This window comes from Castanea sativa, chromosome 6 (assembly GCF_040712315.1).
Source record: "Castanea sativa cultivar Marrone di Chiusa Pesio chromosome 6, ASM4071231v1".
NCBI classification, from domain to species: domain Eukaryota; kingdom Viridiplantae; phylum Streptophyta; class Magnoliopsida; order Fagales; family Fagaceae; genus Castanea; species Castanea sativa.
This window is the reverse complement of record NC_134018.1, coordinates 43,919,138-43,989,344: the sequence shown is the minus strand read 5'-3', so window position 1 is coordinate 43,989,344 and position 70,207 is coordinate 43,919,138. Positions and strand designations below refer to the sequence as shown.

At 36.4% G+C, this 70,207-nt stretch overlaps 3 protein-coding genes and 1 long non-coding RNA gene across 7 annotated transcripts in view; 2 read left to right on the top strand and 2 right to left on the bottom strand.

Moving 5' to 3' along the window:
• Positions 1–17,685: 17,685 nt before the first annotated feature.
• LOC142641242 (uncharacterized) lies at positions 17,686–24,303 on the bottom strand. Of its 3 annotated transcripts, none has more exons than XR_012845342.1 (5): positions 23,991–24,303; positions 23,780–23,858; positions 20,037–20,172; positions 19,647–19,714; positions 17,686–17,900 (listed from the first exon to the last, which is right to left on the bottom strand). It is a non-coding gene; the product is annotated as an uncharacterized LOC142641242 (long non-coding RNA). The 3 variants fall into 3 exon arrangements; XR_012845343.1 differs by having other exon boundaries at positions 19,647–19,696; XR_012845344.1 differs by lacking the exon at positions 20,037–20,172.
• An 8,613-nt stretch (positions 24,304–32,916) lies between these two features.
• Positions 32,917–34,152, top strand: LOC142637927 (abscisic acid receptor PYL4-like). Its single transcript, XM_075811905.1, has one exon. The coding sequence runs from the start codon at positions 33,160–33,162 to the stop codon at positions 33,784–33,786; it is 627 nt and encodes a 208-aa protein (XP_075668020.1). The 5' UTR covers positions 32,917–33,159; the 3' UTR covers positions 33,787–34,152.
• A 23,009-nt stretch (positions 34,153–57,161) lies between these two features.
• LOC142640015 (uncharacterized) lies at positions 57,162–58,133 on the top strand. Its single transcript, XM_075814129.1, has one exon. It carries the CDS (start codon positions 57,162–57,164, stop codon positions 58,131–58,133), a length of 972 nt encoding a protein of 323 aa, XP_075670244.1.
• Positions 58,134–66,982: 8,849 nt separating this feature from the next.
• LOC142638337 (protein trichome birefringence-like 33) overlaps positions 66,983–70,207 on the bottom strand; it is a 5,150-nt gene continuing 1,925 nt past the window's right edge. For both annotated transcript variants that reach the window (XM_075812354.1, XM_075812356.1), the window contains exons 3-6: positions 69,102–69,273; positions 68,787–68,986; positions 68,546–68,704; positions 66,983–67,548 (exon numbers count right to left, since the gene is read on the bottom strand). In XM_075812354.1, the coding sequence (XP_075668469.1) occupies positions 67,209–67,548; positions 68,546–68,704; positions 68,787–68,986; positions 69,102–69,273 (871 nt within the window). In that variant the 3' untranslated portion in view covers positions 66,983–67,208. The remainder of the gene's footprint in view (positions 67,549–68,545; positions 68,705–68,786; positions 68,987–69,101; positions 69,274–70,207) is intronic.

Here is a 70,207-nt window from a genome sequence, read left to right as displayed (position 1 = left end):
AGGTCTTTGTAGCTGAAAAATTTATTGAAGACACTCGAAAAGTAGCCGGGCGAGCTCGAAATAAGGTTGGAGACTGAGAAGTCCTTGGGCATAGCCCTTGCCGAGAATGAGAAGCTGACCTCGGAGGTAGCGGAGCTGAGGAGAGAGAAAAATGGGGTCGAGTCAAACTTGAAGACTATGAAGACCCAGATAGAAGGACAGCGCAAGCTCCTTCGTGAAAGAGATGAAGAGCTCTCCCAAGCTCAAAGGGAGTGCTCGGATGCGAAGGAGCAAGCGGCGGCGATGAAGGAAGAAGCCAGCTCCTTCCAACTCTCTCTTCAAGCTGCCAAGCAGGCAAGTTTCGATGAAGGGGTAGCAACCACCGAGGAGAGCTGACAGAGGAGTTCGCGGCTTTTTGCCGCGAATACGGGCAAAAAGGATGGGGGGAAGCTTTAAACGCAGCAGGAGTTCCCCAATCTTCGGATTTGAGGAAGTCCGAGAACGTTTGGCTTCCCCTAGATATACAGGAGATTGAAGAGGCTCCTGTTGCTGCTCCTACCCCTGAGACGACTCTTCCTGCTTTACCTCCGATGATCCCACAGCAAATTCCCGATCCTACAGAACCTTCTGGTTCCAACAAAGAGAAGGAAGGAGGAGGGGATGCAGAGAAGGATTTAAGCCAGACAATGGAACCCATCGTCCTTTCAACGAAGACAGCGGATAAAGGAAAACAGGTTATGACTCCTTTTGAGCTGGAGTTGAGAAAGACCGAGGGCACTAGCACCTCTCAGCAAGATCCTCCTCCAACAGCTTAGGACTTAGCTTAGGGCTTCTCTTTTTCCCTTTTTTTTTTTTGAATTATATGTAATGCATACTCAATTGATTAATGAAGAACGATTTCGTTTACTTTTCACTTGGATTGTCTCTGTTTCTACTTTACTTTTTTTTGTACTTATCACAAAAGTTTCCCATTAAGTCACATCAAAAGTTTCTCAGAGTATAAAAATCTAACTCCAAGGATGGCACAATCATAACTTCCACATAGTCATGCGTGTATTACTAAAGATTTAATACAAGGTGAGATAGTTAATACGTTTGAACAATGCCTTGATTAAAAAGGAAAGAGGACTTCATATAATGATTAAGCCCTTACTATGCATAACAACATTTCTAGTAGGATGTAAGATCCGAAGACCATTCCTTATACAAAATTGCTTAACACTTGAAGATATGAAACTTAAGATCCGAGTTAATAAACAGTAAGGTATTAACATCCAGACACAATCAAAAGTTAAGTTTAGTCAAAGTCATCGTCCGAAGATAAATCTTAAGCAATCTTTCGTTTAATTCTTCAAAATTGTAACTGTAAATGATAAAACATTAATTTCCACAAGATTTATGGTCCGAGGACTGCACTTAACCAAGTTTCTGTTTGATTCTTTAAAACAATAACTTCAAATGTTAATTTTCCCAAAGTAGGAGGTCCGAAGACCCGGCATAACTAAGGTTCTGTTTAACAAATGATAAGACATCAATTTCCACAAGGTTTGTGGTCCGAGGACTACACTTGACCAAGTTTCTGTTTGATTCTTTAAAACAATAACTTCAAATGTTAATTTTCCCAAAGTAGGAGGTCCGAAGACCCGGCATAACTAAGGTTCTGTTTAACAAATGATAAGACATCAATTTCCACAAGGTTTGTGGTCCGAGGACTACACTTAACCAAGTTTCTGTTTGATTCTTTAAAACAGTAACTTCAAATGTTAATTTTCCCAAAGTAGGAGGTCCGAAGACCCGGCATAACTAAGGTTCTGTTTAACAAATGATAAGACATCAATTTCCACAAGGTTTGTGGTCCGAGGACTACACTTAACCAAGTTTCTGTTTGATTCTTTAAAACAGTAACTTCAAGTGTTAATTTTCCCAAAGTAGGAGGTCCGAAGACCCGGCATAACTAAGGTTCTGTTTAACAAATGATAAGACATCAATTTCCACAAGGTTTGTGGTCCGAGGACTACACTTAACCAAGTTTCTGTTTGATTCTTTAAAACAGTAACTTCAAATATGAGAGCTAGCCATAACTTTGAAACATTAATTGACAAAAGCTTATTTGATTAATAATAATACCTTCTAAGATTATTTACATTCCATGGACGTGGTACAACTCGTTCATCCAGGTCAACTAGCCTATACGACCCTATGCCTGCTATTGAAACAATGCGGTAGGGGCCTTCCCAGTTAGGTCCTAGCTTACCCCATGCTGGGTTCTTAGAAGTGCCTACAACTTTCCTTAATACAAGATCACCAGGCGCAAGTGGCCTTAGCTTCACGTGGGCATCATGTCCTTGTTTTAGCTTCTGCTGATAATAAGCCATTTGGACCATAGCTGCCTCACGCCGTTCTTCAAGTAAATCAAGATCTCTTTCTAGAAGTTCCTTGTTATTCTCTGGACTAAAAGAACTTGTCTTTAGAGTAGGAAATCCAGACTCCAATGGTATCACCGCCTCGGCTCCATAAGTCATAGAGAATGGCGTTTCTCCAGTGGACCTGCGCAGAGTGGTCCGATACGTCCACAGGACATGAGGGAGCTCTTCTACCCATCTGCCTTTCGCATCATCCAACCTCTTCTTGAGCCCGTTGACTATGACTTTGTTAACGGCCTCGGCCTGTCCATTTCCTCGAGGATAAGCTGGGGTAGAGTATCTATTTGTGATGCCCATGTCACCACAGTACTGCCTAAAGGCGTTGCTGTCAAATTGAACGCCATTGTCCGAAATAAGAGTATGTGGTATACCAAATCTAGTAACAATATTCTTCCAGATAAACTTCTTGGAATCAACATCTCGGATATTGGCTAAAGGCTCAGCTTCGACCCATTTAGTGAAGTAGTCTGTCCCTACGAGCAGCCATCTTTTGTTTCCAGCAGCTCTCGGGAATGGCCCTACAATGTCCAAGCCCCATTGCGCGAAAGGCCAAGGGCTGGAGAGAGGGTTAAGAACCCCTCCAGGTTGGTGGATATTAGGGGCGAATCTCGACATTGATCACATTTTCCGGCATAGTCACGAGCCTCCCTCTGCATATTAGGCCACCAATAACCACGAGTCGGGGCTCTATGGGCTAAGGACCTTCCCCCAGTGTGACTCCCACAAATTCCTTCATGCAATTCCTCCAGCAATGATTCTGTTGATTCAGGGTGTACACACAACAAATACGGTCCTGAAAAGGATCGTTTGTATAACTTCTGGTCTTCGGACAACCAGAAACGCGGCGTCTTTCGACGTACCTTTTCTGCTTCGACCTTGTCTTCAGGAAGGATGTCATTTTTAAGAAAAGATATGATCGAATCCATCCAGCTAGGACCAGGCCTTATTAGATGGATACGAGGTGCATCAGCAGTTACAAGAGAAGGTTCTACCAGATCCTCAACGAGAATAACCCTTGGTAGACCTTGAGCCGAGGATGTGGCCAATGTAGCCAAGGAATCTGCATGAGTGTTTCCACTCCTAGAGACATGAGCTAAGACAAAGGAGTCGAATTCGGCTTGGCGACGTTTAACTGGGCCAAATAATCCTGCATTCTGGGGTCCCTAGCCTCCATGGTCCCCATGACTTGGCCGACCACTAACGAGAGTCCGAGAACATATGGATTTCCTTGCCACCCATCTTATGTACCATTCGCATGCCTACCAAGGCTTGCTTCATACTCGGCCTCATTATTAGTAGCCGAGAAGGCCAATCTCAAAGATTTTTCAAAGACAATCCCTTCAGGGGACATTAGAACAAGTCCAACCCCAGACCCTTTATGATTAGCAGCCCCATCCACATAAACTTTCCAAGCCGAGGGCGATACGGTGTGATCACACCAACTGATTTTTCACCCATGTGTGCTTCCTTTGAAGTTTCTTCTAACAATGGTTCAGTAAACTCTGCCACCAAATCAGCGAGGACCTGCCCCTTCACCGAAGTGCGAGGCTTGTATTTAACATCAAAGGCTCCTAAAATGGTTCCCCATTTTGCCACCTTGCCAGAATAATCAGCACTACGCAACACAGCCTTGAGAGGCAACTGGGTCAAAACAACCACAGTATGAGACTGAAAATAGTGAGGAAGTTTGCGCGTGGCGTGGACTACTGCCAGAAGCGCTTTTTCCAAGGGCAAATAGCGCACCTCGGCCTCATTCAAGGACTTACTAACGTAGTAAATTGGTCTCTTCACTCCATTTTCATTCCTTATAAGGACTAAACTCACCGCATGAACGGCCACGGCCAAATAAGCGAATAAAACCTCGTCCACCTCAGGACGAGATAAGATGGGCGGGCGAGAAAGATATTGCTTAAGCTGTTGGAAAGCTGACTCACAATCTTCGGTCCATTGAAACCCTTTCCACTTGTTCAACAACTGAAAGAAAGGACGGCACCGGTCAGCTGACCGAGAAATAAATCTATTCAGCGCAGCAATCATTCCGGTCAATTTTTGAATCTCTTTTGGGTTCCGAGGCGGCTGCAAATTCTGAATAGCCTTAACCTGCACTAGGTTCACCTCTATGCCCCTATGAGTGATCATATATCCTAGGAACTTTCCAGATCCCACGCCAAAAGAACACTTGGAGGCGTTAAGGCGCAACTTATACTTCCTCAGCATCTGGAAGGTGTCGGCCAAATCTGTCATGTGCGAAGGTACCGTCTTACTCTTTACCACCATATCATCCACGTATACTTCTATGTTTTTCCCCAGTTGCTGTTCAAACATTCGGGTCATCATTCTTTGATAAATAGCCCCAGCATTTTTTAACCCAAATGGCATGACCTTATAATGATAGTTCCCGGTTGGTGTAATGAAAGCAGTCTTCTCCTGATCTTCTAACGCCAAGGGAATTTGATGGTAACCCTGGAAGGCATCCAAAAAACTCATCCGAGGATGTCCGACGGTAGCATCTACCAGTTGATCAATCCGTGGCATTGGGAACGAATCTTTAGGACAGGCCTTGTTCAGATCAGTAATGTCCACACATACTCTCCACTTGCCATTCTTCTTCTTAACGACAACGGTATGAGCCAACCATTCGGGGTAGACAACTACTTTGAGAGCCCCCGCCATTTTGAGTTTAAGAACCTCTTCCTTCACAGCCTCAGAATGTTCTCGGGAAGATCGCCGAGGTGGCTGCCTCCTCGGAACAATGGCCGGATTGACATTTAAATGATGACAAATAAAGTTCGGATCTACACTGGAGCCTCATAGGGGTTCCATGCAAAGACATCTAAATTATCCTTCAGAAATTCCAACAACTCCATCTTCTCTTGGTATGGCAAAAGTATGCCAACTTGGAAGAACCTCTCTGGATCATCTGCTATTACAAACTTCTCTAACTCCTCGCAGACAGCCTCATCTTCTGTCATCGCTCCAGGTGCCTCCGGAGCTGTTAATTGCTATGACTCCTGGATGGGCAAGGTTGATGACTCCATTTCTGACTGACGAAGCACCGCAGCCGATATGCATTGCCTAGCAACCACCTGGCTGCCGAGGATTTCCTCAACATGCTCCCCCGAGGGGAATTTCACTTTAACATGTAAGGTGGAAGAAACAGCTCCCAAAGCGTGCAGCCATGGCCTGGCGAGGATGGCTGTATATGGAGAGTACGCGTCAACCACAATAAAATCTACCTCAATCGTTTCTGTGCCGGATTGAACGGGTAGACGGATTTGTCCCTTCGACACAACGGCCCTTCCTTCAAAGCTTATAAGTGGAGAATCATAAGGAGTTAAATCTTCCAACTCCAACCTCAGTCCTTTAAATAGATCAGGGTACATGATATCTGCACCACTGCCTTGATCTATCATCACCCTTCTCACATCATAATTCCCTATCCTGAGGGTAACCACAAGAGCATCGTCATGGGGCTGGATAGTCCCTACTTTATCCTCCTCGGAGAAACCCAAGACAGGTAAAGTGCTCTTTAATCTCTTCGGCCTGCTACCTACATCCTCGGCCTGCGGATGAGAAACTGCCATAATCCTAGTGGGACCTGAACCGGTCCTACCAGGTGCAGCGAAGATAACATTAATTGTTCCCAATGCTGGCCGAGATGAACTGTTCCTCTGGTTGTTTGAACCAACTTGACTTACTTGCCCAGTGGGCTGACACAAGTGCTGCTTTAACTTTCCCTCACTGACGAGCTGCTCCGGATGGTTCCACGAGTCCGACAGCGGTTCTCAGTAGTATGGCCCACATCCTGATGGTACTGACAGAAAAGGTTTTGATTTCTTCTCGCAGGGTCCCCTGCCATCTTGCCGGGCCATCTGAAAAAGGGCTCTTTACGAACTTTTTCTAATAACTGATGCACTGGTTCTCGGAACACAGTATTTACAGCCTGGGGTGCTGCCGAGCCGGATTGTCCGAAGTAATCCCTCCTCGGCTTGTTGTTGTGATATCTGTCCGACCTGAAATCCCTTCTCTCCTGCGGGATAACCTTCTCCTTTCCTTTTCCTTGCTGCTGGTCTTCCTCTACCCTTTTATATTCATCAATACGATCCATAAGACGGCGTACGCTGCGGACGGGCTTTTTCGTCAAAGACTTTCTTAGGTCGTGATCAGTAGGGAGGCCTACCTTAAAGGTATTAAGCGCCACCTCATCAAAGTCGCCATCTATTTCATTAAACATCTCCCAGTATCTGTCGGAGTATGCTTTCAGTGTCTCCCCTTCCTTCATGACCATGGATAGCAACGAATCCAATGGTCGAGGGACTCTGCTACACGTGATGAAGCGCGAAGCAAATGCCCTAGTTAACTCCCCAAACGAGCCCACAGACCCCGATTTGAGACCGTTAAACCATCTCATAGCCACAGGTCCCAAGCTGGAGGGGAAGACTTTACACATCAAAGTCTCGTTATGAGAGTGCACTGCCATCCTTTGGTTGAAGTGACTCACGTGTTCCACCGGATCAGTCCGGCCATTATAGATGGTAAAGGTGGGCTGGGTGAACCTCCTGGGAAGCCTCCCCCTCTCAATCCTCCGTGAAAACGGAGATTTAGAGAGTTGGTGCAACGCTCTACTCATGGTATCGTTGCCCAAGCCCCTAGAACGAAGCTTCTTACGTCTGCGAGTTGATTGGTCGTCCTCCTCGCCGGAGGATGTTGCGCTAGTGGGGGAATATGACCTTGAACTGTAGCCAACTCCCCTATCCTTCTCTGAGGAAGAACTAGATGAGGACGGGGAAACCTTACGTTTAGCACGGCGTAACTTCCTCTTTAAACGATTAATTTCCTTCTGCATGGATTTAGAGCCCTCATCGTGGGTAGTGCTACCCCCTCCTTGAGTATGGCTAGCCCCTGGGTAATCTGTATGGACGCTTCCCTCATGATCCCTAAGATGTTCAAGACGTTCGAAATGATCTTCCGGTTGTGATCCTTGTGACTCTGCATGGTGAGAGCCTAAGCCTGCCATAATATCCCTACTACTTCTAGACTAGGTTCCCACAGACGGCGCCAATTGTAAGTGCACAATTGCACCTGGACCCAAGAACAGATATGGGCTCAGGCCCAATGAGCCTTAAGCAATAAAAATTTGTAGAGAGTGGGCTTGAAACCCAGATTAGAAGTGAGTGAAGATTAAATGACAAACTAAAGATTGGCGGTATTTGGAAACAGCAAGGAGTAACGTAAATAGGTCTCCTCGGACATAAGCCGAGAGCTGTTCTTATATTATCTCTCTCTCTTTGTCTTTTTTTCTTGTTAGGTTACAAAAAGTCCCCCTTCTTTCTGTTCTAGGTCCTCCCTTAAATACTCTCTTTTTTTAATACTTTTTACACGTGCTGCCCCAACTCCTCCCTTAGCCTAGATATTTCTTTTCTTAGTGCCTTTGAACAGTAACTAGAAGTTTCCCTTTCACTGTTCAAGTGTCACCTCCCCATTAATGCGGCCAGGGTGGTAGGTGCAGGGTCTTTAATGTGGAGGTAGCAGCCTTAATCTTTGACATTTCTTCAACACCGGTGCTTCTGGGGCATTCTAGGGTTTCCCCCTTTTAACCATTGGCCTTAACTGTGCCATCCCCTAACCTTTACTATGAAATCCCGAGTTCTTCGGTGCTCACCCGAGGGTAAGCTCACCCTCGGCTGGGTCCTCGGATCCTCGGCGCATGGGCCGACCCATAGTATTAACAACTTCTAAACCCAGGGTCAGGTCGGCCCTCCTTAACACGGCCCAAAAGGCCCATGTTCCCATCAGGATCTTTTTACCCCCCCACATATATATATATATATATATATATATGGTAACTTATTATAATATAAAATAATTCAGCAATAGATGTACACTTAAGTGCTGAAAAATCTTCCATATATGACGTTACTATGGCATATTCAAATAAGAACGTTCGAATACAAAATGTTTAGAATGTAAAGTATATATTTGTAATAAAATTAAATATACTGGCAATGATGGTATTACTATCACGTTGATGTTCAAAGATTTCCTAATTAAAAAACCATTAATAACAACTATTCAAATTTTGAATTATATTTGAATTTCAAAATTTAACAATCCACGTATCTATCGTTAAGGGATAATTAATTTCCTCAATTCACATAAATGAGTATTAAAATAAATATAATTTTTTTTATTATAAAAATATCCAACACTATCTTCTTTAAAATCTTGTTTTTGGTGAATTGTTTAGTTCATTTTTACTAATTCATCATATGGTTTGTACTTTGTCCCACTCAAGAAAGTATTTGTAAAGGAGGAGGTTTTCAAAATGAATATACTCTAAACTGGCACCAAGGTATAGGCTAAGAGTGAATCACTCTCCTTAGACATTATGTTCCTCTTTTAGTATCTAGCATTAGTACTAAAATATAATTACAGCTACATCAGGTTGGATTTTGTTAGATTTGGTTAAAGGCTCACTCAGATAGTTTGGAATCATTTGATAAAATTTGATGATCCTTTTTTTACTCATTTTAATTTCAAAGAATATTGATTCTAAAAAAAAAAAAGAATATTGATAAACTTGTATATACACTAGAACTATAGAAAATATTGCTAGATTTTTGAAAAATGATTATTGTAACGCAAATCAATGAGATAGAGGAACTGAATTCAAAATACATTGTGGGTGCGAATCATTTGAACTCTATGATTCGTGTGTGCAACGTTACCTTCATTAGAACAATCTTGGTTACCAACATAAATTTGTATTTTGTTAACCTATCCAAACCAATGAGGTAACGCTTTATGCCTTTTGTTAATGACTAAACACTCTCACAATCAATATCCTTATTTTTATGGTTATATGGTTTTTTTTTTTTTTTTTTATAGCAGTTTTTGACTTGTTAAGTACTTTAATTATTTAAGTAAGATGACTTTTACTAATTAAGTTAATTGGAATTTGGAATCCACACAATAATCCAAATTTAAGATGTATAAATAAAACTACAATTTTTCTCTCTTTTGGTCGACTAAAGTTTGATTTTTTTTATTTTTTATAATTCAATAGTTGGGGTGTGGGAGGGTGGATTTGAACCTTGATCGTCTTTATTGGAAACACTAAGAAGTGCCAACTAGTTAAATCATCAATTTATAGACATGCTTTTCACAACTTCTTGGAAAAGAAAAAACATATTTTGATCTCGCAACATTTTTTTGAGAGAGAGTTTCAACTTATGGCGTCTGCTCCTAATGAGCGCTCTTTGTCATCAGACCAAAACACCAATTAGTTTTTTGTGTAGGCGGGGATTGAACCCCAGATCTCCAATTCAACTATCAGAAACTTTACCAGTTGAGCTAACTGGAACCCACTTCAGCTCCCAACATTAATTCAAGACAAGAGAGAATATACACGGAAAATTAAACCAAATATATCTCAAGTTATCGAGGAAGAATCAATAATAAAAACTTGATAATTTATTTTTATATATTGCATGATGATCTACATCTTAGACAGAGTGAAGAACGTCATGACTAATATTGTACCAAAAAAAAATTTAATACTAGTACTGGATATTGGATAACATTATTTTCTACTATTATGTAATCTAGAAATAGGACATACTAATAGAGCAAAAACCAGGATGAGCATGACGCAAAAGCATTGATCACATTATCACCTGTCGTGCCTCATAATATAGTACTGTGACAAAAGGTTCGCATATTGGTCAAATATGGTCGTTTCAGCCCTTAAAAATGCCTTCTTCAAGTCGCATGCCTTTTGATTTTCTTCATCCGCAATGCTTTCTTCATTACATCTCTTGATATTGCTCTCCAAAGGAGATTTTTTATTCACCAACTCTTTCATACACTGTTCTTTTTTATTTTATGCTTTCTTTACAACTTCTCGATTCTTCCTTTTTCTCTCTTTAATTTTTGCACATGTTGCAGTCATGCTCTCCATAATGATGGCAATTGAAATTACAAATTTACAACATAAATCTTATTTTAGCAAACATACAATAACAACAACAATAGTGAACCATATAGAAAGAAAAGAAAGAATCAAATTACACATATGTACAATCAAATTAATAACTCAAGTTAATAAAAAAAAAAACATGAAGTAAATAGAACAAACAAATTAGAACTCTAACTTACCTTGAAAGCCCAATGAAAATTAAAAGTAGCGAAAAAATTGTAAAACTTGACAATAACAATAGCTTTAGCAAGGAAAAACTTGTAAAACTTGAGAATAAGCTTTCAAACTGTATTGGTATTTATAGAGGACCGGTTAACAGGTTGGTGTGAGAATATAGCCACACCCAGTGCAGTGTTGTGTTGTGTTTTAAAAATTATTTATTTGTCCTAAAAATTAAATTAAATTAAATTAATTATATTCTAGGTATGGAAGTTGCACACGAATTAGTTGTAAAAATTGTCTTCTTGAAATTAAGAGTATATATAATGAATACATGTCTAACTCGTTCTAGGATAGAACTATGTGTTGGGTATTATGCAATAAGAAGTACTACGTCCACAACATTTTCACAACATTATCCTAAAATGATATTATTTGTCTAAAGTCAGTAAACTTAATACTAATAATAATTTGTTGTAAAACCAATCTAAGGTGGTGATTCTTAAAAAATAAAAATAAAAACTAATAGGTGGTGATTGTCCTAAACTCTGCCATATAAATTGCACTCAGCAGCACTACTATTCCAACACTTAGTATATTTTGCTTTCTTTCTTTCTTTCTTTCTTATATTTCTTTCTTCGTTGTTGAGAGAATTAATAATGCAGAATCCATTGGAGGAGTACGAGTTCAATTCGTTAGCTGTCGATTCAGAGGACAAGGAGGAGTTTGTTGTTCTTACCGGAACCAATTTCAACTCCGAGGTTGCTTCTCCGATCAACTTTCTTCCAACAACCGACTCGTTATTGACGTTTATGAAGGAACAATTACAGCCCACCGTGGAGCAGGATATCACTATGTCGGAAGCACCAATGTTGTTGTATGCTGTCAATCCCTCTAAGGTTGTTAATGTGGTAGCAATTCTGACTCGGCTAAAAAAAGAAGATAGGATGTGATGAAAATCATTGAGGAACAGGTAATGCTTTATGTTTGTTGTAAACATTATAAACACTCTTGCCAACAATATCCTTGTATATGTATGTTAATTTAAGTTTTTCATAGTAATAGGTTGCTGTTCTTGGGATAGCGCACTCTGAAATATTACAGGTTCTCTTGGAGCTTAAGGAAAATTGTGACACATCTTTTGAGTATAAAGTTGCAATAATTGATTATGTGATGATTCGTGCACAGGTAAGTGTAAAATTACTTTCACTTTCTTTCTTTCTTTCTTTTCTTTGTAGTTTTTTGCATTCATACAGATTATGTTGTTTATATATATGATTTTTTTTCAGGCTTCTAAGTCTTAGCAACAACTTATGTAAGTGACAGGGTGCCACCCGCTCGGCTCGATGAGGCAGAGAAAAATCAAAATTTTCCGAATACTAGTTTGCAAAGGGCCATGCTTGGTTGGGACAATAACTAGTGGAATGAGTATTAGTTCAAATTATTGATATTGATTTGTACAACATTTTTCTAATTGGTATTATGATTTAGTTAAATCATTGTTGGTTGATTTGGACGGAAGTACTTATAATGTAGGATTTGGATTTTAATTTCTAGTTGAAATGATTTGAATGACATGGTAAATTTGCTTTGCCAATTGATGAAATTTATGGATGGTTGAGCTTTATTCATTTTTGAGTTGAAATTATCACGCAGGATATCACTAATTGTGGTAATAAAAGCCCGGATTTGCTAAACCAATCAATAACTTAGTCCTTTCCTATTTGGGATTGAAAGAATAATAGTTAATGAAAGCTCAAATAGTGTAAAATAATATAACTTGTTTAAACCCCAAATTTTTAAACTTCCGTCTAAATTACTTTTACTTTAACTTATTTAAGTGCAAAACAAAAGTAAATAATACGCAATTACTGGAACTACTCTCTAAGCCAAAACCATAAGCAAGCAATAACAAATACAAAGCTTAAAAAGTAAGGGAAGATAGATGCAAACACAAGATAATACTAAGACGTGTTATCGAAGAGGAAACCGAAGTACTCAGCGAAAAACCTTTCCGTGACCCTCCAAGCCGAAATTGATCCACTAGTGAATAAAGTTGGAGTACACGAATATCAAAAAGACCCTCCAAGCCTAATTTACCTAATGTACTTGAACCCTCTAAGTTCTAGCTATCAATAGGCTTCACAAAGCCATGTCTTCACTAGTTATCTGAATCCCACAATTAGCTCCAAATTGTATTCGCCAATCAATGGCTTCTTCCAATACTTCCCATACGCACCAAAACTTCTCTCAATACTCAAAATGGGTGAGATAAGTGTTTGGGCTAAGAACCTTTCAAGGATGTGTAAATGGGGAGGTAGGAGTAGAGGAAAACTTTAGAGAAATGGTGTAGATGATTGTGGGTTTACAATCTCTAACTCTCAAGTGTATAACTAGGGTTTTCTCTCTCAAAAGTTCCTTGAAAAAACTCTTTAAAATTTCATGGGTAATGTAGAATTATATAGTGTTGGTAAAAAAATGAGAAAAACACACTTTAAAAAGCTCCAGATAGTGAGTTTCGCAGGTCACTCTTAACTTGGCCTTAGTCACGAAGTAACTCATGAAATTCAGCCTGGCATGAGACTATTCAGATTCTAGCATATGCTTCTCACATGGCCTTTCGAGGGTTATCACTTGCGAGCAAGTCGTAAACCAGTCGCAAAATCTTCACCAAATTCTCACACACAACCCTTACATTAAATCCCACAATAAATATATATAAAAAATTATTGAACAAAAATACAATCAAATTTGATATAAAATTAAAGTTGTTAGAATAATGTGGCCCAACTTGATATTTTATTATCAATAATTAATTATTCAAAATTTACTGTGAAATTTTGCAATATTTTTATCATGTAAAATATTGGAATATTGAAATATGTCTACTTGATATTGTAGTCCTTGACTTGACCATATTCATCATGATGTAGTCTATATTTTGATAGGTATATTGTTGGACCATGATGGAAATAAGGTGCAAGTTAAAATTGCTCAGACTATGGAAGACAATAAGGACTAGTCTTTCAATGGTTAGTGTATAATAATCTCAGAAGTCCTTTCATAATAAGATTCATGCACGTTGAGTGTTGGCTTTAATAAATCTATCGTGTCATTACCAGTAACTTGAAGTCCTATTAAAGGTGTTGTCATTATAGTAGCTTTGAATATGAATGATAGATGAATCCATTTATTAGTATGGAGTTACAAAAGTAATAACACATTAATGGACTTCTTCATTAATGATTCTAATTAATAACTTTAATAACACATTAATGGACTTCTTCATTCAATTTTCTTTGTTTTTAAGGAGTTTGACGTCAACCTTCACAAATTAAGATTACAAATTAAGTATTTAAGTTTGACGTCAACCAACTTGCACCAATCCGGTTTTGACAAATTTCCATAGTAAAATTCTAAGAAACGCTATATGCTTGGCATAGATTATTGTTGGAAGTGTCATTTTACTTTTTGATAGAATAAAATGACGGAAAAGAATAAATGTAGTTGACGTCGAGGATTCATAGCTAATTCTAAAATTTTTAAACTAAGGTCTGGCTAATTATTGTTTTTGTATTTGCATGTGGGTTGGGAATTTTCAAGTAGTAAAATTTGTTTACTTGGAGAGTTCATGCATAGCTAGCTTTAAAATATATGGATTGTATGCAGAGGTTCTTGTTTGTCAAGTGAACTATCTTATTGTAATTTCATCCTTGACTATATTACTAGAATCGAATGAAGCCAATTTTTCAAGACAATGTAGTTTGTATGTAATATGTATATATAATATCACCATGAATTCCTCACATATAAGATGACTATATTACATATAACATTAACGTATGTACACCTACATAGGGCACAGACTCGGTCTTTTAGTCCTTGTAGTAGACTTAGTCATGAACTGACGTACAGAGATTTTTCCCCTTTTTTTTTTCTTATAGTTTTATTGTGCATGCATGCATTGACCTGACGGCACCCAAAAATCGAGAAACTAGGATATTTGGTAGGAAGTGATTTTTTTTTTTTTTTACAATTATTGAAAAGAGCTCATATAAAAGCTTTCATCAAAAAAAAGAAAAAAAAAAAAAAGAGCTCATATAAAAGCAATATTACTCTAATTTAATGAAGCTAATTTTTCAAAACAATGTAGTTTTTATGTAATATGTGTATATAATATCACCATGAATTCCTCACATACAAGATGAGTATATTATAAGTTTATAATGTATGTACACCTATATGGAGCACATGCAGACTCGGTCTTTTAGTCCTTGTAGTAGACTTAGTCATGTTGAGATTTTTCCCTCCCTTTTTTCCCCTAATCTTATAGTTTTGTTGTGCATGCATTGCACCTATGCCCATGAATAAAAGTATAAAATTGAGAAATTAGGATCTTTGGTATGACGTGAGACATTTTTATTACTTTCAATAAATATAGACTTTTTTCTTTTCACAATTATTAACGTGATCTATTATGATTAGTACATTATAAAAATAGTCAATAATGAGCTCGTATGAAAGTAATGTTACTCTAAGCATAAGCAGTGAAAGTTTTTTAAATCTCCGAATCTTAATCATTATTTTTAGTTATTGGTGTCATTAGCAAATACTAATTGGTTGCATAGCTTTGGAAAATTTCTGTTATATTTTTTGTCAAGTGGGTTCTACCAACCTAAATGTACACTTTTGAGAGAGGGAAAATTGCATCGACCTCCCTTGATTTTTTTTTTTTTTTTAGTTATTAAATTTACCTTCTTTCTAATTTGGAATACAATATTCACACTTCCTCTAAAATGCAAAATATATACAATGAACTTTGCTAATTAAATAAATAGAAAAAAAAATCTTTAAAAAATATTGAAAAAAATCTTTAAAAATCTCATATTTTCCATTAGAGGGGTGTGGATACTAATTTAAATGGAGGGTAAAAAAAAAAAAAAAAACTCAAGATATTTTAAAAAAGAGAGGTTAGTGTAAATAATTTGCATTTTAAAGGAGATGAATGTCTTACGCTCAATTAGAGGAGAGCTAATTAAGTATAGTAACAAAAAACTTAAGAGAGAGAGTGCAATTTATACTTCAAGATTGTATCAATTGAGTTGAAAAACAAATTAAAATACAATAACTGAGGTATAAAATAGTGGGATTCGGAAGATAACTCTTTACAAAAAACAAGATGATGGGTTTAACTTTGGAATTTGGATCAATTACTTGGAATAGTTTCTATGGAAGCTTCTTTTAAGGAAAGACAAGTCAAGTTTTCATACTAATTAAATCAGAATTATGCCAACTTGAAAGTAAGTACCAAAAAATTTGGGTGCTATGCTCATAGTCTATTAGCACCAGATTCATTTGCTTGACTAGATTATGTGTTATTTCTATCATTTTAAAATATTGGGCAGATGAGCCAACTTGTCTAGACAATAATTTATGTTGATACTTGATACTAAGCCATTTAGGTGACTTTTATTTATTTATTTTACTCGGTAATGTTCTACCAAATGCACTGTATCTTGTCAATTGTCATAGATTGTAGATAGTTTTAGTCAAAACCGTCTCTTTGGATTGCCCCTCAAATATGATGTAGAATTTAATGTTAGACAGGGTGTTGAGGTTTTTAAAAGTAAAAAAAAAAAAACTTTAAGTTTCAAATTGTAATTTATATATAAATATTTAAAGCACACCCTTTTTTTTTGTTTTGATAATTCAATTATTAGGGGAGGAAGAATTTGAACTGTGAATGTTTTTGAGAAAATATCAAGAAGTGCTAACTAGTTGAGTTACAAGGTTCCTGACAAAAACGCACTTAAATTTATCACATTCACCTCAAAATGTATTGAACCGCCTTACTTCATATTCAAGATAACTTTCTCCACCACATTTATATTTTTGAGGGAAGATGTTAGTATAATCCGTATGTAACATATTTTGAACATTAATATGTTTGATTTTAGCTTGTTATGTCAAGTACATATTGATCGAGCACATGTTAATTTGAAAAGTAATGAATTAAACTTTTGAGATTTTAAAAAGTAACAAATTAAAACTTATAGTTTTAAAAATAATAAATTAAACATTGAGATTTGAAAAGTAACATATTTAGCACATATCAATATGTTTGATTTTAGTCTAGATCTTTAATTCAAGTACATACTCAACACATGTTAATTTGAAAAGTAATGAATTAAACCTTGAGATTTTAAAAAGTAACAAATTAAAACTTATAGTTTCAAAATAATTAATTAAACATTGAGATTTCAAAAGGAAATAAATTAAAATCTATGACTCATTTAAATCGAATAATATTATGTTTAAGGTTTTAATAAGGCTGATTGATTGTTTAACAAGTGGTAATCCATGGAGTTTTTTAGTTAACAGGGGGGAGATGATTGATAATTTTGAGTAATTAAATAATTAAAGTGGCATCTTGTTGCATTAATTTGTGACAATATTGTAGTATAATTTTTAGTACTAAAATTATTCGTAATCTAAAATAGTTGGCACAATCAAGTATCAACCCACACTACAAGAAATTTGGTCTTTAGCGACGACATATAGTCGTCACTAATGCTTAAAATATCGTCGCTAATTTAATTAGCGACGAAAAATGTCGTCACTAACTTTCGTTAAACAAAAGTGGTAACAAAAAAATATTTAGTGACAATATTAATGTCGTCGCAAAATACAAAACTATTAACGACGACAAAATCATCGCAAATAGTGACAATTGTCGTCATAAATAACTCAAGAATCCAAGATGAAATGTCGTCGCTACTAGCTCATTAGTAGTGACGATTTTTTTTTTGTCGTCGCTAGTAGATTATTATTAACGACGACATTTTTATTGTCGCTAATATGTCATTACTAGTGATGATGCTTGCTATCATCACAGATAATGATATATTAGTGACCACAAACATGTCATCACTAAAAATTGCATATTAGTGATGATATTGTTTGTCGTCACTAATGATATGATAAAATATTAGTGACAACATTGTCGTCGCTAATAACATTTTACTTCTTTTTTTTTTTGGATTTTTCTTTAAAATTAACATTTTGAATTTCACATGAGTACCTGTTGAGAAATAACAAACCACAATCCTATACACATCACAAATTTTCAATCACAAATACTCATATAAGCATAACAACTGCTCAATCAATAACTATTAATAAGGGAAAATAATACCCAATTTTAATATCATATACATAATATAAGTTTGAATCTATTCACTCAAATACTAATCAAATGACAACGAATTCCTCATGAATATGCAACCAAGGTAAGACTTTGTTGCAATGAAATATATCTCCCCTCGACATCATCTATAAGCCAAGGCATGCGACATTTTGACCTGAAATAAAGACCATAAACCAATGTAAAGGTCAATTAAAATAGATGACAAAAATGCTTACTAAATAGTTTTAACATCCAAGTAAAATTTTAACATTAATATTTTTCAAAAATACCATAACTAAGAAGATATGAAAGCTTTATGCATTTAACAAAACTTAATCTACATCAAGACTTGTTCTCCTAAAGAAATAAGTCCAAATTAACAATCATAACAAAGAACATATCAAAAGATATTTGTAAAGAAATTAAAGTAAAAGAATTTAAAGCAAATGAAAATTCATTAATACATACGAAATATCACTCATCTAAAAAACATATCATGAACTTAAAGCAAAAGAATTTAAATGGAGACACAAACAAATTGTTAATAAAACAAAAAAAAATAAATAGGAAAAAAAAACCTAATTCTTTCTTCTACTCCCCAAACCAAAAAGATAACAGTCTAGCATCATAGGAGAATCTTTCTTTAGGAGAATAACAGAAAGACAATAGACATGTTGAGTCCCAACATCCCAAACAAAAAATGAGAGATAATTAATTTTTTTTCCCTACCATGTACAGTACACAATTCAATATACAATTTAAGTCTTTTATTGTTCATTGAATGCTACAAAAAAAAAAAATGTAATAAATTATTACATGAGTTAGATATGTCCCAAAAAGCAAGAAATAATATAAAATTAGATTCTATACCATATTTTTATCTATAAATTAATGGAGAAATTGACAAGAACCTCAAAGTAATTCTCTATTAGTTCTACACACTCATACTAAAATAGATGAAAATATTGTGAGAGAGGAATGACATGGGAAGTGGTTACATTTAGAACTCGAGTAAAAGAATAAAACTAATCCACTTTTTTCATTGGCCCCCCCCCCCCCCCCACAAGATTTAAGAAATTAAACTACTCTCTTCCCCTTGGTACATTTTGGCCACAAAGGAAATTATTGAAATACTCTAATGAAAGTGGAATGCATGTCTTTTCAACCTATAAACTCACTTTATTTGTCACTCCAACAGCCTACTGCACTACATCAAATTTAAATATTATTCTATTAGCATATTTAGTAGATTAATATAACAAAAAGAGCAATGTGGTACTAGCATTTTATTAGCATATTTGTGGTACTAGCATTTTTCTTTAAAGAACTAGTTGGCAAATACTGTGAATTCACTATGTTTATCACTTCAACAGCCTACAGTACCACCTTCAAATTTAAACATTATACTATTAGCATGTTTAGTAGATCAATATTAAAGAACTAGCTGGTGAATACTATAAACATGATAATTAAATAAAACATGTAGCATTACCAACTAATAGATAGAAAAGACTAGAATATCACTAATCCAAAACGTATGTGATCTTGCTGGTAAAACAACTAAAGCCAAAAAAGCCAAGACGCCTTGATATCATAAACAAAATCAGAAAAGGGGGGAAAACCAAAAATAAAATCTTAGAACCAAATATTTTTATTTTTTCTTCACTTGCTTATTAAGCAAAATTACCAACATCAAGATGGCTTTCACCAGAGAACTTTAAGGTGGGGTGGGGGGAGAAAAAACTTGCGCAAAATAGTCATTCACAAAACAATCAACACTCCCAATATCAATGTAAAGCACCTTATATCACCATGCAAGCCACCCGCTTGCTCACACTCAACAATCCACCACAAAACAGTTATGAAATTCTAATGTAAACCACCTTAGAATTTTATAAGTATTTAAAAAGAAAGCACTTACTATGCTCAAGCCAAACACACGGATCTTCAAAAAAAATCAAAACTCACCACCTGCAAAGAATGCTTAGCCTGTAAAAGATGAGTTTAAGGAATTTATTCATACACTAATTAAAAATATACAACACAAAATTCTAATGTACTATAATGAAAAAGCAGTAGATACCAAATAAAAACTTGCTGCATAGGATCATAGGTTTCAAATGAGCGAAGCTTGGTTGGGTATTAAGAACACTAAAGTTCAAACAACTCCTCAAGTCAAGCCCATAGAGACATATAGATATTACTAAAATCTCTGACTTCCATCAAAATCATAACAAAATATAAAAGACAACAAGAAGGGCCAAAGTATCATGGTAATCATGATTTCAAGCATATGGTATATCTGACTCACCATATGCTGAAAAGGCATCAGTATCAACATCCATGTCATTCGTAGACAAATGTAGCGTGTTTAGAATCCCATAATCACCAATCACATGATGTTCAAATTCATAATATCCCCATTTTCCATCAACATAGAACTTGTACTGCATGCAAGTTAATCCACATATAAGGACATTCATGTCTACTAAGAATCAAAATTTAAACATCTTTATCATCATGACATAAAATTTGTATGCCTCATAGCAGGCATTCTTTATTCAAATAGAAGGAATTTCAAAGGCTTGCATTTATTTTGACAACTTCAAGCACTTTAAGCCCATATATCAGCATAGTAATAACTAATAATTAAAACTTTAGAATGTAATTTAACCAAAATAAAAAATAAAAACCACAAAATTAACTCAAAGTGAAACAAAGGTGAGAGGGTTGTTGTACTTTCAGTTTCACTACATAGCAGGTCAGCCATCTTGTAAAAATGGTTTGGTCCATGAAACATTATCCAATTGATTTGAAATTTTAAGGGAACATGGCCCTATATGTATACAAGGCACCACAAAAGATTAAGTCCAAAATGATTTTTCTATAATTTATTAAAAATCACGTATTGCAGCTGACTCAAGTCTGTCCATGATAGATTTAGGATCCCAAAAGAAAATTGCTATACTTTTAATACTAGCCCAAATGCTTTGAGACTTTATTCACATTAAAACGTGTTAAAGAATATAAAAAATGAGGAATGAAACCCTTAATCTCATATAAACAATGACCACAACAACAAATTAAGAAATCAAAACTCATAACTCAGAGACAATTTATCAAACACTTGGTAAGCAAAAGGCACATGCTCACATTACTTGCACAAATTTATAGTTAACACTACACTCACACCCACATATGTTAAAGATCAAACTATTTGTGATAACAATTACAAATAGACATACAATTAAAGATAATGTAAAAAATAATAATAATAATAATAAAAAATAAAAAATAATAATAAAAAAAACAGTGGAAAAGAAAATAAGACCTGTGAAGCATCAGTTCTAGCTCAGTACCTTTGTCTTTAAGGAAAATAAGGTGGACTATGTGATTTGAGGCCTATATTGACTGAAAATTTTATACATTTTGAATTTTAGAATGATGTTTAGATGATTATAGAGTGTAGTCTCCAAACTGGGTTAGCTGTACAACATAAGTAAGTGTTAAGCAAAATGCAAAAGCAAAAAGAAAGCTATATGATTAACTCTGTTTGAGTGGCTATGGGGGTTAAATAGTTTTATTGAAGTGGGCCTACCTAATCAGTTTGTAAAGGAAACTAATAACCATAAAGTTATTAAGCTTTAGTCTCAAAATTTTCACTAAAGGTAGGAGCAGTCCCTTTTTTTCCCCTCCACCTTTCAGTTCTGCTAAAAGCTACATTGGATTAACTTTAAACTATTTGGTCACAAGTTGGAAGGACTAACGGCAGTAGTATTACTTGCAACATTTGGACACCAAACCAAAATCCAAATCAAATTTTAATCCAAACCAAAACCATAATCCAAACTAAACTTTTACTACACATAATCCAAACCAAACTTTAACCAAAATCAAAAATAAAAAAAAAACCACAAATTTAACTACAAATATATACACAAAATAACTACAAAATAGGAAAGAAAGCTAGAGAGACTTACCTAGCTTTGGGTAGAAGCTATTGTAATGCACATGAATATTAATATATCATACATGGATCATATAAAAATTAGATATCCACATATAAGCGGACGTATAACTGAAATTGGAGAGGAAAAGGTAGAATGCATGTGAAAAGAAGAATCAAAATATCCTTCCTATGACTAGTAAGAATCGGACTTGGATAAATGATTAAAAAAATAAAAATAAATAAACCCCAATGAACATAGGTCGCCTTTGGTCAAGTGAAGATGGACAAGGCACTAGGAACATGAACAAGCATCTGCTATCCTATAAGGTAATTCACTCCTTAAAACCAACACAGCACTTTGTGTTTCACACCCAAAAGGGAAATACCCAACAACACACTATTCGGGAATTTGATAAATATTTCTTATGATAATAATGTCAGGTACAAAAAACCCAAGACAATGGAATCAATTAGCCATGAAAAGGATGCTGTGAACACAAGTTTCAATGCCACATATTTATCAAAACTATAATTCCAACCAATCTGACATTCTTTCAGATTTTTTTTTTCTTGAATTTTTACACCTGACTAACTCACAATGTTACACTTACAAGTCTACAGAAGAAAATTTCTGGGTATAGGGGAATTAGATGTAACAAAAAAAAAAATCTAGAGAGGATGTAATAGCTTGAATGGTGTAAAAACAATGACAAAAGACTGTACCTTCTACTTCCCTTCTTTTTCCTTTTCTTTTTCTTTAGTTGTTTTATTTGACCACATTTTATGGGAAGTGATATATGACATGACTATCCCACCTATAACATTTGTCAATACAAATCATACTGCCAATCACATTTGTTCCCCAGCAAATATCCACTTTACCAATCTTTCTTTTGGTCCCAAGATAGCCTTGGCAACTTGGAGCTCCATAGTGGCACTTCACCTAAGGTCCAAATTGCACAAATCTACAATGCCAAGAACCAAATAACTTCTCACTCTTTTGCAACTCACAGGTCTTGACTCTTAACAAATGATATGATAGAAACTTGTAGTAGCCATAAAAATCAGTAAAGCAAGGACCTTTTGCTTTTTATAATTCTCAGTCAAGGTGTACTAATTAGAACCACCAGCTATGGGATGCCTGGAGGGGTTCTTTCATTTTTCTATAGATAATATTCTTATAGCTTAGAAAGAAACCTCAGAAAACAAAATAGGAGATTGTTCACAAGCAATTTTCACGCCAATAATTAGTTAATGGAGCCAGTCACGATAATGAACCCAATTTCTTAATAATCAATGACCCCTTTTAAGAATTTAGAGATTGTTCACATGCAAAACTTCATTACAATTAGTCTACAAATAAAGTGGCACTACAAATGGTTATGCAGATTTGAAAATGGGAGCCTCTATGGTGTAATTGTAAATGCTCAGCAGATTAAATATGATGCACTATGACTCATCTAAACAAGTTCTAGCACCCCACCCCTCCTACTTCCAAACCCCAAACACACAAAAAGAAGAAAGAAATATCAAGGAGCAAAAGTGACCACAATATAGTTATGTTGATTTGAACCAATAAAACTCAGGCAAGCCTTGATGAAATTTGACAGGGTCAATGACTTAAACAGAAAATTAACAAATTAACTAGTACAATAAGCTTGAAAAGTATTTTGTCATTTTCACTAGCAACCCCAAGAAAAGCCAAATGAAAATCTCCTATAGAAGAAAAGCAATTATGATTTATATGAGCACACAGCTGCAGCAACAAGAGGTTGCTTCGAAGGCTCATGTTTTAACACATACACACACAATTTGAATAAACTTCCAAATCCTCCTACCTAATTATGATTAAAAGGTGACAAACTTTCCAAGCAAATAGGCAGGATATAGTGACCTGATTAATCATATATACACCCAAGAAAAGTGAAAAATAAAATAGAAGATTGGCATCACAAGGCATGAGTAACAGAGGCAATGCTTGAAATGTGAGATTCTTGTTCATGAAAATAAAGCCAAAGCAACAGAACAAAAGGTGAAAAAACAATTTTTAAAAAAAATTTGCAGGCTTGTGACAATATAAGCTAAATTCAAATAAAACAGACTACCTTCTCCAATGTACTCGATAATAAAATCGCCTTTATTAATTTTTTCCGCTGCCTCTACTCCCCAACCACAGAGTGTTATCTGAGAGGAAGATAATCATTAAATGGTTAGTAAGAAACCAAGAACTAAATCAATAGAGAAATCAAATAATTTTAAAAAAAAAGCCTAAATAATTTCTCCTAGAACAATACAAGTTTGAGATAAAAAAATAACCGTCATGCACTCCTGAAATTTTGGAGTTTGAAATTTTGGAGGAGGGAGGATGAGATTTCAGTGAAGAACAAGAGCTGGAGAGGAGATGGGTGAAGGGGAAGGCTGGTAAAGGAAGAAGGGAAGCCACCACGTCGTCGTTGATAACTGCAGTGTGGATGGTGGTTGTCGGCGGCGAGAACGGGTGAGGGAGAACCACGGCAGAGAGAGGAAGAGATTGAGTGAAAGGAAAATGTGGGTGGAGGCACAAAATGAGAATAAAAAGAAGCGGCAAATCTGAAAGGAAAAAAAAAAAAAAATTTAAGTGGGAGGCTGAAATTTTTGAAGTGGTGAGTGGGGGCTTATTGCGACTAAAATGGGACTTATTTTGAACCTTTTTTTTTTTTTTATGAAAGAAACGTGTGGACTAAATGTTTTTTTTTTTTTTTTTAAAGGACTAAATGATTATAACTTCATAAGTTTGTCTTTTATTAAAAATTAATGATATACCCTATCCAAAAAAAATTAATGATATACTTTTGCTTTATATAAAAAAAATACTAATCACTAAAATCTTCCTCAAAACAAATTAAAAATAAAAAGTGAATAATGGAGTAATTATGGTAAGTCTTTTTAAAAGGAAATTAATTAGAATTTAATGAATTAGAATAATAATATCTTTAATTAAGACTAGATAGTGTATTTTTATTAAAATAAATAGAAAGAGATAATGATAAGTTGATGAATATTCATAATTAACAGATAAAAATTTAAAAACTAGTGAATTGTTTACATAAGAATTAATGGATAAACTCATTCCTCATCAAAAGTCCAAAGAATTTGCACAAGACTAACATAGATTTGATAAAAAATAAAATAACAAATAAATATTGCATGAAAATTACACCATTGGAGATTTAAAAAAATATAGTTATTTGGAATTTGAAAAGAACAAAAAAAAGATTGAATAAATAATATTTAAGTGAGATAGAGAAAAGATAGAGAGTCGGTTGGAATGTGTATCTGAAAAATTGGTTTTATTCATGAGAATGACCAAAATACCCCAAAACCTTAAAAATGACTAATATACCCCTAAGCCAAAAAAATGACCAAAATATCCATTAAAACCTCTAAAATGACTAAAATGCTCCCAAAATCTATGAAATGACAAAAAAAATACCCCTTAACTTGTAAAATGACCAAGATACTCTGAAACTTTTAAAATGACCAAAATGCCTCTAAAACCACTAGAATTAGCAAAAATACCACAAATATGTGTTTAAGAGGTTTTGGGAGTATTTTTGGTATTATGGAGGTTTCAAGAGTATTTTTAGTTATTTTAGAGGTTTTAGGATATTTTTAGTTATTTTAGAGATTTTAGAACATACTTGTCTAGCCTTGGGCGCATATGTCTCTTGATATCTTACATGCATCAAGAATATGTGTTTAGATATTGATGACTTTGATTTTAGAGGAAAAAACAAAAATAGCTTTAGTTTGAAAACCATTTGGAAAACCCATGATTAGAAAGAGTTAATGTCAAGATAAAACAAAAATCTAATGTTTGATCTAGAGGAGCACCTACCAGTATCTTCCCTTTAAACATTAAATTTTGAAAAGTAGTACTTTTTATGAAAAATATAATTTCAAAGGCAATACTTTGAACTACTTCTACCACTCCCATGTGTCATCAAGGGGAAAACATAGCTTTAAAGGAAGTACTTTGCGAAGCATAATTTTAATGGGATGTTTAGATTACAAGAACAAGACTAACCAAATCTTCATGGGGTCACATGGCACGTGTTCATCATGCTCCAATTCATATTTAAATCTTGATCATTCAATTGAAAGATTTTAGAGTGCTTTGGTCTTTTACACTTTAGGGGCATTTTGGTAATTTTGATAATTGGGTATTTGGGTGGGTTGGGGTTTACCCATAATAATTGGGTTGGGTTGGTTTTGGTTAGAAGCAATTAGCTAAATGGGTCTTAATGGGCAAATGTTTTATATACCCAACTCAATTATGTCCACCCCAAACCCACCAAAACCTACCCGTTTGACACCCTTACGCCATACTTAGATCTGGAATCCAACCGTCAGATTTGAAGAGTGTAATAAAAGGTTAATTATGGTAAATTATGGTCACAATCAGATGATTGGATTTAGAGAAAGGTGCGGTCAAAGTTTTGTTAAAGTTGGTCAAATCCGGTCAAACTTAATAGATGGTCCCGAGACTGCTGAATTTGGTGAAACTAGGCTAAGTGGGAAGGTTTTTAGTGGGTTATTGGCTATTGGCATAGTTGTTAGCAAATCTCAAAGAAGAAATAATTTTGCAAAATGATGAACATGATGTTAATATTGACTTAGATAGAGTTGATTAGGTAAGATGATAAAAAAAACTATAATTTTGGCTCATATATCATGTATTATCACTTCTGAGTTTAATCAATTTGAATATGTATTTTATAAATATATGTCAATTTGATTTATTTAGTTAGTTTTGCTAAATATTATTACATAGTTGATAATTAAATTAGTTATTAGTTGAATATATTATGATTTTATAATGAATATACCATTCTTATATATGTGTGTGTGTGTGTAATTTTTTTTTTAAATAATTTTTTTAAGTATTTGTGTATCTTATGATATATGATACAAAAAAATAAAATATTGATTCAAGAAAGGCAGTCGAATCTTGATCATTGGGATTAAAGAGTATTCTAAAAAAAAAAAAAAAAAAGTATGTTGACATATTGGTGTTGGTGAAATTTGAGAACAATTAGATGATTAGATTGAGAGAACATAGCCATAAAGGTACGTAACATATGACCATCACACGCCATCACGCACTATTCTTAGATTTAAAATCCAACCGTTAGATTCGAAGAGTGTAATAAAAGGATAATACTAGTAAATTATGGTCACAATCAAACGGCTAGATTTAGAGAAACGCACAGTCAAAATTTAGTTAAAGTTGGTCAAACCCGGTCAAACTTAAAAAATGGTCCCGAGACCACTAGACTTTGTGAAATTCATATTCGAATCTTGATCGTTGGGATTGAAGAGTATGGTGACATATTGGTGTTGGTGAAATTTGAGAACAATTGGATGATTAGATGGAGAAAACATAGCCATAAAGGTACATAACATATGACTATCATGCGCCATCCTTAGATTTGAAATCTACCCGTTAGATTCGAAGAGTGTAATGAAAGGATAATACTAGTAAATTATGGTCACAATCAAACGGCTGGATTTAGAGAAAGGCGCGGTCAAAGTTTAGTTAAAGTTTGTCAAACCCGGTTAAACTTAATAAATAGTCCTGAGACCACTAGAGTTTGTGAAATTCATATTCGAATCTTGATCATTGGGATTGAAGAGTATGGTGACATATTGGTGTTGGTAAAATTTGAGAACAATTGGATAGTCAGATTGAGAGAACATAGTTATAAAGGTACATAACATATGACCGTCATGCGCCATCCTTAGATTTGAAATCTAATTGTTGGATTCGAAGAATGTAATGAAAGGATAATTCTAGTAAATTATGTTCACAATCAAACAACTGGATTCAGAGAAAGGCACAGTCAAAGTTTAGTTAATGTTGGTCAAATCCGGTCAAACTTAATAGATGGTCCCAAGACCACTAGACTTTGTGAAATTCATATTCGAATCTTGATCATTGGGATTAAAGAGCATGGTGACATATTGGTGCTGGTGAAATTTGAGAACAATTGGATGATCAGATTGAGAGAAGATAGCCATAAAGGTACACTAGCCTCATCACACGCGCTTCGCGCATGTAATGAGATTTTTTTTTCATGGTCCTATTTTGTAGAAAAAAAATTGTATTTAATTATTTTATATATATAATTTTTATTTTAAAAATCTAATTTATAAGTGAATAAATCAATTTAAAAATAAAGAGGAGAGTGACCCTATTTTTTAGACAATATTTTAGTAGGAGTTAGAGTTGCATTTTTACCAAATTGTCTTTTAGTTTTATCTCTACTTAAACATAGGGATATAGGGGTATTTTAGAACCATAAAAATGTGGAATCCAAATAGGGAAAGCCCCGTAAATAGTAGTATAGATAACATATGATCATCACGCGCCATCCTTAGATTTGAAATCTAACCGTTGGATTTGAAGAGTGTAATGCAAGGATAATACTAGTAAATTATGGTCACAATCAAACGGTTGAATTTAGAGAAAGACGCAGTCAAAGTTTAGTTAAAGTTGGTCAAACTCGGTCAAACTTAAAAAAAAATGGTCCCGAGACCACTAGACTTTGTAAAATTCATATTCGAATCTTGATCATTGGGATTGAAGAGTATGGTGACATATTGATATTGGTGAAATTTGAAAACAATTTGATGATTAGATTGAGAGAACATAGCCATAAAGGTACATAATATATGTCCATCACGTGTCATCCTTAGATTTGACATCTAACCGTTGGATTTGAAGAGTATAATGAAAAAATAATTCTAGCAAATTATGATCACAATCGAATGACTGGATTTAGAGAAAAGCAAAGTCAAATTTTGGTTAAAGTTGGTCAAACCTAGTCAAACTTAATAGATGGTCTTGAGACTACTAGACTTTGTGAAATTAGATTCAGTGGGAAGGTTTTCATTGGATTATTGGGTATTGAAGTAGTTGTTAGAAAATGTTAATGAAGAAATAATTTTGAAAGATGATGAACATCATGTTAACATTAACTTAGATAAAGTTGATTAGGCAAAATGATAAAATTTTTTATTATTTTTGCTCATATATCCTGTATTACAACCTATGATTTTAATTAATTTGAATAAGTATATTATAAATAAATTTTAATTTGATTTATTCACTTACTTTTGGTAAATATTATTACATAATTGATGATTGAATTGGTTATTGGTTGAATATATTATGAATTTATAATGAATATACCTTTCATATATTTATAATGAACTTATTAGTTTGGTAAATATTGACTAATACCCATGATACAGAAAAATCAAAAATTGATTCACGATACGATTCACATTTTGATAACTATGAGAATTAGTCAGTATTTTGAGTGGAATCAAAACTTTATCAATTTTTATTATTTTATCAATTTCAAGTTTCAAATGGGTAACATTATGATTTGAAAGTATTTTGAAGCAACAAGCCCTCCGTTGTCTCATTTTTTCTTTTCTTTTTTTTTTTAAACGGATTTGAAAGTTTTAAGTTACTTTGGAGGTTTTAAGTTTATTTTGGTCATTATATAAGTTTGGGGGTACTTTGGTCATTTTGACGAGATTAATGGTATTTTAATCATTTCAAATATTTTAAAGGAATTTATGTCATTTTAAATACTTTAAGATGCATTTGGAGGATTTGATATAAAAAAAAAATCATATTATATCAAAATTGTTTTAGACACATATTAGTGACGACAATATTTGTCTTCATTAAAAGATCCCTTATAGTGACAACCTAATTCATTGCTAATATATAATCTGCTTCCCTCCAATAATTCCCACCACTTTTTTGAGAGTGAAAATTTTACCCTCCATAATATTTAGGTAGATATATTTGCGATGACATGTTGTGTCCTCGCAAATAGCCATCTAATAGCGACCACTAATGTGTCATTGCCGATAAATAAAGCATATATATAATTTACTTATTATATATTTTTGGCCACATATCTATGATGAAACATAAAGTCGTCACTAAAGATGATTATTAGCGACGATAGATATCGTCGTTAAAATAAACCTTATTTTAGCGACGTAAATGTCATTGCAACAAAACTTATTGTCGTTGCTAGAAGTTTCCCTCCATTTTCCAAAAGTAAATAAAATTCCCTCCATGGTGTTAGTGACGACTTATTAGCGACTATCTTAGTGTTGTCGCTACAATACACTTATTTGCGATGAACAATAATTATCGTCGCTAATGTATGCCTAATAGTGACGACTTTTTGGTCGTCACTAAAACATTGGTCGCAAAAGACCAAAATTCTTGTAGTGCCACTAACCATATCACAAGGAATGACAGTTAATATGTCACTCTAGGGTTTGATCCTATAGAGACCTTAAAATTAATAGGGACTTTTATAAAGAGCAACATGTGAGGAACAGTTTCCAACCTAAAAATGATCAACTTGGCCTTGTGGGACTAGAAAAATTAAAGAATGGACAAAAGAAAGTTTACAAAGATGGAATCGTGCTTAAAAAAAGTTGTCTAAGAGTGAGATAAACGCCAAAGCAGCATCTAGTACTTTGAAAGAGAGTTGATTAAAGTTGCTATCGGTAATAAAATAGAACCTACTTGTGATGCTTAGTTACTAAACCTCTCCACCAAACCCCCCCTAATTGAAGGGGATTACAATAATAATAATAATAAAATTAGAAAATACTTCATTTAGTGGGGCAACATAACTTACCTTTCAGTAAAAAGTCTACTGCTTTGGAGACTAAGGGTCCGTTTGGATAGAACTTATTGCTGAAAACTGAAAACTGAAAACACTGTAGGAAGCACTGAACGCTTGAAAAAATTTGTGAGGAATTTGTGAGTCAACAACTACTGCTTGAAAAGTAAAATTTGTGAGGAATTAATGAAAAAATTGCTGAAAAGTAAAATTTGTGAGTCCATGAACAGTGCACGGATGCACTGTTCATGAGGAATTAGTCAACAACTACTGCTTGAAAAAAAAAAAAAAAAAAAAACTGAACGCTGAAACGCAAAACTTGGACGCGACGGGCTATCCAAACGCCCTCTAATTAGGAAGCAAACTATTGTCAAAAAATTCCCAAGTGGCAGCCATGTGAAATGGATAAGAAAACAACAATATTTTGTTCTGAAGAGGCAGGTAAGCTAATCTCCATCTTCCAGTGAATTTGAAGGTGAAGAATTTCGGTCAGAGTGAATGTGGATTGGGTTTCACGTCAATTGCATTACTTCCTCTTTTGAACTATGAATTCTTCCGAGAAGTGACCGCTAATAATTTTAATGAAAAAGAATACTAAAATATTTAATGATCCTCATTTTTCTATGCTAATGATTCTTTAGATAAATGGCATCTCTTGATATTTTTAACAAGCATCCAAATTTGGTAAAGATAGTGTAAAGCCTATATTTTACATTATTTAATAAGAAATTGTCAAATCAGGTTTTACTTAAAACTTAATAATACATCCTATCACATTTAATAACATCTTAATAAAGAGTTTGGCTTACCTCCTATACTTTTTTAATTGAAGATCTTCTTTTGTTTTAAATACACAATGGCAAGTAATAATGAGTTTTAATATCTACATTTTATTTAATTAGTAGGTGATGTGACAGTTTCTCATTAATATATAAAACGATTCCAATTAAAAAAATACTAGAAACAAGTCAAACCCCTCAATAAACTACAAGTTAAGTTGGATTTTTAAATGAGTATTAGAATTGATTGGGCGTGGTTATGTCTATTCTTTAATATGTTAGAGGATGATGTGACATGTAAGGATTGGAAAGTATAAATTTTGAATTTTACACCATATTCTTATAGAATTTAAACTCTTTTAACAAAAACATCCTGGGTTTGAAATTTTGAATTCCTCCTTCTCACTTAAAATGTCTATTTATAACCTTTCAAAAAAAAATGTCTATTTATAAAATTCTAGTGGATTGAGCTTAGAAAGTGGTATTGAGGCCAATAGATACTATTATTCTGGTAATTGGGGACACAGGATATCTTTTTTCTTTTTCTTTTTCGCGAAAGGGACATGATATATTTGATGAGTCAATAACACTAAGATATCACTTAAGCAATTCCAACTATTCCCAAAATGAGAATCCTTTTTTTTTCGGAATGGCCCAAAAACAAAGATATCAATCGGTCAATGAATGATGCTGCTTCCAAATGCTCTGAGTTGGCACATAATGAAGACCCAAAAAAGAAAAAAGGCTCGCATATATTGTTATCTTTTTGTAAAATGCATAAGAGCATGCATGTTTCACGCATTGGAATTAAAAACTAATATCATATCGGTATTATACTGATGCAACCATAAAGTGGAAGCAAATTGGAGTTGATTACTATTAAGATTTATTTAATTCTAAAAGATGAAAAAGAAGAAATGTTTGAGTAAACATTGAGCATCGTCATAAAACATATATCGATCTGTGGTAGCCCATGGTATTACCGATCCACAGTATCCATGAGATTTTTAAAAATTGAAATATCTTTTCATTTTAATGGGTAATAGGTCGAGTTCATTTGATATCAACTATAAAATAGATCAAATTTCAAATATTCTACTTTGTTTATGATAACATATCATAATATAGCACCAACTAAAATGGTAATTAAACTCAAGGATTAGGGTATTAATTCCCACAGTAAAATGAGATTCATGAGGTTCTGAGTTCAAAATAATCAGAACCCCTAACTAGTATATCAGTGTTTTTTTTTTTTTAGTAGAAACGATGAGCTAATTATCAATAAAACATAATCCCATCGTGAACAAAAAAATTGGAAGATATCCATGCTTGTGTGTGTATTTCATAATCTCGTGACTTGTATGCAAGACTGGCATATATGCCTTTCAAGAAATTTGCTTTGACAAACCCAATGGCTGCAATTGGACCGCGCAAGGTGCATGGTTGCAACTTGAGCTAGAGAGGACTATCTTCTAGATATATTGTACTAGCTAGTAATACTTAAAAAAGCATAGACCGTCCACGGTCCACCGTCGGCGGTCTACAATTATAGCTTTAACGCTAAAAACTTTGATAAAATATACATACTCGTATAAAAATGACAATGAGTATAATATTGTAATTAACAAAGTGGCACCGTTGTAGATTCAGATAAAGAAAAGGATAATTAAGCTAAAAACCAAGTCCAAACATATTGCAACTTGATGATCCACTTGCTAGCTTTGGCGTCAGCCATGAGATAAAAACATAAAGGACCCTCTCTCTCTCTTTCCTTCTCTTTCTCTCTCACAAAGTCTAAAACTCTCTCTCTCTGGGGATCGGAAAGAGCAAAAACTAATCCAAGTGGACAACAAAAAACAACCCAAGCCCTCTCTTTCTTTCCCACTCTTTTTCTCTTTTCTAACAAATGTATATAATATACATATATATAAACTCTCGTGAACTTTGTGGAAACAACCATAACTTTCCCAAGAAAAACACAGAGCAAAATTGACAAAGAAAATGCCTTCATCACTTCAATTCCACAGAATTAACCCTACTATTCCCACCACCACAACAACCACCTCTAAACCCTCCCAATCCTCAAGTCTCAGGCTTCGAGTCACCCCGATATCTTACAGGGTCTCAATACCTGAGCCTGTATTGCAACATCATTTTCACATGGTCGAGTCTAATCAATGTTGTTCTGCCGTGGTGCAGACCATGAACGCGCCCGTCTCAATGGTATGGTCCGTGGTCCGCCGCTTCGACAACCCTCAGGCGTACAAGCACTTTGTCAAGAGCTGCCACGTCATAGACGGCGACGGCGACGTAGGCACGCTCCGTGAGGTCCACGTGGTGTCGGGACTCCCCGCCGCGTCAAGCACGGAGCGGCTCGAGATCCTCGACGATGAGCGCCACGTCATCAGCTTCAGCATCATCGGCGGTGATCACCGGCTCAACAATTACCGGTCGGTCATGACGCTTCACTCGACCGGAACTGGGACCGGGACAGTGGTGGTCGAGTCCTACGTTGTGGATGTGCCTTCTGGTAATACTAAGGAAGAGACGTGTGTGTTTGTCGATACGATAGTACGTTGTAATTTGCAGTCTTTGGCTCAGATCGCTGAGAATATGGCTACAAAGTAGCAAGAAAAATCTTGCTGCATGGTGATTATTCTTAAATTGCTTCTTTCTTTCTTTCTTTCTTTTTTTTCTTTTTTTCTTTTTTTCTTTCTGATATGGGTTTGGATTGGGTTATCACATATCATTGAGACCCATATGGGAAATTCGTAGAGTGTTAGGTTTTTCTCTCTGAAGGCCCTCTTATCAGATAACAATTGGTGGTGATATAAAGTGTGATATATATTACTCCTATATGTATAATGTATTCATGTAAATTTAATTAGTCATTGTTTTCCTTTACCTACATTAGCTTATACACAATATTCATAGTGTACTTTTATGTTTTATTTATGCTATATGATCAGTGTGTCTCTTTGGGGACTTGTTTTATTGGGTACTAGTCATTGTGAATTTCTCTAGTTTGCTTTCATGTTTTCCTTTCTTTTATTTATTTATTTTTTCTTGTTCTTCTTGTTGAACCAAGACCTCAGTAAAGTAAACCCTAGTTTGCACAAGATATTTTCTTAGAGAAGAAAATCAAGTGGCAACTCATAAAGCACAAAATTAGTTTAAGTTTATCGTATGAAGCTAGTGGAATTCGAATGTGGCCCCCTTTTAATTGTTTGTAATTATAAAATGTGGGATGCGTTTAATCTATTTGCGGAAATTTGATATAAATGAAATCGTCGTACATTAAATACTTTACTTTATCCTCTTAGGATATAATATATGTTATTTTATCATATATATATATATATATATATATATATATATGTCATCCCAGGGTGACACAGTCTAGTACTGCTATATTTAATTTGTGAAGATTAGAAATTTGAACTACACTAAACACCAATCTATAATACAGGCAATGCACACCAATCTAATACTAGCTAGCTAGTACGAATTTTTGTTTACCACATGCTTTCTTAATCTAAAATAGTGAAGAAAAAAAAAAGCATTTTTAGATGGTGATGATGATAAATGTCCATTTCATTGTCCTTCTTAATCGAATAATTAATTATCTTGCGAGGTAAAATTAATAATTAGGTGGTGCATGACAGTCAGCATTAATATTTTTGTAAGTTTCCTTACAACTTCCGAGTTCTGATCAATCTGATCCATATAAAAGAAAGTGATTCTATATCATTTTTTTTAGTCTCGAAATATTATGAAAAAAAAAAATATATATATATATATATATATATATATAGAGAGAGAGAGAGAGAGAGAGAGAGAGGGGTCCGGTTAGTACATACATTACAAAATTCATTTTTTGAAAAAATTTTATTGAAAATTTAAAAAACAGTCAAAACTTTTTTAATTTTTGATAAAAAAAATTTCAAAAATAGTATACAAAAAAAAAAAATATATATATATATATATATATATATATATATATATATATATAAATAGATGCGAAAAGAGTACCATCATAAAGATATATTTAAAAAATCAATTTTATAAAACTCAATTTTATATTTCATCCACTAAATCTTTGAAAAAGAAAGCTAGATGGCTCCAGTAGATCTCTCTAACTTCTCCCATTAAATCTCATAAGAAGAAATCTAGATTCAGTGAAACTAAAAACTACAATCCTTGAATTGTTTTTTATTGAATTGTTTTTTTATTCCTTTGTTTTCTTGGGAACCAAACAAAGTTTTGAACCAGAGGTTGTTGTACCATAGCGTGAACGATTGTTCTTGGTGAGGGTAAAAAAGAAACAACAATAAGGAGAATTTAGAGATAGAGAACGTGTGGGATTGGGAGACGTTGGAGATATCTTAATTGAAGAAAAAGACCTCTCTTTTCTCACGAGCCAAGGGAAGAAAAAAATAATATTAAAACATAAAGAGATGAGATTTTGTTAACACGGTTTGCTGAACTATTAAAATGGACAAATGTTAAATATTTAAAAAAGGAAGGGTACTGTATTTAAGTTTCGTCATATATATATATATATATATATATATATATATATATATATATATATTTATTTATTTATTTAAAAAACAAAAAACATGCCTAGGAATTTTCCGTATTTGCGCATGCACGGAGAGATTGAATTCTGCACTAAAGACACCAATTGTTGCTATGAATACATTGAATAGGAATCAACAACTACAGTCTACAGGTACTGCAACTTGACTTTAAAAACTCAAGTTGTTGTAGAAACAAAGGCAAGTTGTTCCTTCTTTTTTTTCTCACGTTTATACTCTCTCTCTCTCTCTCTCTCTCTCTCTCTCTATGTATTATATTTATATGTTGTGTGTTGGAAGGATAAAGGTGCAAGTTGAGTTTGCAAGTGGCCAAGGAGGCTTTTAAATGTCCCCCTTGTTGAACGAGGATGAAATCAAAAGCCACCCATTTCCTTGTGTCCCAACGAATGATTTGACTGGACAACAATTCATCTCTAGAACTCTCTTCACCTCGCCAACCTCCAATTTGTGAACCGAATAGTCTTAATACCAAGTGATCGTCACAAAGAAAAATAAAAAATAAAAGACTAAAGTAGTCTCGGAGCAATGTTTCGGCCTTTCACAAAGGATATAGGCCTCATGATGAGACTTGCATGTGGAGCCCATCCTTTTGTGAGAACCTGCAACACTGCTCCTGAACTTTTTAAGATTTACTCGACCATCACTTGCTTAGCTATTTCATATACTCACATGCTTGAGGGTCTACTTAAATTTTTTTTTTTTGAATATTTCTATTTTATTTGGGATATTATAAATTTTAAAGGCATAAACAGTTTTTGCTTAAGTAAATTATTCAGTACTTCTGGAATACAGTTGTTTCATGATTGCTGTATGGATCATTTGAGGTTGATAAAACTTAGGTGGCAACAGTATTGAAGTTTTCCTGATGGGAATATGAAATGGTAAAGAGTCCCTTTTGTAAATTGCCTATCATTTATGGGAATCTGTTTCTGGTTCAAGTTCCCTATCTGCCACATCTCAAGAATGCAGCTCTATCTCGTTGGGTTTTGTTTGGCCTAGACTTTTAGTGACACAAGTACACAACTAGGTTTTTGAGCCACAGCTGGCTCCTAATAGGCAAAATCAATAATTTGCAAGTATAGATCAGCAACCATGATAGGATCATAGATAGCATCTTTTTCTTTCCCAAATACAATAGAAATTTAAATAAAAAACTGCACTCTCAGTCAGAAAAGAAGAATAAAAAGAATACTAAAACCTTAGAAACCATATTTCTTGTCTCTATTAAGTAAAAAAGATGAACATATATGTGTTTGTGAATACCTTATTACCTTGTCCATTCCAATTTTCAATCATATGTTTCAAAGATCACTTAAAACCTTATGCTTATTTTAAATATAGGCCTGTTACATGACCATCTCCTTTCTCAGAATAAATTTTTAATCATGCAGTCTCTTTAACTTTGCCGCTTTGTTGATAACATACAAGTCAAAAATTGTAATTTGAAACTACAATTTCAATTGCTTTATTGCATGTGTGTAAGTGCATATGTAATAAGCACTACTCTTATACCATGTATTTAAATATATACCATATTTTTCCAATAGTATACAGACCTCATAATTATGTAAAATCCATAAACTATAATAATGATATATAATACATATATCGAAGGAAAAAGAAGCATATTTTCTCTTCCGAAAAAGAATATTGACTTTTTTTTTTCATGAGAGGAGTCAAGCTCACCAGCCGTACGTATAGAGTCGGTAGATGGAGACAAGGAATGGAACCCGTACTCACTGATCTTTGAGAGTCGGAGACGTCAATAGGTCAAGATTGATCAAGAGCCATATCATCGCCACTTCGCCAGGGATATTGTCATGTTGTTGTCAAAGAGTAGAAGGTGTTTATGACTTATGAGACGTGTTGCAACTTGCATTAAGCTGACTAACTACAGTCTTGGGGCCCAAAAGGTTAATAGGCCCAAGGAGTCGAGGACTTTATTTTTGTAATTAATTATCACAATCACTGTTTGTATTTGTAACTATGTAAAATGTCATTGCCAGCTTGCGATGCCCTTTGACAACTGCAAATTTGGATGCTTTTCCCTACTTGGGGTCTCAACGAACTTAATTTTGTCTCATAATAAATTTAGTGACATTTAGAGTTTTTTTTTTTTTTTTTTTTTTGTCTTGTAACAATTTGTTTGTTTCGATAGAAAATCTTGTATAAAAATAGTTTTCCGTATTTTTTAGTATTTGATAGAATAAAAGAAGATAAGTCAAATGAAAATTATCTTTGGTCAACATAAAAAGTATGACTTGTTTTTAGAAATTGTTTTCTATTAATTTTTTTTGAAAAACAACTGTCACTACAACAAAATGTATTTTTAGTGACGAAAATTAGTGAGGAAATATTTTTCGTCACTAAAAATATAGCTTTAGTGACGAAATATAAATTTCGTCACTAATAATGAAAAAAATTATAACATTTAGTGACGAAAAATGAATTTCGTCACTATTGTGATCTGAAAAATGGGCGCCAATGGAGGGAAATTTTGGCGCGAGTTTAATTAGTCTATAGTGACGAAATATTTCGTCACTAAAAGTTAAAATTTTTAGTGACGAAATATTTCGTCACTATAGGTATTGCTGTGGATAGTATTAGTGACGAACATCTTTTCGTCACTATAAAGAAGAATTAGCGACGAAAAATATTCGTCACTAAAAATAATAATAGTTTTGCACTTATATGTTTTTAGTGACGAAATCACAATTCGTCACTAAAAATATAATTTAGCGACGAAATATGAATTTCGTCTCTAAAAATCTTAACAAAGCCCGGTCTTTAGTGACGAAACTGAAATTCGTCACTAAAACCTTAAAAGCCTAATTTCAAAACTCAGCTAAACCACAAAACATTTCACTACCCAAGAGCCATTTCTGTCAAAAAAAAAAAAACTAGAGCCGTTTTAGTCAAAAACCAAAAAAACCCAAATCACATGTGAAGCCACTGTCGCCGATCAAGCTCAACGGCGACGCTTCAGGTCGCAGACCGCGACACTTCAGGTCGCCGGCGATCGGCGACGCTTCAGGTCGCCGATCGTTGGCGACGCTTCAGCGTCGAGATCTGCGATGCTTTAGCGTCGCCAATCGCGACGCTGAAGGTCGCCGATCGTTGGCGACGCTTCAGCGTCGCGATCTGCGACCTTGAGCATCGCTATTGGCGACGCTGAAGGTCGCCGATCGTTGGCGACCTTGAGCGTCGTGATTGCGACGCTGAAGCGTCGTCGATCGCGACGCTGAAGGTCGCCGATCGCGACGCTCAAGGTCGCCGATCGCGACGCTGAAGCGTCACCAACGATCGTTGGTGACGCTTCAGCTCGCCGGCGACGCTTCATCTTTCATCCGGCGACGCTTCATCCTTCATCCGGCGACGCTTCAGTTTGTGACGCTTCCGGCGACTCTTCGCCTTCCACCTAGCTGGCGACCTTTCGCCTCCCACCCCCAAGCCTGGGTATTTTTTTTTCCCCTTTTGAGTTAATTTTTTTGTTAATTTTTGTTTAATGATTCTAGTTCCTTTGGGCATTTCTTTGTTTGATACAGTAATGGGTATATGCATTTTTGTTTAGTTTGGGTATTTGATATTTACTGTGTAATGGTTGTGAAGAAAGTTTCTTATATATGTACTTATCAATTGCTGTAATTCTTTTTTATTTCTAGGGTTCTTATTGTTTGGATGATTCTAGTTTTGGATCCTCACTCTCTTGGTTTGGTTTCCACATTGATACCAGTGTTAGATATATGTAGTGTACAAGTTCCTATACATTAGGTGTAATCTATGAACTCAAAATGAGATTACCCATCTTCTAAATTTTCTTGTGTTGATTATTGCTTAGGTAATGATACTCTGATTTCACAATGGGATTGTGTCCTTTGATTGTTATTTGACTTGATTTAATGGGGGATTGTTCTCTAGATTATGTTTTAGATACGTTGTGCTACTCTATTAATATTTCTTGCAAGACAAATGATGAGATTATTTTCCCTAATTGCTAGTTTTTTCTATCATCTATTTTGATGATAAAATGAGTGTTCAATCTGAGAAAGGAATATTAGGATGGCATTGTCTCTAAAACCAGGTTGATGAAGGTTGTTTTTTTTGGGGGGGTGGGGTCCTTTGTTATCAATTATCATAAGATTAAATTCAAATCTTTTAAGTCAAATTAATGCTTAATACTTTAGGAATGGACATGGTGACATAAATGAATTGTTTTTGGAGTTTATCTCTCTGTGCACTTTGTTGATACTATTAGTTTGTTGGCTATATGGGTTTGGTTAATAGGAGACCCATCAATTGAATTTTCTTTGTATATAGTTTGTAAAGGCTTTTGATGAATGCCCATTGGTGACATAATCTGAGGGCTTTTTTTTTTTTTTTTAGTATTAGTGATAATGTTTTTGGTTGAATGTGATGACAAGATTAGTGATTGTTTGGGTTGCTGTGGGGGAATAGAAAGAGGCTTAGATCTGTGAAAGTCAAAGACCAAAGCTTAGCCAAAATCTATATTTGCACATGAAAATAGAGCTATGGGGGAATAGAGCTAGTGTTGTCAACTAATTGTATTATATTACACATGAAAATCTATATTTGCTTTCTACAACTTATACATTAGGAGTTGTGATTTTAATTTATTGGTGTGACTACTCTTAATGCATTGTTAGAAATGTTTCTTATAACATAGTTAATGTTTTTACTTTACGATTTTAATGTAGTATTGTTTTTATATTTGTGCAGATTTCTTATTGGTGGCTTTTAGGGGATTTACTTTTGGCATTACTTGAAGACATATGAGAACATCTTCCGTTAGTTTTAATTATATTATGCTAACATTTTTGTATTGTTATAAAATATGACGAATTATTGTATGTATTGCAAACAATTATTGTATGGAAGGAGTTTGAATTGGATACTTGTTTTATTTTTTACTTGTAGAATGTATGGATCTTTTTTTTATAAATGTGTTGAAATAAATGTATTATTCAAATGTGAGGTTTTAGTAATGTAATAACAAGTTACAGGTTAATATCAAAGCCATGAAAAAAATAAAAACAGAAAATAAGTTTTAGTGACGAAATATTTGGTCACTAAATGTAGCAAAATTTTGTAAGAAATGGTTTTAGTGATGAAAATTTTCGTCACTATATGTGCATGGATTTTCTTAAAAATAGTTTTAGTGACGAACTTTTTCGTCACTATATGTATCCGAAAATAGTTTTAATGACAAAATTATTCGTCACTAAATATGATTTAATAAACTAAAATGTTTTTAGTGACGAAATATTTTCGTCACTGAATGGTGTTTTTAGTGAGGAAAACATTTAGTGACGAAACGTTTTCGTCTCTAAAAGTTTTTTTTTTTTAAATCAAATCGGACTTTTAGTGACGAAATTTTTCGTCACCGGGACTTTTAGTGACGGGGTTTCAGCGACGAAATGAATTTCATCACTAAAAGTCCGATTTCGTCACTAAAGGTTCTTAGTGACGAAAAACTGGACTTTTAGTGACGAATTTTTTCGTCACTGAAAATACATTTTGTTGTAGTGTGTTGAGGTCTAAAAATCACAACACCAAGGCCTAAAGAAATAGCACAATGGGCCAACCTCGTGGAAAATAATGAGAAAAAGGAGAGATGGTAAAACCAGAGAATCAAAGCAAGCATTAGGGCCCGTAAAACAAAGGAAAGAAAGGAAAGGCCCAGCTTACCAAGATGAGAAATCAAAGAGAGTCCAGTGGGAAAAATAGGGTCGGGATCCCCAGAGACTAATAGGAGCTCGGGATCCTCGAGACACGCAGCACCACCAGAACAAGATTGGGATAGCTCAAAAGGGGGACCAAGAAACACAAAGAACAAATGACAAATACATCCTTCTCAAGCACCTAGCGATGCAGCGAAGAACCAGAAGGCTTGGAGAATAACAACTCTGGAACAAAAGGCAGGTACCTCAGGGAACCCAAGAAGAAGAACCATAAGGGGGAGGTAGCTGAAAAAACCTTTGACTTAGCAGGGATAGATTTTACTCACTCAGGAAAAAAAAAACAAAAAGGGAGGACAGCCAAAAGCTGAATCTAAAAGGAAAGAAACCTTGAAAGAAGAGAGGAGGAAGGTCAGCTCTCTAAGGACGCCCCGAAATGGAAATCCAGCAAGTGACTTTTAGGGAAACAGCACTAAAGGAGAAAAACTATGAGAAACAAGGAAAGAGCCAGCCATCAGAATGGCTGGCATGGCAAGGGCTCTGGTACCCAAGGGGTCAAAAGGACGGAAATCAGTGGTATCCCGAATCCTAGAATGACACTATAAAAAGGGGGAAGCAGCCAACACTAAGGGGGCATTGAGCAATAGTGAAATCATATAGAATCATTGAGAAAACTCTGTTAAAACTCAAAGAAAGTAGGGAAATATCTCCCGGTATCCCAGAAACATCCACTATAGTACATACTTGGATTCAAAAGGATTCAAACTTTGCAAGTCTTAGAGGCTTAGATAGCCATCTAAGTCTGTAATTTTTGAGCTTATTTGGACCTTGTATCACGTCTTAGTGAGCACATTGTAATCCATAATTAAGAAAACTAATGGAGTATTTCTTATTGATTTGAGGATCCCGAACAATTATTTTTGTGTTTCTTTATTACATTGTCTTCCTTTGTTGTTTTCTTGTTGTTCAATACATATATTCTCGCTTGCTAGTGTATACGTATTGCAGGAGTCTTGCCATGTGCACCACTTGGTTTGTAAATAGTCCATTTAGCTGCGATGAACCAAGTCCAATCCCTTCAAACTACAACAAGAGGGCCCGGGGTCCTTGCTTAAGCTTGGGCCTGGACATCGTCCAAAAAAGTGACCCTCACATTTTAGTGACTCCACTGGGGACTAGGTAAAGGAGAGGGAAGAAGCAGTCCCTTCGCTGAGCATGGCTCCAAGACCAAGGAACAGCAAAGGTGCCAATGTGCCACCCGCGACCTCTGAGCCCGTGGGAGAAAATGATGTGGTCTCCAGACTGAGGGGCAAGGTGCCCCTGACAGAGCAGGAGGTCATGTCAGGACAAAGGCATGCAAGGCAGGAGCCAAACCCCGTGGCTCGAATGAAAGAGATGGTGAAGGATTTGTAGCAAGAAATTCGCCTCCTTAAAGAGGGCAGGACACAAGAAATCAGGGATAATGTTCCCTCTGTGGTCAACCAGGACAGAGCCCAACCCAAAGGAGGATCGGCAGTAGGAGGGGGAGCCAACCGCCAATACCTAACGCTGGCAAATGTTAGTGCCTTTTTGGAGCAAGAAAGGGAAAAGCTCTTGTCGAGGGGGAAATTGATGCCTCTATCTAAAATGTTGGGAAGCCAAACCAAAACTCAACTGTGGGCTCTTAAGATGGCACCCAAAGGCTTTCGGTGTGATGACAAAGCCTATCCAAACAAGAAACCAAAGCTGCACTTGACAAAACAGCAACAAAAGCCTAATGAAAAGCATGTTACAATACTTAATTAGTACATTAGTGGTTCTGGTCTAAAAGTTCAAGTGAAATAAAATCTCTAGCGGTAAGGGTAAAATTACACTTAGTCCAGAAAAACATATTTAAACAATCCCATGGTCAATGATCAAATAATTTTAAGAATGTGTTAACTCCTATGGGTCCTTGCATGTCTTGGTCAGGAGAGTTCATTATACTTCTAGCCACCATTACATCAACATGAGGGAAGAGTTTGATTGTTACATATACATTATATCCTTTAACGGTAAAATAAAAAGTAAAAATTAAAGGTTCCATAGGAAGAGGGAAATGATTAATTGGCATGGTATGAAGGAAGAAAGGGATCACAGCTTAGTGCAGCAAATATCAAACTAGGATTTAGGTGAGTGTGTGTTCACAAGGCATGGGTGAGGCAATGTGGGCTGTTTTGAGTGAGTAAGATGGGATTAACTCTAAGATTAAGGCTTTTTGTGAGTAGTGGCTGTTGTGACTAGTTAGGAGACATTTGTGAGTTGTGATTATGTAAAAGGGAGGAAAGAATATTTGGATGAGTGTAGGCTGAAGGGGATGAGTAGTGAACTTAAAGGGAGCTCAACCACTAGTAAAAATAGCAAATAGATCAGGAGTTTCAGAGGGAGTAGTTGTTCCTGAAGGCTGAGATGCTTATATTTTTATAGTGCAGTTTTAGGGAAACATTAATTAGCAAGAGTCCAAAAAACATAGGTTAATTAGAGGTGGGAAGCCAAGGTTAATCTTCCTGGGATTTTTGGTCAGAAGTAGACGGTTTACTTCACGGGCTGCTTTGCTTCTTTGGGTAATGATAGGATTTTAGAGTGCTTTGCATTAAGAATGTGTTTGGATTCTGCGTCTACGTTTTGCGTTTGCTATTTCGTGTTTTCAGCCTTTTTTTTCTTCCCAGCCGCAGTTTTTGACCAAGTTTTCCATGAACAGTGCATTCGTGCACTGTTCATGGACCCACAAATTTCTCTTTTCAGCCACTTTTTCATTAAAAATGGGTCTCGCGGTACTATTTACACATTTTAAAATTATTTTATTACAGTGTTTTCAGTTTTCAATTTCCAGCAATAAGTTCTATCCAAACAGACCCTAAATGTCAAGATTTCTGGGGCTGAGCTTAATCAACGTGATTGGGACATGTATCAAGAGCAAATCCTAAAGCTGCAACTGAGATTTAGACCCCTAAGAAGTAGGATTCAACACCCCAAGCCAGGTGTCAAGTTCTAAGCCTACTTCAGGGGGTTCCAGTGGAGGTCCCTTTATACCCTCCAAACCACATGTTCCCAATTTTTTCCCCTTTAGGATTCATGGGTTTGGAACATGAATCATGCCTTGAATGTTTTTAACATTTATAGCATCAATTTGCTGGTGCTTGGATAATTTAGTTTCTGCTCCCCTTCCGCTGGAGCTGCAGTCTTGAGGAAGGTGATGGAGTTCCATCATCCTTTAGGTTGCAGCTGATGTTACAAGCCTTGAGTACTGTTCACGTCAGGTAGAAAGTGACAAAAACTGATGGGACGGCCCCTAGCTCATCCCTAAGGACTTGGTTCTCTTGTTGTACTTTTGTTCAGGGATGAACAAAGGCTGTTTGCACACTTCTAGCCCTCTGCCTCTTGCTGGGATCTCTTGGGTTGGGCTTGTTCACCTAGGCTGTTTCCTTTGTGTGCATCCTACAAAATCAACAATACATGTTGCCATGGGCTTTCCTTCCTCATGGACTTTTATTAGTAGATATTCCTTGGGTTCTTATAGATACTTGCAATGGGTCTTTGGGCAATTAATTGTAATGTTTGCAACAATATGACAAGTCTTAAAGTACCTTTGAAAATAACCTTTACTATGACAGATTACATATCATAAATAATGTTCATGGCTTCTAATAGTTGCATCATAATTTAAATTACAAGCTTGTGGGATCGAGTACTTTCCGTGAGTGTTGATGTCGTGACACAAATGGTGATCATGTACTTCATGGTTTTATAACGTCATCTTTAAGACAACCCCCAATGAGTTTTTAATATAAGACGATCGCAATATGTAGGCAACGATTATACCATGATACATATTCTTTTTCTTTTACCAAGCGTTTAATAATCTTGGATTTTTTTGATAAAATAGTGCAAATGGATATCTCCAATGGGGACTTGGGCTTTTGATATTGCCAATGAAGATTGGGCTTTCGATATTGCCAGTGGGAACTGGGCTTTTGATCTTGCCAATGAGAATTGGGCTTTAATGTTGCCAATGGAAACTAGGCTTTAAATAATGCCAATGAGAATTGGGCTTTTGGATAAATAAATTACCATGGGTTTAAACCATAGGCTTTGATTATGAACTTGAATTCCATTGATAAAGTTGCTTTGCCATGGATTTGAATCGTGGACTTTTCAAACCTTGCCGAGCATAAGTATTCTCGGTTTTTAGAAAAATTAGATTCTATCTCGATTTACTAAATAATTCGGGCTTTTATGAGAAAGTATTGGGCCCTGTAGCCCAGTTTTTGTGGTAGAAAGGAGAAAGGTTGTGGGCTAGCATGGTGATAGTTAAGTGAAAGAAAAATTCTGGTTTTGCATCTCATGCAAAACCCACAGCGGAAGCAAAGAACAAGGATCTATTTCATTCATGATTGATAACGTGCACAATGTAAATTTCAGAATTTAAGAACAAGATGGCGTACCTTGGTGTGGAGAAATTCAAAACAAAGATTAGAAGCACTTGGGAACACTTTTAATCTTCACTCCAATGCCACTTTACGCCCAAGATGTGTGGTCTCTCAATCGGTTTTCAAAGGGAGAATGAAAGTGTGTCTACACTCTCTCACAGTTTCTTTTTCTTTTCTAAACTCCTCTAATAAAAATTCTGTATGTTTCTCCCTTTGTATCTAACTGATTATCTAATTGGGTTGTCCTTTTGGGCCTTTCCAATTGGGCTTAAGTGTGTGGCTCGGAGTGGGACCAAAAGGGACCAATAAGACACTAGCTCCAATGGACCTTGGGCTTTTCTGTCGACTCTTGACAAGTCCAAAGTTACCATTAATTATATTTAATACCACTATATAAATATAATTGTACTCTAGGCCTTATTAATAAATTATATCTCAAGACTTTATTATACACGTAACCCCTTCATAAAATATTCGTAGTAACACGAAGTCATAAATGTAGACTGCCACTTTGTAAATTACTACATCTTATCCTTGAGTACCCGGTTTAATTCTTTAAAGTTATTCATTATATATTTATGAAATCCAATTTCATAAATATATACTGATAGTAATTTCTTACTAAAGTGATTAGGCCTAACTCTCTGAATAGCGAAACCATTAAACTTATCTCAAGGGAATATTTTATATCTCTATCAAGAGACTATGAATTCCATCTTGAGAATATATGTTCCATCAACACTAAATATGGCTGCCCAACATACCGAGGTTTTGACCGTTATTTCAGATCTCACTCACTGATATATCAAAGCAACCTACACTTCATGATCGGGTCCATTATTCTCTCGGATTAAGAGTTCATGCAAATAGAAGTCGTGAGATTTATTATTCATTTGACGGTCGTTAGAAGAATAATAAATCTCACAGTCCCTGTTCAATATGTTTTAACTCTTAAAACATATCAACATATCAATTAGAAGCTTCCACTTCCATGATCAAGACAAATCATCTTAGTTGACACGTTATAGTCTTCGCAGATGAAATGCCCAATTTCATCACCGACTACGAACTATTAATTCTGAGTTTACAAAGAACTTGTGATTTACATCTTCTGTGACTTTTCACATAAATCACATACAATGCATCTCATGGACTATATGATAATGTCCCATATTCACGTAACCACTATTTTAGATAATAATAAAATAACTTTATCAAATACAATATTAAGTCATACATCATGTCATACATCATGTCATACATAATGTCATACATAATATCATACATAGCATCATACAATAGGATTTAAGGGCACTAATCCTAACAATCTCCCACTTGCCCTAAAGACTATTGTGCATTAATCTAACTCTCATTCCCTCCAAATGTGACTCGAAAGTCCTTTGAGGCAAGGTTTTGGTAAAAGGATCTGCTAGATTATTTGCACTTTCAATCTTTGCTACCACAACATCTCCACGAGCAACAATATCTCGAATGATGTGGTACTTCCTCTCAATGTGCTTTCCTTTCTTGTGATTCCTCGGATCTTTGGATTGTGCAACCGCTCCACTATTGTCACAAAACAATGTGATGGGAACTTGCTCCATTCTCACTACACCAAGATCAGAAAGGAATTTCTTGAGCCAAACAGCCTCCTTTGCTGCTTCACAAGCAGCAACGTACTCGGCTTCCATGGTGGAGTCCGCAATACAAGGATTGCTTGACACTCCTCCAACTTATGGCTCCACCTCCCAAGGTGAAAACACATCTGAAGTGGATTTTCTGAAATCTAGATGCGGTGAAAGTCGAATTGGTATAGCCAATGGGAATCAAATCCTCACTATGGTAAACAAGCATATAATCTCTCGTTCTCCTAAGATACTTTGAGAATATGCTTTACGACTTGCCAATGTTTTGGTCCTGGATTTGATTGATATCGGCTGACCATGCCAAACTGAATAACAAATATGTCTAGTACAAAGCATGGCATACATGAGACTTCCCACCTTTGCGAAGCATAGGGAACTTGTCTCATCATATTTTCTTCCTCTTGAGTCTTAGACCTTTGGTCATCGGACGGAGGAACTCCATGTCTAAAAGGAAGCAATCCTTTCTTGGAGTTTTGCATGCTAAACCGTTCTAGAACCTTATCTATATATCCGGCTTGTGATAAGCCTAACATCTTATTCTGCGATCTCGCCAAAGCTTGATCCCTAGAATAAAGTTAGCCTCACCCAAGTCCTTCATATCAAATTGGCTTGACAACCACAAACTTTAACCGATGACATTACCCCTACATCGTTTCCAATGAGTAAAATATCATCAACATAAAGCACTAGGAACATTACTACTTTGTCTCGATGCCTTTTGTACACACACGGTTCATCAAGATTTTGTTCAAAACCAAATGACTTGATTGCTTGATCAAATCTGATGTTCCATGACCTAGATGCTTGTTTAAGTCCATAAATGGACCTATTCAACTTGCATACCATATGCTCTTGGTTCTTTGCTACGAAACCTTGGTTGCAACATGTATATTTCTTCTTCAAGATTGCCATTAAGAAATGCAGTCTTAACATCCATTTGCCAAATCTCATAATCATAATGAGCAAGCAATGGATAAGAGAATTCGATAGATTTAAGCATGGCCCTGCGGCGAAAAAGTTTCATCATAATCAATACCTTCTTTTTGTGTATACCCTTTCGCCACTAGTCTTGCTTTAAAGGTTTCAACCTTTCCATCTATCCCTCTCTTTCTCTTGTAAACCCATTTGCAACCAACAGGTTTAATGCCGTTAGGCGCCTTTACAAGATCCCATACATGATTTGAATTCATAGAATCCAATTCAGATTTCATAGCTTGGACCCAATGATGTGCATCTATATCATTCATTGCTTCATCATAAGTGTAAGGATCCGATTGACCTCTTCTTTGAGATAGCCCTGATAAGTTTCTCCTAAACCTACGAATCTTATAGGAGGCCGAACAATTCTCCCACTACGACGAGGCACCTGTGTACTAGACATCTCATAAGTAGTATCTTGTGGTGTATCTAATACAACCACATCATCCCTAGTTTCATCCATTGGTTGTTCAACTACAGGTTCATTCATTTCAGCCAAGACAACTCTACTTCTAGGAGTAAAATTATTCATATAGTCATTTTCTAAGAATTTGGCATTTGTGCTAACAAACACTTTATTATCTTTATGACTATAGAATAAACCTCCAACTGTTCCTTTGGATACCCTACAAAAAATACCATACATTTTGGTAGCAACTTGTCGGACTTTCCTTTCAACACATGTCTTTGGACAACCCCAAATGTGGAGATGTCTCATACTAGGCTTACGCCCATTCCACAACTCTACGAGGTTTTTAGGAATAGACTTCGAAGGTACTAAATTCAGAAGATACATTGCGATATTTAAGGCATATCCCCAAAAAGGAAATTGGTAGAGTCGAATAACTCAACATGGACCTAACCATATCTAAAAGAGTCCTATTCCTTCTTTCTGCTACACCATTTTGTTGTGGAGTTCCAGGTGCAGTCAATTGGGATATAATCCCATTTTCAGTCAAGTAATCCTTGAAACCACCAAGAAGGTATTCGCCACCTCGATCAGATCGAATAGCCTTTATGTGTTTACCTAATTGATTCTCAACTTCAGCCCTAAACTCTTTGAACTTTTCAAAGGCTTCGGACTTAGTTTCATTAGGTACACATAACCAAATCTAGAGTAATCATCGGTGAAAGTAATGAAATACTCATAGCCACCTCTTGCTTGGATTGACATAGGACCACGTACATCTGAATGTACTAGTTCTAGCAAATCTTGGGCTCTTCTACCCCTTTGCATTAAAAGGTCGTTTGGTCATCTTTCCTTCCAAACAAGATTCGCAAAGCTGGAAAACTATCAAAGTCCATGAAGTGAGTAAAAGTCCATCTTTGATTAGTCTTTGAATCCTACTTGAATTGATATGACCTAAACGCAAGTGCCATAGATATGCATCACTAGTAGAAGAAAACTTTCTCTTTAATGATTTCACATGAGAGTTACTATCTAATTCGAATTGTATAATTCATGCTTATCGGGAGTTAAAATATAAAGACCATCCACAATATTGCCAGAAGCAATAAACACTTTATCCTTCTTTATTACAACATTGTCTTTCAGGATAACACAATATCCACATTTACCTAAGTAAGTTGCAGAAATTAAATTCCTATGAACATTAGGTACATGCAAACAGTCTTCCAATATTAAAACTTTAGACTTAAAACATAAATTAAATACTTTAACAGTTTCAACCGGAATCTTGCTCCCATCAGTCAAAGTAAGAAATAGTTCTCCCTCATTCAACTTTTTGGTCTCCTGGAACCCCTGTAAAGAATTGCAGATATGATTAGTACAACTTGAATCCATATATCAGGAATTTGTTGGATTCTGTATCAAACATATTTCAAGAAGAAATGAACTTTTCATACCCTTATTCTTGGAAGCCTTGAATGTTGGACAATTCCTCTTCCAATGTGCTTTCTCACCACAATGGAAACGCTTTCTTTTGGTTTTCTTTCATTTGTTGGCAACCCCTAAGGCAATTTGTTTACCATATTTCTTAGTGAAGTCCTTCTTCTTCTTCTTACCCTTGTCTTTCGACTTAGGTTGAGAAGTAGAACCTTCACCCACATTGGCTTCCACACTAGAAGTACCAAGGATGCCTTCCGTCGTTACGCCACTAACTCATTCATTAATTCAGACAAAGAATAAAACTTTTTGTTCATATTATAATTGAGTCTGAATTCCTTGAATGATTCTGGTAGTGATTGGAGTATTATATCCACTTGGAATTCTCCATCAATGTCGGCACCTAAAATTTCTAATGTGTTCAGATTAGCAATCATCCTAAGACAATGCTCCCTAACTCGAACTTCCACTTGACCATTTTGGTATTATAAATTTGCCTCATGGTTTCTTGCCTTGCAGAACGGCCTTGCTCACCAAACATCTCCTTCGGACTATGCATTATGTCCGAAGCAAGTTCTACATCCTGCATTTGATCTTGTAGAACATTTGAGATAGATGCTAGGATGTAGCACTTGGCCATCTCATTAGATTTCTGCCAACGATCATATCGCTGTTTTTCCTCAAGAGGAGCATCTAATGAAGGAAAGTTAGGACATGGTTGAGTAAGCACATACTTGTGCTCTTCGATAAGAACAATGTCCAAATTTCTTTTCCGAGTCAACATAGTTGGATCCGATCGGTTGTTTTGGTTAAGAATAGAAACAAGTGGGCTAAATGATGCCATGACAAAATCTGAAAATAATAAACATGAATATAATAATTAAATTAGACATTATCAATTTTGCATAAAAACATATAATATGGAACCTTAATAAAACCATAAAATAATATATGCAACGACAACCCAATCTCATATTCAATGTCCCTCAGCATAGAGTGAACATAAAATATTATGATTGATTGAGAACTATTCTCATTATTAGCACTATCATGATAACTCTTATCAAATACTAATAATATGCCGTTTTATATTTAGCCTCTAAGTAATAATAGTAAGAACTCAGCATAGAGGATACTAAAATACTTAGTCTAGTGTATACCATTGTCTAGAATCATGTGTAACCACATATCATCCCTTTAACAGGCTTATTTTGTAGTACCATGATAAAACACCCTCCGCATAGAATGCAAAGCTCGAAGCTAAGACAAGGTGTTTATCAAACCACTATAAACCAAGAAATTCAATCTTGTAGGACCATGAAATAAATACTCTCCGCATGGAATGCTAAGCTCGAGGCAAAGACAAAGTATATATTTCACATTACTATGAACCAACAATGGAGGCCGTGAGATCCAACCCTTGAATCTCTCTCCCACTAGATATTTTAAAATAAAGGTTTCTAAGACCAAGAATGATAATAATGCTAGACACGTGAAAAACATAATCCTAATCTCATTAGGAATAAATTTCATAACCCTAGCATTAATATATATAAAATATATATAACGTAATAAAAATCCTTATTATATATAAAAATTTATATTATATATAATATAATATAATATAATATACAAATTAATATATATAATATATAATTATTACTTTTATATATATATATATATATATATATATATATATATATATATAACTTACTGATGGTGGACCCTTACGTTAATGCATGCAAAATGACCAAAACAACTATTATATATATATATATATATATATATATATATATATATATATATATATATATATAATATAACTGACTCTTACTTTAATGCATGCAAGTGGACCAAATCAACTATTATACATATAAAAGTTGCTGATGGTCAGAACGTACGAATAAGGATTCAATTTTCCAAATGTAAGTTTATATGCGGATTCAATTTTCCAAATGTAGGCAATCCGTACCGCTTGGAAGTTAACATCTTTAAAACCGCTATTCAAAAACCGCTATTCAAATTGTTTAACCCGTACCAATTGGAAGACACAGCACAAAAATCAATCTTACTTGCATCCGTGCACTCTTAAAACAATATATCGCATATATTTATCATTGCACACAAGATTTATGGAACAATGTTTTTATGCAGAAATATGAAAACATAAAGACAACGGTTTTTCTTAAATTCTAAAATTTGATCACACCCTATACAATCATGATATGAAAACCTGGCTCTGATACCAATTGAAGGAAAAATTCTGGTTTTGCATCTCATGCAAAACCCACAGCGGAAGCGACGAACAAGGGTCTATTTCATTCATGATTGATAACGTGCACAATGTAAATTTCAGAATTTAAGAACAAGATGGCGTACCTTGGTGTGGAGAAATTCAAAACAAAGATTAGAAGCACTTGGGAACACTTTTAATCTTCACTCCAATGCCACTTTACGCCCAAGATGTGTGGTCTCAATCAGTTTTCAAAGGGAGAATGAAAGTGTGTCTCACTCTCTCACACACAGTTTCTATTTCTTTTCTAAACTCCTCTAATAAAAATTCTGTATGTTTCTCCCTTTATAACTAACTGATTATCTAATTGGGTTGGCCTGTGGGCCTTTCCAATTGGGCTTTAGTGTGTGGCTTGGAGTGGGACCAAATGGACCAATAAGACACTAGCTCCAATGGGCTTTGGGCTTTTCCGTCAACTCTTGACAAGTCCAAAGTTACCATTAATTATATTTAATACCACTATATAAATATAATTGCACTCTAGGCCTTATTAATAAATTATATCCCAAAACTTTATTATACACGTAACCCCTTCATAAAATATTCGTAGTAAAACAAAGTCATAAATGTAGACCGGCCACTTTGTAAATTACTACATCTTATCCTTGAGTACCCGGTTTAATTCTTTAAAGTTATTCATTATATATTTATGAAATCCAATTTCATAAATATATACTTTAGTAATTTCTTACTAAAGTGATTAGGCCTAACTCTCTGAATAACTGAAACCATTAAACTTATCTCAAGGGAATATTTTATATCTCTATCAAGAGACTATGAATTCCATCTTGAGAATATATGTTCCATCAACACTAAATATGGGCCGCCCAACATGCGAGGTTTTGGACCGTTATTTCAGATCTCACTACTTGATATATCAAAGCAACCTACACTTCATGATCGGAGTCCATTATTCTCTCGGGATTAAGAGTTCATGCAAATAGAAGTCGTGAGATTTATTATTCATTTGTGATGTCGTTAGAAGAATAATAAATCTCACACATCTTGTTAAATATGTTTTAACTCTTAAAACATATCAACATATCAACTAGAAGCTTCCACTTCCATGATCAAGACAAATCATCTTAGTTGACACGTTATAGTCTTCGCAGATGAAATGCCCAATTTCATCACCGACTACGAACTATTAATTCTGAGTTTACAAAGAACTTGTGATTTACATCTTCTGTGACTTTTCACATAAATCACATACAATGCATCTCATGGACTATATGATAATGTCCCATATTCACGTAACCACTATTTTAGATAATAATAAAATAACTTTATCAAATACAATATTAAGTCATACATCATGTCATACATCATGTCATACATAATGTCATACATAATATCATACATAGCATCATACAATAGGATTTAAGGGCACTAATCCTAACATTAAGCATGTCCAGTAATACACAGGAAAATAAATAGGTTTTATTTAAATAACAGTAGGTGTAAAGAAAAGTACCTCAACAGCTCTCAAGGATCCCCAAGCAATTTTCTAGGGATCCCCCATTCCCACCAGAGCTCCTTGGCAAGCCATATCCCAAAGGATATGAACCCCAGAAGTTCCATCCTTTTGATGGAAGGAACGGAAGTGTTGTGGAACACATGAGCAGGTTTATCCACACTATAGGCCCTTACGCAGGAGACAGAGAGCTATGTCTAAGGGAGTTTGCTAAGTCCCTAGTGGACAGAGCATATACATGGTACACCACACTAAAACCTAGGTCCATCAAGACCTGGGACGAAATGATGGAGAGATTTTGTGCGAAGTATTACCCAGGTGAGGACAAGGTCACCTTCCAAAGCCTTCAGAGGGTGAGGCAAAGGCCTGGAGAGGATCCTGTCCAACTCATTAAGAGATTTGAAGATGTTTCCCTAGACTGCTATGGAGACCACGAAGAGAAGGAGCTTGTGGAAACCTGCATATCCAACATGCTCTTTGATTACAAGCTCAACCTTGAGAATTTATGCATAACTCAGTTTGCGGACCTGCTGCAAAGAACTAGAAGGACAGCACAGACTATGAGGACAAAGAGGGTGCCAGTACCCTAGGCCATGACAGCATCAGTGGGAGAGAAAAGGAAGAGGCCTGACGGGAAAGTGTTCGAGGAACCACCAGTAATCCCATGTACCGCAGAGGAATTGAACCATGTCCTGGACAAATGGATTGGGGATGGAATTGTCAGGCCATTTACCGTGTCTAGGCCACCAACTGAGGAAGAAAGGAAGAACCCCTTGTTTTGCATAATTCATAATTATGTCAAGCACTCCACCAAGGACTACTGGACCCTCCGTAGACTTTTTCACAAGAAGCTAAGAGAGGGAACCCTGGAGCTCACTCAGAAGGAGCTAGAAGTGCAAAGGAACCCCCTGCCCAACCACAAAGGGAAAGGGGTGGTGGCTGTGGTGATCTATGGGAACCCAGCAAAAGCATAAGAATCTGAAGGATCATTCCACCGAAGCACAGTCAGGACTCTCCAGAAAAACCCTAAGTTCAGGTCGCTATTCAACCAACTAGGATTTGGACCAGAAGCAAGAAGGGTGGCTACAAAGTCCCCATGAGTATAGCAGCAGATTCAGGAATGAAATGTTTCACAGCAGAGTCCCATGCTAGTCGAGCTTATTTAGAGACAACTAATGCAATAACCTTCACTGATGAGAACATGGAGGTTAAGCATCTAGACCACCGTAGACCCCTTTATCTAATGGCCACCATAAATGGTGTCCAAGTTAGAAGAGCATTGGTAGACATCGGGGCATCGCTCAACCTCATAGCCTTGAGTACCCTAGAAGCAGTGGACTTGACTGGCAGAAGGATCCTGGGGGCTCCCATGGAGATAGCAGGATTTAGAGGATTAACAGAATCAACTGAAGGATATGTGCAGCTGGCCTTAAGAGTGGGACCGATAGTGGCCTTGACAAGATTCCATGTGATCAATTCAGAGGTTTCCTACCATCTACTATTGGGGCGCTCATAGCTCCATAAACACCGTTTTATTCCATCCACATACCATCAATGGGTTAAAGGAAGATTGAATGGGAAGCCCGTAAGGATCCCTGCCAATCGTAACCCTTTCAGCCAAGGGGAGGTGAACTTTGTGGAAACAATGTTTTATGATGAGTTGGAACCGGATGACGAGAGCCCCACGCCGGGGACCCCAGGAGCACCTATCTTGGAAGAGAAGGAAGGAGGGGGTACCTATGACCTGAGAAACCTCTTGGAGAAGAAAAGACAAAAAAGAGAGCCCAACTCCTTAGGATCCCGAGAATGCGTGGTGGTACGAGAACCTGGAGGAAGGCTAATCTATCGTCTATGAAGGTGCGCGGGGCCTGAATGCATCATGCAGAAGGGTCCCAGACCACCAGATTGTATGATGGCCCAAGAGGAGATCCTAGAGGAACCAGTTAAGGAGGCCCAAATTCAGCCTAAAGAGGAACTCAAAGAAATAAACTTGGGAGCCGAGTTGGGATCCCAGAAGCCTATTTTCATTAACAGTTAGCTAACGGCATAAGAAAAGAAACAATTAGTGGCCTTACTCCAGAAATACATGGATGTGTTTGCGTTGACCTATGATGAGGTGCCTGGGCTGGACCCAAGACTAGTGGTCCACTCTCTCAACGTGGAGCCAGGAGTCAAGCCAGTAGTCCAGCCAGCCAGGGTCTTTCACACTGATGTAGAAGCTCAGATAACTCAAGAAGTCAAGAAATTGCTAGCAGTTGGTTTTGTCAAGCCCATCCAGCAACCCAAGTGGCTTTCTAATATAGTACCCGTGAAGAAAAAGAATGGCCAAATCCATTGCTGTGAGGACTTTCGCAATTTAAACAGGGCATGCCCAAAAGATGAGTTCCCTCTACCTAATATTGATTTCCTTGTGGATTTAGCTGCAAGAAGCTCTATGTTTTCATTTATGGATGGGTATAGTAGATATAACCAAATCCGCATGGCTACCAAAGATGCAGAAAAGACAGCATTCAGGACTTCAATTGGGAATTTTTATTACACTGTGATGCCCTTTGGCCTCAAAAATGCAGGGCCACATACCAGCGAACCATGACGGCTATCTTCCACGACATGATGCATAAGGAGATGGAAGATTATGTGGATGATATTGTGGTGAAATCAAAAACTAGGGCAAGACACCTTTAGGTACTTGAACAAGTTTTTGAAAGGTGTAGGAAGTACAAACTACGCATGAACCCCATGAAATGCGCCTTCGGGGTGTCTGCTGGAAAATTCATTGGGTTCCTGGTACATCACAGAGGCATAAATGTGGATCCAACAAAAGCCACAGCCATTGCCACAATGTAAAGGCCTATAACGGTAAGGGAGCTCAAAAGCTTCTTGGGGAGGGTCTCCTACATCAGGAGGTTTGTGCCAGGGTTCGCTTCAGTCACAAGTGGTTTATCCAAACTGTTGAAAAAGGAGATCAAGTTCACCTAGGGAACTAAGCAACAGGAAGCCTTCCAAAGGATCCAACAAATCATGAATCATCTTCCCACCCTCCAAGCACCAGTACTCGAGCGACCCTTGTTGCTATATTTGGCATCAAACTCTCAGGTTATAAGAGCTCTGCTAGCACAAAAGAATGATGATGGGAATGAGCAACCCATTTACTATGTGAGCAGGACACTTAAGAATGCTGAGACCAAGTACCCCAGGATAGAAAAGGCTTTCGTAGTGGTCATCTACGCATCCCAAAGGCTAAAACGATACTTCTCGGCTCACCAAATCCTTTTGGTGACTAAGTCGCACCCCATAAAAGCACTACTACATCAACCCCTCCTAACGGGAAGGATAGCGCAATGGCTGGTCCTACTCTCCCAATACAACATAGGCCTTAGAACCCCCAGGGTTGTCAAAAGTCAAGCCATAGCAAATTTGCTAGCCCAGTTCCCTAGGAAGGAAGAGGGCTCACTAAGCAAAGAGATCCCAGGGGAAGTGGCAGTGGTAGAGCTCCTAGGAAAGAAGTGGACGATGAGATTTGACGGGTCAGCAACGACAACTTCAAATGGATTAGGAGTTGTACTAAGTTGCAAAGATGGGGACACCATGCCCCTATCTTTCAAGCTTGGATTTTCCTGTTCAAATAATGTGGCTGAGTACGAGGCATACCTGACTGGGTTAACCATAGCACTCAGCATAGGAGTAAAACATATAAGAGTTTTAGGAGACTCCAATCTTGTAGTCTCCCAGGTGAAAGGTGACTTTACATTAAGAGAGCAAAGCTTGGCAGCCTACAGGACTTGGGCACAAAGGCTGGAGCAAGAATTCCAGACCTTTAGCATAGAGTACACCCAAATGAGTAAGAATAGGTTCGCTAATGCACTAGCCACCCTGGGATCCCAAGTGCCATTCAAAGGAAGAGACACTTTGGTAAGGATAGGTAGGCAGGAACATTCCATCATAAGGATCCTCAAAAAGATGTTCCCCGAAGAACCCGAGCAGCAGGATTAGAGGAGTGAGGTCGAAGAAAAGTTGAAAGAGGCAGGACATGGAGGAAGTATCAAAGAGCTGAGGGACTACACTCTAATAGAAAGGGAACTATACAAGAGGCTACCCGAAGGGATCTTATCCAGGTGTATCAATAGGAAGGAAGGAAAGTTGAGATTAGAAGAGCTATACAGCCAGGCCTGTAGGGTTGTAGAAAAGATCAATCTATACAGAAGGATGCAGCGCATGGGGTACTACTGGCCAAATATGAACAAAGAGGCAGCAACTATACAAGAGAAGTGCCAAAGATGTCCACTCTCGATAGACAAGGAAGAAAGCTATACTGTATTCGTTATGAAAGATTGGCGGACTCCATTCATGGAGTACTTGGCCCCAAGGAATCCTACCAACAGACAGGACATTGGCCCACCAGCTCATGAAACTAGCGGTCAAGTACTTCTTACAGAATGGGATCCTATTTAAGAAGGAGTACAGTGGGGATCCCTTAAGGTGTCTAGGACCAAGGGAAGCCAGAGAAGTAGTGTGGGAAGTCCATTCCGGTGATTGTGGAAGTCACCTAGGAAAAAGAAGACTCTACAAGCAGTTACTACTATTGGGGTACTATTGGGCAAAAATGAAAAGGGACTCCAAGGAACTAGTTAAAACTTGCCACGCCTACCAAGTACTTGGAGACGCAATTCATACTCACCCAAATGTGCTGTGAGATATGACAACACCATGGCCTTTCCACACTTGGGGGCTTGATCTCATAGGGCCTATAAACCCACTTCCAATGGTTACATATAGATCTTAGCAGCCACCGAGTACTTTACAAAATGGGTAGAAGCTATTCCTTTGAAAAAGGTCACTGGAGCAGCCGTGACAAACTTCATTTGAAAGCACATCATTACAAGGTTCGGGATCCCCAGGAGACTGATCAGTGACAATGGGTCCCCGTTCATAAACAAAGACATAAAAAGTTTGACTGAGGCGTATTGCATCAAGCATGGGAGGTCTACACCATACTACCCACAAGGAAATGGCCAGGCTGAGGCCACTAATAGGGTGATTTTGAAGATCCTTAAAAAGATGAAGCATGAATATGGGGGAAAATGGAGCGACCATTTGGCAAATGTACTCTGGGCATGCAGGAGCTTCGTAAAGACAGCCACAAGATTCTCACCGTTCTCCCTAGTCTATGGGATAGAAGTCATCAGTCCTGTAGAATTAGTTGTCCCTACACCAAAAGTAGTACTTGAAGAAAATCAAGAGGACACAGAGGGCACAAACAATGAAAGGAGATTGGCAGATTTGGAAGGGGCAGAGGAAGAGAAAGAACTGGCCAGGAAGAGGAGCCAGAGGTACCAGCAAAGGATGACCAGGGCCTATGTGCAAATAGTACACCCAAGGGCTTTCACTGAAGGATAGCTAGTGCTGAGGACAACAGAGCATGTAAGAAGAAACCTCCTAGGACCCTCCAAATTTTCCCCAAAGTGGAAAGGATCCTACATCATCAGAGAAGCCTATGATAGTGGGTATTACTACCTCACGAAGGAAGATGGGACAGTCCTGGCAGAGCCCATAAATGGGAAGTGTCTGAAACAGTACTATGCATAAAAAGGAAAAGATCTTAGTACACCGAGACCCTTTTGCCAACTCTCTAGTCCACTAAGTACTTCATCATTCTTTGCTTTTGTCATGAATTTTGTTTAAGTAATTTTGTCCGAGAACCCATGATAGAAGGACATTATGTGTTTCTTACGATCTTTGATAACTTTTCTATGTTCCTTACATGGCAACTGTGCTTTGATTCAATGAAATCTCTTCTATTTTCCTTTAAGCTATTGCTAAATCAAATACTTCAACATCCAAATATGGGCAAATTTGAGGGGGTACCTGGGCCAATGTAAAAAAAAAAGAGAACTTTGACACATGACCCAGGACCCACCTCACAATTAGTTCAAAATACATGGCCTAGGATCACAAGCGAAAAACAAGTGCCCAGGATACCTAGCCCAGTATTTGACAAAAGAAGGCCTGCTTGGTTCATGATCTAGGACTTAAAAAAAAAAAAAAAAAAGGCACCCAATGTACCCAGTTCAATACCTGCGCAGTAAAACAACCACCAGGGTACCTGATCCAGGACCTACAGTAAAACTTGTAGAGACCATGGTCTAGGACTCAGTACAAAAAAAAAAAAAAAAAAAAAAAAAAAAAAAAAATAGAGAAAAGACAACACAAATACAAATCCATACCACATAAAATGAGAAAAGCTAAGAACAATGTTCAACAGAAAAAGATAAAACTTATACAGCCCAAATTGTTTGAAAATACACATCTGAACTAGCTATAAAAAAATAAAAAAAAATAAAAAAGAAGAAGGAAAAGGCTAAGGAATAAGAACCCTTTGCCTTTTAACCTTCAAATCCTGAAGAACCTTATGTGCATGAGCTAGAGCCTCCTCAGCAGCAGCAATCTCAACATCTATACCCATGGAGCCTGCCTCTGGAAAAGCCTGTGGGCTAGTGAATGCAAATGCTCTAGCAAGAAGGACAAGTTGAACTTTGCTTCTAAAAGATCCTGCACCACTCCCTTCCATTCCAAAAGCTTCACTTTAGATAAGGAGTTAAGGGAGGAATCCCTCAGGGAGATCAGCACGGCACACAGCAGCTCCATCAGAATGTTGCCCAAAAACACACATCCCCTAAAACCACTGGTAAAGTCTCCATGGACCTTGAGCAACCCCTCCAGCAATGACAAACCCTCCACAGGCACGGAGAAGTGCAAGAAGTTGCCATAAGAAGGCCTAAAGCGATGAAAATGGATTACAAGGAAGCTGTTGAACTCCAACAGATCAAAGCGGGCTAGGAAGGCAGGAAACCTCGAGTCAGGATCTGAAATAGCCACTTATGGAGCCTCCCCCATTGTTGCATCTCCACTTGTAGGGATTAGGGAACTGTCAACCTTCTGGATAGTTTGAGGGGTCCCTGCCTGAGATTCAGCAATCTAAGCAAATCCCAAAGCCACCTCAGGAACCACGAACTCAGGATCTCCAACACCTGTGTCAACACCTGCAAAAGCAGACATAGTTCAAAAGGAAGGATAGAGCCAAGAAAGAAAAAGGTAAAGTAAGAAAAGCAAAAAAAAAAAGAAAAAAAAGAGGACCTGTATCGGCTTCTTATGGTGGGGCTTCCTCCTCTTGCTCCTCTGATTTCTTGGAGGACTCTGTGAGAGAACACGCAGCACGAAAGGGTGAGGAAACCTTAGGAAAATGGCTAAAGGAATGAAAATGCAAAAGAAAAGCACAAAGGGGGGGGGGGGAAGGAAGCATAGTAAAAGGAGAATAACACGCATCTTCAGAACCCTCTGATTCCAAAGAAGAAGCGGCCTCAGGGGCAGATCGAGCACTGGTTTAACCTAAAAGGGGAAGAGAAAAGGGGAAATCTCAACAACAACAAAATAAGATAAAAGAAAAACAAGGTTAAGCTTTTTTATAAGAGAAGAATGGGGGCTCAGCTGCTTGTATGGATGGAGACGCGCCTCCCAAGGGTTCTTTGCTTAACATAGGATCAAGCGACATAGTTTTGGTGGGAATGAAAGTCTGCTCAGGCTGGGGATCTTGGGAAACAGGGGGCTGAGAAGCTCCAGGATCCTAAGTAGCCAGGGGAACAGCAGATGGAGTAAACTGGACACCCTGCATTGGCTGCCCAGTTTCCTCAGTTATACCACCACCATAAGCCTCCTCTTCCACGCCTGGGAAACCAGCAAAAAAAGCAGTAACCACTTCTTCCTCCAAAGCCCTGCCAGTCGTGGGAGGGGGTACCTCCACCTATAAAGAAAAAAATATATGTAAGTACATGGTACCACCAAAAGGGGATAGAAACAAACAAAAAGAAGCAAGAAGAAGGCCATACCACATCATCACCAGACGATTGACTCCTATCTTTCTTAGGGTCTGACTTGCGCTTGGACTGCAAGGAAGAAAATAGTCACTCATCAGTTAAAAGAGAAAGAGAAAGACACTGCAACAACAATGACAAGCTACTGCAAAATAAAAGAGAAAAGAAGGAAAGAGGCCTTGCCCTTCTCTCACTCTATGCAGAGTCTCCAATGGTCTTTTGTTTACTACGGGTACGCCCAGAGGGTCCCAGGGGAGACTGGGGTACAAGATCAAAGGATCCCAAAAAACCTTGGGCTGAAGAACTCATAGGAACCTGAGAGAGAGAGGACTTTACCTTAGTCTTCACTCAAGACTTTGGAATTAAAGAACGCCCAACTTCTTTTCCCACTGCAGGGGAACTCGCTCTCACGGGTTCCTCAAAAATTACCAATTGCTTCTAGGACCTCGCAGTCTTTCTCTTCTTGGTTTCAGAGCCAGTCTCAGCGTCCTCAACACCTTCCTCAAGCTCAACTTGCTCAGCCTTTTCCTGCTTGATCTTTTTACCTTTACCTATGGGAGTAGTGGCACCAATTGCCTCTACTGCCCCTCTTTTAATTTGCACCCCAGAAGAAGCACCAACGAGGTCACATCCTAACCAAGTTTCTGAAAAATTCTATGCGTAATACACCTAACCACCCCTAGAGGCATGCCACTCCACAAACCCGATCTTGCTGCTTATAGCAACAGATACAATACCAGCAATGGGAAGGGATAGGCGCCTGTTAGCAGTGGGAGCAGAAAGAATATCGAAATTAGGAACTCTCTCAATCTTGCCCAGACCAACATAATCAACAAAAGATTCTTGTACTCGTCTCTAATAGCCAGCAAAACCATTAGAAGCAAAGACTCCCCGCTAGGAGTTGGGAACCACAAATTGAGGACTTCTCCGCGACCAGTAGGAGAAGGCCTGAAGCCTAAGGAATGGATCCAACGAAGGGAGAGAGGGTACTATATCCTTGAAAACTAGAAGGATGTCTTGATCGAAGCCAAATTGTCGGAGTACCCGATGTGTTGAATAAAATGTATATTTGGGGCCACTGGAGGAGGGCACCGAAAGCCAAGAAGGACTAACACAAGCTAAATAAGCCAAACTACCTTCATCGCCCTGGTGCAAATCAAAGGTGTTCCCTTGAGAAGTTGGAAAAGAAGCTAAAACAGAATCACAAGCAAACCCGAGGCTGAACTCCCGGGGAGAACACCATCTTAAATGCCCCGCCTAATCAAAAAGCTCAAATAGGTTGAGGTTGCCACCTTTTAGACTGGCCCAACGAAAAATAATTGGATGGCTATTAGTCAAACTACCACAAAGACCTTTAATTACATCAGGGGGTCCTTGGAACTTATCTTTTACAAACTTCAAATTTCTGCACTTTGCTAAAATAACTAAAGAGTGATCTTACATGAATACATGAAAAATGGCGCAGTGGAGGGATGAGGTGATTGCATAGCAAGAGTCGCCTTCAACTTCGTCTCCATGAAGTTGATCCAGTTGAGAATAAACGTGGCCCAAGAACATGGGGGCTAGAGAATACTGAACACCCTGGGCCAATGGGAAGAAGATAGACTTGACCCCATACCCGAGGGACTCACTGAACAAAAATTTACTAAGCCAAAGCGCCAGGAACCCAGCTCACCTAACTGCTTTGTCTTTCTCTCGCGAAAGATGCATAACCTATTTAACCATTCTGGCCGGTTTCCCACCGGGAGAAGCAGTACACCCACCAAAATGGCTGAATAATTTGTCTTCCACCTCAAGATCCTCGTTAGAAAGACTGATATCAAAGGGATTCTCATCTCCAAACACCAGAAGAAGGAATTGTTAACCACATCCTCTAAGGTGATGGTAAGTTCACCAACAAAAAAAAAAAAAGTATGAAGAAAAGGGCACCAACGGTGTACCAAATGCCTGAGGCCCTTAGCATCTCTGAAGCCTTTAAGGTTCTTAGAAATCCCCACTGCCCTCAGGATCTTGGCGCGTTCCAAGCAGCCCACAAACTCCTCATTAGCAAGCTCCTTATCTACCCAAATGGGCCAACCGGAGATCCTCCTAGGAACGAAGTCGAATAAAATAGGGACCGCCTCTCGAGATCCCTACCCGATCTAGAGATCTAAAATCTCTCTTGGATCTAGTACCTGAGTGCAACTTGCAAAACCTGCCTGGTCGAAGAATACCCAAGCATGAGGGGACGAAGGGGCCTCACCGTGAGACACCACAAGGAAGAATAGGCTGGGGGTGTATCACGGGTCCCGTAAAGGGAAGGTTTGGCGCTCCGTGACTCCCTGTGACTCACCTTGCACAGAATCAGAAGAACCCTCGCCTTCAGAAGGGCTAGGAGTACGCTCCCTCCTTTATCATGATGAAGAGGAGGCCATCAGAACAGCGAGTGTACTGAAAATAGGGAAGTTAAAGAATGAAAAACACGGGAATGGAAAACAGATAGGCAAATTAACTGAGAGGAAGGAGATAAGCTTGAGAATGAAAGACTCTGAAAAGAAAAAAAAAATTTATATATATATATATATATATGTATGTATTTATGTATGAAGTAACTGCAATAATGGCACCAAAAGCAGTTGGAGAAGACAATGTATAGAAGGACACGCCAATTGCCAAATTTAATTTCAAAGAAGAAAGTTATTGGCAGTTATTAATGGGAGTTACGGGAACGTAAAAGGTGGGTGGAGGAAGTTTTCACTCCAAAATTCAACTGTCACATCCCGTGCAAAAAGGGGAAGTTACAAAAGAGGGAGCGCAATATCTCCCGGTATCCCAGAAACAGTCACTATAGTACATACTTGGATTCAAAAGGATTCAAACTTTGCAAGTCTTAGAGGCTCAGATAGCCATCTAAGTCTGTAATTTTTGTGCTTATTTAGACCTTGTATCACGTCTTAGTGAGCACATTATAATCCATAATTAAGAAAACTAATGGAGTATTTTTTATTGATTTGAGGATCCCGAACAATTATTTTTGTGTTTCTTTATTACATTGTCTTCCTTTATTGTTTTCTTGCTTTTCAATACATATATTCTCGCTTGCTAGTGTATACGTATTGCAGGAGTCTTGCCCTGTGCACCACTTGGTTTGTAAACAGCCCATTTAGCTGCGATGAACCAAGCCCAGTCCCTTCAAACTACAACAAGAGGGCCTAGGGTCCTTGCTTAAGCTTGGGCCTGGACATCATCCAAAAAAGTGACCCTCACAACAACTCTATCTGACAACAAACTAAATAAGGAAAGTTAGGAAGTTGTTTTTCAACTCATTTAAAGTTGTTACCAAACATTAGAAAATGAGATAATTTTATAGAAAATGTTTCTTGAAAAATGACTCATTTTCTAGAAAACATTATTGCTGAAACAAGCAAAGCGTTAATCATTAAAGTGTGTCAACGATGAACCCACGTAAAAATGATCATGCTCAAATCCTATTTTTCTTTTTCTATAAAATTTTCGTCTTAACAAACGTTGCATCCCTAATCATTGCTCACTTGAACTACTTACCCTACCCCACTCCATCCAGCATTCAGCCTTGTTGTAACTTTTATATTTTATTGATTTCATGTGCTTGAAATATTGAATGAATAGTATTATATTTCACATGTAATAAAATATACATGAGTGTTTTCATATAAGAGGTAAAGTATGTAGTACAAATATATATATATATATATATATATATATATATATATTTATATATATATATATGCTATACAAGTAATTAAATAAGGCCGGCCTAAAGCCCATAGTCTATTACAGGTTAACATCATGCATAGGATTTATGTGAGAGAGAGAGAGAGAGAGAGAGAGAGAGAGAGAGAGAGAGAGAGATATATATATATATATATATATATATATATATATAGGATTTTACTAACGTGTGCCCTAAGGGCACATAATAATATACCATTTTTTGAAAAAAGTTTTATCGAGAATTGAAAAAATTTTACAACTTTTTCAATTTCTTATTAACCGGACCCATATATATCTAAAAGTACACATTAACCGGACTCATATATATATATATATATATAAAAGTTGAGATTATTATTAAACTTCATCACTGAACCCAATAATGTCTCCATTGTGTAAGGAAAGGCATTTGTTGAACGTAGTTAATATAATATCTTCAGGCATGATGACTGAAGACATTAAAAATAATGTCTTAAAAATATAAATTGGTTGATAACTTTGTATACTTATATCTCAATCTTTTTCTCTCCTTTTTTTTTTTTTTTTAATTTCTACTAAGACTGTATACTACTTTTTCCGGTGGTGGTTGGTTAAACAATGTTGATGAGTCGGCAAAGCAGTTGAAAAAGAAGATTTGAAGATATATAGCAGTAGCCAGTAGGCAGCGGCTTTAATAGAATTTCCCGAAGGCAGCGGAGTTAAAGGAAGATATAGCTCACCTGATATATAAAGCACAAATAGAAGTTTAAGATGAAAAAATAAATGGTAATGCTTGGTTTAAAGTTGAAAACTTGGCCATTAGCTCATTTCTATATGTTACAGTATAGGCTCAAAGTCCAAGGTCTAGAGTCTCTAGACCACTTGTCTTGTTTAGGTTTAGTGTTCTACTCTTCTACGATTGTACTAGCTTTTACTACATATGGTATTGTATTTATATGCTGTTAGACCTAGATTTCTTTTGTTTTTTATAGCAAAATTAGGCCTAGAACTTTTGGGCTTATGTATAGGCTCCTAAATGTATAGTTTATACACACAATACCATTACTATATAGAATGTCTTGTTTTCTAATTGAGAGACAACACTAGGAAATAGTGTTTATTTTAAGCATGAAACAAAAATGAAAGGCAGGGGTCAAAAAAAAAAAAAAAAAAAAAAACTAGTAGGTTGGAAGTTGCATCAATTTACGTGTTTTTCCAAATACTCAAAACTAAAAACAAGCAAATTTCATATTTAATATTCCATTTACAAAAAAATCAAATCAATTTTATTCATTTTCATTTTTCCTTTAATTTGCAACAATGTTATTTTACATAGATGCTCTCTCTCTCTCTCTCTCTCTCTCTCTCCTTGACCCCTTGACCCAAGTGTCACACAGCTTCAAACGTAATAGGTTTAAATACCCCGCTTCTATATTCACACCCATCTGATATATGAGAGGATTCATCAATTTTGGGTTTTGACCACACTTTAGGGATAGAATAGCTTGGCAAATAGAAGCTCGTTCCAAGTATCTTGAAGGCCAGGCAAACACCAATGTAAACAGTCCGCATAGCTTGAAGGGTTTGCTATTTGCTCAGGAGTCAATGGATTCCATTGCTTCTTGTAGATTGAAGTGTGGGCGTCTTTCCTATAATTTGAGAGTTGGGTGATGTTGAGAAATGCAATGGGAAACTTTGATTTACTGAATACTTCTCCAATCACCTCCATTATGCTTCTCTGACAATCTGAACCCCAATAATTTGGATCTTCAATTAGAGTAGTCTGATTGTAACAGTTGAAACCTGGTTCACCTCCCCAGTCAATGCTCCTGCCAAATTTTATATTCAATTAGAGTAGTGTCCCTTATATTCTTTTATGTGTGATATAAGAAATTTGATATTAAAATTCCATAAAAAAGAGGGGAATATTAAAAATTTTACTATATAGAATTTACAAACTGACGTGTCAATGTTTGAATACAACACAAAAAATGTAATAAAGAAATTTATTTATTAAGCTTTTTAATGTGAAATCAATCACATTCATTGTCACTATATATTGTAAGGTTTTTATAATAAAACTTGTAGTTGTTTTAGTATTGTTCATGCTTTTATAGAACTTAAAATAAATCGCTATGCTGATCACTGGCTAAATGAGAGCTAGAGAACATAGCATTAGTATGGTAATATATTTGCAATACAATTTTGTGAATGGTTTGTTAATTTGTTTACAGCTATACCTTGTGAAATTTACTAGCTCATTTACTTGTCAGTTTGGGTTAAGGTGGGGAGGTTATCTATGTCTTGGCCCTCTTGGCTAAAGCTTAGAAGTCTTCACTTTATTGTTTTTACATGAACTTATGTTTTAACTAACAGATGCATACCACATTCATATGGAAAATTTGTGGGATATACAATAGTGTCATATGCATTCTTTATCCTTTAGGGGTTTCTCTCTTTTGTAGCTCGTAGTAGCCACCTAAATCTACAATTCTCCACTCTATATCAAACTCAGTAATAAACCTTCACTTGTCCTGAAAGTTTAAGCTAAAAACAGTGAACTGAGTGAAATTATGGCTTGAAGTCAAGAGTCAGAGCCACCTACTTTGATGGTATGATAAAATTGTCACTAGTCCCAAAACTTAAACCAGATGATGAATTTAATCTTGACCATTATTTTAAAACTCAACCCCCTCCCATTCCATCCCTGAATGAACTCATGAGTACGTGTGCACTCATGCATATGAGAGAGAGAGAGAGAGAGAGTTGAGTTAATAATGAAAAAGACAGTTAAGACTAGAGGTTGCAAGCCTAAAGAATGCTTACTTTCCATGAGAAGGTGACATGCTAGTAAAGAAGACTCTTGTTTTCTTGGAGTCCATATTCTTCCGCACCCACCTTAACATACTTTTCATTGCCATGCGATACGCATCCTCAGTTGATAGCTCAACAATTTCTTTCACTTCATCATCAAAGGATCCTAGCCTGAAAAAGTTTAAGCCATTAGATCAGAAGAGATAATACTAACAGAGAGGTGAATAAGTGATTTTGTAGAACAAGAACATACAAGATCTTCATCTTTGAGCCGGTCATCCACCAAAGATACGTATTGAATACTAATATATCAACACCTTTCCAATATCGTCCGTGCTTATTGATTGAACCTTTTCTAACAATCCTATCAGATATCCTATGAATGACAGCATTATCTGAGTTTGATTCGAGAAGAAATGGAGCCCAATAGAACTCAATTGTGGCATTGTATTTCTAAAAATAGGGAAACAAAAAAAAAAAAAAAAAAAAAAAAATTGTTACAAAAATAAACATAAAGCAAAATGTGAACACCTAGATTTGTAAATGTGAAGCAGTAATTGAATGTCACCTTGGCTGTGAAAACAGTTAGTGAATCGAAAGTTTCCATGGACTTTTCATCCTCAGGTATTAGTTTATGGAGAAGACACACCATTGAAACATATTGGCCTCGGTTCAAGGAATCCCCAACAAACATCATTCGCTTTCCCCGGAGAGTCTCAAGCATCAATGTGGCATTGAAACTGTACATAATTAATTTGAGAGAACAATATTAATATATGTGCTAAATTCGTAGGAAAGATTATGAATTCAATATGAAGAACATTATCTGGTTAGCTCAGAGGTCAATTAAAACTAATTAAAATGAAAGTGTTGGTGCAGAAAATTCTATGTATTTCGTTAGGTTTTAATTAACCCACCAAAGTAAAAGATCTTGCAAGTGCTTATCAAAGTAAATGAATAAAAGGTCTTGCAAGTGCAATCACTATCGTTTAAATCAGTTTCTGAAACTAATAAAAACTCTATAATACCTTTAACACAACTGGAAAAACTTAAAAAGAATTGCAAGTATCATATGAAACCTATAAATGTTACTATCTTTTAACTTCTTTTTTATTATTATTATTGTTGTTGTTAACTTCTAATCTAACGGTTCCTTTTTTTGGTGGATACAATAAAAACAAAATTCAAAACAGTTAACTGTCATGTGTAATGCTAGTGCTCTGAAATGAACAACTTTTCCAAGTCAAGAGTGACCCCCCTCCCCCCCCCCCCCCAAAAAAAAAAAAATTCTGGTAGACTGTACCAAACAGCCCATAGACATAGTCCCATAATATGGGATCAACTCTCAAACTGCTTGAAGGGCCCTAGAGTTTCAGCCTAGGTGAAATGGCCTGCACCATCAGGGCCTACATGGGTAAAAGGACCTAGACCATCCGATTTCTGATTTCCGAATCCATATGGAGAACAGAATAGTTTCCTCTTTTTCTTTTTTTGTTACCAAAAATAATGTTTCCTTACTTTTGGACCGTCGAAAATGTCCTCAAAAAGGAAATATTATCAAACCTATTTCTTATAAATTTCATTTAATATATTAAATATTTATAATTGTAAAGACATTTATTCCAAGTAGTTAGCTTGTGGTTAATCTAACATTACTTTGATATTATACACCTA

Coding starts and splice junctions, on each gene's coding strand:
- LOC142637927 (XM_075811905.1), top strand. CDS start 33,160: ATGCCTTCATCACTTCAATTCCACAGAATTAACCCTACTATTCCCACC.
- LOC142640015 (XM_075814129.1), top strand. CDS start 57,162: ATGAATCATCTTCCCACCCTCCAAGCACCAGTACTCGAGCGACCCTTG.